Below are 72,089 nucleotides of genomic sequence, written 5' to 3' on the forward strand. Positions count from 1 at the left end.
AGTGTGGTCAAGGTCAAAGGAAAGGTAAAAAAAGTTGATGCAGTTGCACAGCTCTCGTCAGTATTAACATGTGAATTTTGATAACACTATTTTGAATTGTATGTTTAAAACTGAGCTAAACACTAATTTAAGAAAAGTGAGGTCAAGATCTATGTCAAAATATGCTGATGCAATTGCATAGCTCTCGGCAATATCTATCAGCATACGAAGTTTGATGAAAATATCTAGGATAGTTTCTTTGAAACTGAGCTTTGCATTGAGCTAAACGCAAAGTGTGACGGAAGGACAGACGGAAAGACGGAAGAGTGACACGACAAACACTATATGCCCCTGCCATATTCATAGCGGGGCATAAAAACTCTTGTCCTGAACATATATTCTCTCCCCTAAGGCTTAGCCCAATTGGCTCATGCATTATTCACAGGTTGCCTGCGTGGCGCAGTGGTTATAGAGCGCTCTACAGTCGCGAAGTTAGGAGTCAATCCGTATGTCGCGGGTTCGAATCCCATTGCGGGACGTGGAGACCGGTCCTTCGGGTGAGACCGTATAAATCGTATAAACCGAGGTCCCGCGCAGCAGTAGGTTGCTGGCACGAAAAAGATCCCTCACTGCTTAATGGTCATGAGTGACGAGTATAGGACGAAATTTGCAGCTCTCCACCGACAAGTGATGGCGTCTTTACTCATCAATGGATGTGCAGTAACGATTTCGAAATGCAGTAACGAAGTTTTTAGGTCAAGGGTCATGGTATAAATTAACCTCTCTGTTTAAATTCTTGTCCGAAGCATATTTTCTCTCTCCTTGGCCAATCTGGATCATACTTCTACCACAGAAATATTTTGGTAAAGGAAGTGCAGTAACCTTGGATCATGTTTCTTGGTCTAATTAAGGCTAAGGTCATAGCAGAATTATATGAAAAATCTTTGTCCGGGGCATATCTTCTCTCCCCTTGGTCCAATGTGGCTCATACTTTACTCACAGAGTACAACTGGTCAATGAATGTGCACTGATCTTGAACGAAGTTTCTAGGTCAAGGCTCTAGATCAAAAATATCCTCTCTGTTTAACATCTATGTTTTGTGCATAATTTCTATCCCTTAAGTCCAGCCATTCTCAAACTTTTCCAATTGACTTAGAATAGTAAACATCTGATAGAGGATATGTAACATTCATGTTTGATTTTAGTGCTGCTTTTTCAAGAGGTAATTGAGCACTCGTGATTTTCTTGCCAATGTTCGTTGCTGAAAGCAGGGCCTTTTGAGATAGCCACCATATCAACCATATCTATTTTTGTTAGAAATGAGCCTAAAAGCAGTGTTGTTTAGATATTTATTGTCTGAGAACCAGAAAATAGAAAGCACTTTAAAATCTCCAGTCGGACACCCGAATGGTTAGAGAGACTGCTCTCGAGTCGCGGAGCAAGGAGTAGATCCGTGAAATATATGGAGGAAATGAACAGTATTTAAGCTCAAAAATCCATTCAAACAATACAAATCAGGAGGAGAGCAAACACGAACCTCTAAACGTGAATTGAAAAAAGTGAAGTCAAGGTCAAAACATGAAACGTGGGATCAGATACCATGAAGGGTTGGGCATCCCTTGCTGATCGGTCACAACCGCAGTGTGCTACTTGTCATGATCGAGAAATAACCGAGAAATCCGTCGACAATTAAGTTTGAAAATAATGGTCTAAAAAAGTCAGCCTGCATTTGAAGGTTTTTCTACATGTATATACTCGTAATACTTGTAAAACTTTGATCGCCCATTGTGGCCCCACTTCCAGATGTGATCCCCGGGGGCCATGATTTGAAAAAAAATGAATCTACACTACTTGAGAATGCTTCCATATAAATATGACCAATTATGGCTTTACTGTTCTTGAGGAGAAATTTCTTCATATTTTTATCCACTATATATGTTAAACTTGATCGTCCATTGTGACGCCTCTCTTTCCCCGATAGTCATGATTTGAACAAACTTGAATCAATATTACCTGAGGATGTTCCCATATAGACATGAAGTTGAAGAAGATTCTTAAAGATTTTAGCTCAACTACGCCGAAGGCCCAAGTGAGCTTTACTAATCAAAATTTGTCCTTTCTCTGTCGTTGTTTTCGTTGCCTTTATAAACGTTTCACACTTTCACTTCTTCTCAAGAACCACTGAGCCATTTTTATCAAACTTACCTCAAGTATCCTGAGGTAAAAGAGGTTCAATTTTTTTCAAATGAAAAGCCACGCCCTCTTACAAATGGAGATGATAATTCGTGTATAATTAAAGGCATCTTTTAAAAAGCTTCCTCTCAAGAACCATTGGACCAGGAAAGATGAATCTCATGCGATATCATCCTCCGGTGGTGTACATTCTATTTTGTTCAATTCATGACTCATGACTGGTAAGATGGGGCCGCAATACCCAACCCGCATAAACTTTTCAAACAGAAAATCTAGAGAGAACAAGTTTGACGCGGATTCTGACCTCATTAGATTTTCCGTGTAATTCCGGGACTCCTCTACATTTTTCATCGTTAGAAATCGGCACCTCCGTTCCTTTTGATTTTCTGCTTGGTATTGAGGACGTTTTTGGTTTATCGCATGTTTTATACGACAAGTTCAAATTGTCAGACGGTTGAAGGACGTCATTCAATTATTTTGACGCTAGATCTTACCCGGCAATTATATATTGATTAAAATCAAGTCTGAACCGAGACATCCCTGGAAATCCAAGATGGCAAATGTCATACTTTCACTCTTTTCATATACAGTAATATGATATTTTTAAAACGTGCTAATTTCAGCGAATTTTTATTTTAATGAGGGTATTCAGACACACCTAGAAAAACACTTTTTCACAAAATACACCATCCTGAAACCAAGCGCCTATGGTTCGAATTCATCAGTTAAAGGGCCAAGTCAATATTTTGCCTTCATTAATTATCTGCCTAAAGGAAGAATTGACATAAAAATGATTTTGATAAAGGAAGAACTCCAAGGAATTCCTTTGTAGTGAAATGCAGCTTTCGCCAGTAATATTAATTGTCCCGATTGCAATTACCTGGAAGGTAATGATGAATCTAAATCGTCACTACTGTCTGTGCTTGTTGAGTCTGAATGATAATCAGGAGGTGAATCTGGAACCACAGACTCCTCAAAGATTTGGGTTTCTTGAACAACTTCTGCTGATGCTAAAGTTGTACCCTCACAGTCCCCTTCCTCCTTTTCACACTTCTCTGCCTTTGGCATTTCTACAAATATGAGATTTTTTAAACACTTTACGAGATACGTATAAGTATTGATCTTTCCATTATCCATTATAAATATGCTTTAATAACATACTGGTACTGTATCCACTAAATCTGTATTCCTTCACTTGTATTCCATCTTTATTAAGTAACGCCTTTCGCATGAGAGGGATGTGAGTGTGTGTTCGTGTAAAAAAGGATTGTTTAAATGGGCATGTACGTACGTGTCACAAGAAATGAAACATGAAAGCCCTAGAACTAATAAAGGGTAATGACCAAGGTTTAAGTTTTAACAAAAGACCCATTGGCTACAGAGCTTCCCTGATTCACTTTGGCTAAGCTGCCTCAGATTTTTTCCCCAAATATACATGTACAATTATTTTTAATATCGCCTCTTTTGGCCCTATACTCAGGGACCATATGCATGGTTTAAACTAAAAAAAATTGTCTCAAGTAAGTTGGTAAATAAGCACATATATTATACTTTCATGTAAATTAGTTGAATCTGATTGGTCGAGAAACATTTATTAAAATATACTATTACCCGCTGAATAATGAAGCCACGCCCTCCAGCGTAGCAACAGTCAACATTGCTTGACGATGGGTGATATATGCGCGCATGGTTCACTGTTATATGTATTTGTATAAAACATTCAGTATAATATAATATATATTGGCTACACATGAAAATTGAAAATTTTCACCCCAAGAATACCATTGTCAACCTAGGCGCAATCGAGCTTGACAATGGTTTTCTTTGGGTGAAAAATTTTCAAAGTTACACTCAACTACATGCAATATTTATATAATGGCGTTTATACAGTGACGTTACACCGGGAACATACTTAGCTTACTAGTATATTTGATGTTTCGTAATCACTATATACAACAAAGGAATATTTCCTTTCTTGTATATGTAGTAACTAGATGATCAAAATATAGTATGTTAATGGCCCCTGTGAGTGGTGAAGAATTTGGAGGTAATGCACCCGTACCTTGGTACGTAGTAGGAGCTGGTACATCAGGCACAGCGCTGTTTTCCGATGTAACTTGAATTGGTCGGGAGGACTGTGGTAAAATGGCTGGTGCTACAGACTGATTGGGAATCGATGCCTGTGAAGGACCAGAAGAGGAGGCATTGGTCTGGCTTGGTTGCGGAATCCTTTGGTAAAGAAGAGTTGCGGAAGAGTTGACCTCATCGCTGGCCCTGGTTTTCGCATCTCTTAGTGTGTCTAAGAAATTAAAATTGACAAGTGCATTTTCTAAAAATCATATGATAACGGTATGGTTTACTTATTTATTGACCTACTGTCTGACCCTGACCATGTTTACAACAATATAATTTAGAGAATTTGTGTCCCCCGCTTAGGGAAAAAAGAAATCATTTAGTAAATCGAGATCGTGCGGGATTTGAACCCGGATTCTCTCACATGATACGCAAGACTCGTAACCATAGACCAAGTGCCGCTAGAGCGTTCTGCACATTAAATGAAAACAGTAGGTCACATTAGCTGCAGAACTGTAGCTCTCTGAAAAAATGTATTGATAGACCGCAGATTTTTGGGGGGAGAGCTACAGTTCTGCAGCTTCAGGTCACATATACATGTATATAGTAATATGCAGGTATTCACGTTCGATGTTGTCTTTTTTTTTTTTTACAACTCATTGTGTCTAATTTCGACGTTACTTTCTATCTTAAGAAACTTTTGAGGGAGTTTATGCAGGGAGTTGTGGTATAAAATATTATTGCAAAAGCTCAGAGGTTTCTTTTAAAGATATCGCACGGAAACGAAGTTTTTAGACAGATTTTTTTAATGACTTCAAAATCAATAGGGATTAGGCGAAATGGAGTCTTATTTAGGAATAAGCAGTCAAATCTATATAACCGTATTGCATTTTTTAAATTTGCTTCAGTACATACATATAATAATTCTGCAAACTCAAGGGAGAGGGGATGGGGGTCGACCCCATATCTGAATATGCTCTCGTTTTCTCCATAAGCAGGGGACCAAATCTCTTAATTAGCTTGTACATGTAGTTATATTGATTTCGACCAAAAGCAACACAACACTGCATGAATTATGTAATTTAATTTAAACTAAAATTTGAATATACGGTACATCAAAGTGAAGAGATTTGGTTCATATAGATTTAATTACTGAAACTTATAAATATACACATGTGTTAAATAGAAAACATGTCAAAATAATAATTCTGGTAGCATATGATTTGAGAGTAGTAAGTGGAAGATTAAGTTTAAAAATTCAGTCCCGATACTAAGAGGGGAAAATGTTATCAAAGAAATGGATTGCTAGTATATACTTGGTTCTACTTGCCATTATTCGTTCTCTTCATATTTCCATTTCATTCAATACATATCATCATAAAATAACCTTTTAATAAAAAAAAAATTATTTAAGGCATATTTGCTTGTTTTATATATATATATATATATATATATATATATATATATATATATATATATATATATATTGCATTCTTAAATATTTATCATTACACATAAATTATTTTTCTTTATCCAGTTGCCTTTACACTATTCTTCTGTGATATTTCTAAAAATTTATTGTAATCGTGTAATTTTATTTCAGTTTATTAATTTTGTCCTTCATTTTTCCATTTCATCAAAAAAAAAATTATAAACTAACCTGTTTTCTTTTAAATGACGACATATTATAGTCAAGAAGACAATCAATACGAGTTGGTAAACACCCTCATACCGAAGATTAATCGAACAAGACCAGTCACATTTCCTCACTCAAACCCGACCCGCTGCAACAAAGTCAATAAAAACACACAGTGACTATACAAAATATGTACTATGTATTCTAAAATATATTTGAATTAAAAAAAAATCTTTAAATCACATTCAAATGTCTAAGTAAAAAAATTGAAATGGTAAAATGTTAGCTTTAATTCACAAAATTTACAATGTATTTATATTACCTTAAGGACGCTCTTAACATTGCACACTAAAGAGCTCTATTTATTGGGTAGTTTTATGCAGTTAGAGTGATCTGCCCTTTGATGTAAGAATAAAGAAATTATTTTTTACCGTTAATTACATAATTTATAATAGATAAAAATATTTTAGCATTAAATAAGACCAAAATAAGAAATTTAATTGTTTTCATTAATTTTCCCAGTGTAAGTAAACAACAGTGATTTCTGCTCACAAATACTAGTAGTCCATTTTCTATAATTATTTTTCCTGCGAAAATAAGGCACGTACCGTTTGTACTAAATGAAAGGAAAAGTCTCAATATGCATATCTTTTTATAATATATTTTTCTCCAAAAGTGAAAAAAAAGTTTCTGTTAGTGTTTAGAGCTTCCTTAAATTAAAAAAATAATTTCTACAGAAATTAAAAATCAAACCTTACCTGGTTTTATTTTACAATTCCCTAAGCATGCAAAAGGTCGTTTAATTCTCTGGTTTTTCGGAATTTAATAGGCTCACTGGGTGCCGCCAGAGTAACTAAAAATAAATTCAACAATTTATGTCTGAAATATTGCCAACTTGGAGTTAAACACTAATTATAATGAATCCATGCATCCTTACTTTCTACATAAGGGTTTCAACCAAGAACATCTGCGCACTTCATGGCAGCCAACCAAACACGTCTGTCTTATTTAAAATTTTAAAATTTTTAAAATAAGGATTCATTCACACGATTCTTCTTGATTATACACTGAATTGACAATATATATTTGTTATCAAGCTACGCTGACTACTTCAATAGCTTAAACATTTCCAAAAGATTTAGAGTATGGAAGGCCACAGCTGCCTTTTCTGATGAGGTGGTTTTGAATTATAAAGGCAGGTAACAGAATTGTTTTGTTTGTAAAGCTCGTAATTTTTAATTATATTTCAGATGAACTCGAATTTAATTCTGCAATACTTATGTTAACTCAACTGAGTTGTTTTATTACAATTATTTAAACCATTATACTCCTTTTGTTAGATAGCATATAGCAGAGGATACAAGTATTAGTTAATAAAATGTTTGTTGATCCTCCTTGCACTTTCTTGCATTCGTCTCAAAGCAAAGAAGCGAGTGAATGATCAGATGCACTTTAAATAACATATACTAATGTTGTACGTAACGATACACGAAAGACTTATGCATACCATAATTAATGTCTATGTTCATGAACAGAGGATTTTGAACAATTAAAAAAATACAACGCAAGATTCTATGTAGAAAGCAGAAAAAATGATTAAAAATGCATGAAAAATATATGCCAGAAAGTAAAGAAAACGACATTGGTAACTGTTGTCGTGTTTATCTCTAATGAATATATGCCGAATACAGTTTTGTTTGAAAAAATATCAGGCAGTTTGAAGCCAGTTAGTGCAGAAAACTGTCTAATGTCTTTATACCCCTGTAATCAACGAGTCGAGGTTATACATATAATTTTTGCGCTGTTTATCCCTGTTTGTCTGCAAAAACTTAAACTAGCTCGGAAGGTTGTATGTTCGAATCAAGCTGCAAAGTTTAACAATATTATGTGCAGTGGTCTATGAGGAGTTGTGCTGACAATATGTTCATCTCTATATTCAAGATATGTTCATCTCTGTATTCAAGATATGGCCGAAAATCTAAGTGTAAAAGTGCAAAAAATTCCCGGAAAATTTTAGGAATCGGAATTTCCTGGTAATATGCACATCTACACATTGTGTCCTAAATATCTGCACATTTTGACGAAATTCTGTGCAGCGGTTTAAGAGGAGTTGCGCTGACAAACTGTTTATCTCTATATTCAAGGTATGACCAAAAATCTAAGTTGAAAAGTGCAGATGTTCCCAGGAAAATAAAGGAATCGGAATTTCCTGCTAATATACATATCTGCAAAATTTGTCAATATTCTGTGCAGCTGTTTAAGAGTAGTTGCGTTGACAAACTGTTAATCACTATTTTCAAGGTATGGCCAAAATCTAAGTGTAAAACTGCGGAAATTCCCGGAAAAATCCATAGGAATTTCCTGGTAATATGCACATCTACACATTGAGTCCTAAATATCTGCAAAGTTTGACCAAATTCTGTGTACATATAGCGGTTTATAAGGAGTTGCGCTGACAAAAAAAAAGCAGGAATGACGGACTGACTGGCACACCGACCGACTGACTAGATGATACCCTCCGCCTCCCATATGAATATAATGGAAGTGCCCATGTTTTGTTGTGGAAAACCCAAAATATGTGTCAGATCAAAAAGTAATAAAATAGGAGGTGCACAATGGCAATATGTAGTAAAGATTATTTGAAAGTTTTATCAAACTTCACCCAGTGGTATGAGAGGAGTTGTGGAGAAGAGATGGGTACCCCAAAGCATAACAGAGAGACGGACGGACGGACATACCGATTACTATATATACCCTCCCGCTTTTCAAGCAGAGAAAGTTTCATCAATTTGACAAATTTCATTCAGTAATATTAGAGGAGTTGCTGATAAGAGATAGGTACCCCAAAGAGTAACAGACGGACGGACATTCCGATTACTACATACCCTCCCGCTTTTCAAGTGGAGGGGGGTATAATAATATTTACAACATGTTAAAGCACCTCCATATAATGAAATGCTAACAGTATAAAGACCACAGGTAAGTGTGAGTAGTAGCTTAATAAATGATAACCCCGTCTCCCATATCAATATAATGTCGAAGTCTTTGTTTTGCACTGGGGGACCCGAAATAAGTGTCGGGTCGAAAAATAAAATAGGAGGTGCATAATGGCATTATGTAATAAGAATCTATGGAAGTATCATCAAATATTAATTCAATGGTATAAGAGGAGTTTCGGATAAGAGATGGGTATATCCTTCAATTTTATAGAAAAAAATGGCCATGCTCATGTTTTGCTATGGGAAACCCAAAATATGTCAAGGATATAAAAAAAATAATAAAACTAGAGGTAGTGTGAGCAATGAGCTCACTAAATAATACCGCCGGCCTCTCATATGATTATAATGGAAGAAGTCATTGTTTGGCGTGGCCGGAAAACCCAAAATATGTGTCGGGTCAAAAAATAAAATAGGAGTTGCGCAATGGCAATATGTAATAAAGATTCTGTGAAAGTTTCATTAAATTTCACTCAGTGGTTTTAGAGGAGTTGCAGATAAGAGATGAGTACCACAAAGCGTAACAGACGGACGGACGGACATACCGATTACTATATACCCCCCACTTTTCAAGCGGGGGTATAACTAGAGGTACCGTGAGCAATTAGATCACTAAATGATATCCCCACCTCCCATATGAATATAATGGCAGTGTCCATGTTTTGTAATGAGAAACCGAAACTATGTGTCGGATCAAAAAGTAAAATACGAGGTACACAATGGCAATATGTAATAAAGAAGCTGTGAAAGTTTCATCAAATTTCATTCAGTGGTATGAGAGGAGTTGCGGATAAGAGATGGGTACCCCAAAGCGTAATAGACGGACGGACAGAAGGACACATCAATTACTATATACCCTACCGCTTTTCAAGCGGGGGTATATTAACAGGCGCATAATGGCATTAGATATTAACATAGATTCTGTGGAAGTCTTTTTAAATTTTATTCAGTGGTAAAAGAGGAGTTGCGAGTAAGAGATGGGTACCCAAAACAGACGTACACTACATACCCATCGTAATGAAACTCATCACATAGGTCAGTTGTGGCGTGCCATAATCCATGGGATTTTTCTAATCATTCATGTTAAGCAGTTAATTAATTTGCTTCAATATTTAATTATACTTAAAGATAACTACATGTAAGTAGATAACAGATTTGCTGGTAGTTTATAATATATTGTTCATACTGTTTTGAACAAAGAAATGAGATATACATTCATTGTATATGATAAAGAGGATAAAGAGTTACAATGTGAAAGACATGCATGCATTATGCAATGAAAATATAGGCCTATTGGTCCGAAGTTTGAGGCGACAATGTTGTATTTAATGACTCAGATCGAGATGGATTGATAAGAGAATTCGTGTACTTGTGTCATCAATGTTTAACCGCTTCAGAGATATAAAAAAAAATCTAACCATTATACTTTGTCTATAAAACGGGCGATTTATCATTTAATTGATCGTCCAAGTTTCCGTAAGCAATGGTGAGAATGACCCCAAAAGTAATAAAAGACATTTCAGAATAATATTAAATTAAAAGATTCACACGGTTAGGTGACTTATGGCCACACAAAATACACGTACCAGACGTTTTTTTTTTTTTGACATCTTGGGGAATTATCATTTCTCTCCAAAAGTTTAGTACATCTCATGTGTATTTAATTATACCCCCCGCTTGAAAAGAGGGAGGGTATACCGTATAATGGGGATGTCCGTCCGTCTGTTACGCTTTGAGGTACATATCTCTTATCCGAAACTCCTCTTTAACCACTGAATGAATTTAATAAGACTTCCACAGAATCTTTGTTAATATCTAATGCCAGTGTGCACCTCCTATTTTACTTTTTGATCGGACACATATATTGAGTTTTTCTGAGCAAAACATTGACAATTCCATTTTTCCAGTAATATTGAAGGGTACCCATCTCTTATCCGTAACTCCTCCTATACCACTGAATAAAATTTAATAGTTTCACAGATTCTTTATTACAAAATACCATTGTGTCCCTCCCATTTTACTTTTTGACCCGACACTTATTTCGAGTCTCCAAGAGCAAAACAGGGACTTTGTCATTATAATCCTAAGGGTTGCGGAGGGTATCATTTCGTGAGCTCGTTGCTCACAGTACCTCTAGATTGATCTCTAATCAATCTTTCGCTAATGAATCTTATTATTTATTTGCACCGAGTTGTTTAATTACGATTATTATATGTCCACTTGAAAAGCGGGATGTCCATCCGTCCGTCTGTTACGCCTTGGGGCACCCCATCTCTTATCCGCAATTCCTTTAATTTTATACCACTAAATGAAATTTAATGAGACTTTCTCAGAATTTTTGTTACATGGTGCCATTGTGCAATTCCTTTAATTTTATACCACTAAATGAAATTTAATGAGACTTTCTCAGAATTTTTGTTACATGGTGCCATTGTGCACCTTCTTCTTTACATTTTGATCGGAAACATATTTTGAGGAAAACTTGTTTTCAAATTACATTAAGAATCATTTTTAATTAAATATGAAAAAAAAATTAAGATAGTAATTGTTTTTAACCTTTATAAATTATTTTTTTTTAAAGTTGATTTTAATAAATAAAAGTTTCTGTTTTTGGTAGAAAATATTTATATTAACTAAACTCTTGTTTTAGTTGTATTTTGGAATTTCACAATTGTCAAATGGAAATATTTAGCACCTTTTCATCTTCTAACATTGGTTTTCTTTTATGTTCATGTCACCTATTGTTCATTGTAAGTAATTGTATTTACATCAAATCTTTTAGTTAATTGCTCAGGTGAAAAAGTAAGTGTCCATGTTTACATTTTATTGCTCAAAACCAATAGTCTTTTGTTTAGGCCTTGTAGAGGACTTTCTGTTAAGCTGTTAAGTTAATCTTTTACTCAATTATTATGTCAGCATTTACCTTTCATCAAAGGAACATGGCACGGCCACATCTGGACAACGAAATTTAGCACATTAAGATAATAGATCAATTAACAAGACGCAATTTGATTGGTCAATTTAATAAATCGGAACTTTTACGATTAGGGGTACGCGTCCCCGTGTCGGTCACTTTTCTATATGCAATAAAACCACACGGACGTCGTAAACCTTCATTAATCTTTGTTTTCTTCAAATTCAGGTAAAATTCTCAACTGCTACTTAGTAAACATTATTCAGGTTGTCAATTTAAATGTAAATTTATGAGAAATAATGCTGATTTCTGAAAAAAGTTTGTTTGTTTATTTATCCTTAAGCTTTAAGAGAAAAATCTTTTACTCAATTATTATGTCAGCAAGTATTCCTTTCAAATATGGTTTAAGAACACGGCAAACATCTGGAACAACAAAAATTAATAGCACATTAAGATAATAGATCAATGAACAATTAACAAATTGCAATTTGATAAAGGTCAATTTAATAAATGCATCGGAACTTTTACGATTAGGTGTACGCGTCCCCGTGTCGGTCTTGATGAAATTAATTGTTGCTATTTAATGCAATAAAACCACACGGACGTCGTAAACCTTCATTAATCTTTGTTTTCTTCAAATTCAGGTAAATATATTTACTTTTATTATTTTTATCAACTTTAGTATTTAAAAATGTAATTAAGTGTGGTTTAAGAAATTGTCAAAACTAAGATATATGCATTTTAAAGTGATTGTGTGTACATTCTTATTTGATGAAATTAATTATTGCAGTAGTTAAAATACCAAAATGCCACTAAAAAAGAAGTTATCAATAATGTTAAGATAGGCATAAGAGTCAATCATTTTATTTTGTAGGTTTTGTAAAAATGTTGCTTTTTAATCATTTTGTTTATAAAATTTAAGTTTTAGATGTAATGGTCATGCATTAGTAATTTTTGTCTTTTTGAGTGTTAATTACGCTCGGGCTCGGTGTGCTTTAAATTTGTATTAACTTGTTTACTAAGGTTGTTATCGGCAGACTGTAGGCATCGATTGTTAATCATAGCTGATGTTAACTATGTCTGAAGTGCATGTAAGCTCACGATTATATACTTTTGATATTCAAGTTTTGTTTAATTTAACTGTTTCTAGTGCAAAAGAGGACACACCTTCAGTTTCAGTTGCAGAGTCTTTAGCAGCAATGGCCACAGCCCTTCAGGACTTACAAACCAAACAAACAGACTCAGTTGTGAATGCCGTATACAGCTGGAGACCCCAATGGCATCAGCAGCCGAAGAACAATGGAGGAAGACACAACCAATGCTTAAAATGTGGAGGTGAGTCCTGTTTTGATAGGTCTACTTGTCCTGGTATTAATGGTCGTTGTCATTATTGTAAGGAACGTGGTCATACAATTAAAGTTTGTCTCCGGAGATTATTAGCCAATGCAAATAGATTTAACCAGAATAACTCTCGCTAGGGATGCGCGCCTGTCCCAAGACGCAAGTCTCAGGATGGGCATATTGGCAAAGAAATTTGTTTGGCAACTTCTTTGAAAGAAAATAAAGTGCTTTTGTCTGTCGGCGGTGAAAAAGTTAGAGCTTTATTAGATACTGGTGCAAGCATTACAGTGGTTAGTTTTGATTTCTTAAAGAAAACTTCTTATAGCAGTGCTAAATTAAAACAACCAAAACATAAAAACATCAAAGGTGTCACAGGTAACTACCTCAAAGTTTTAGGGATGTTAGATGTTGTTTTAGATATTGATGGTGCTAACTTCAAACAAACAGTGCATGTCATACAAGACCTCCATTACTCGTTCATTTTGGGTCTAGACTTTTTAATGACTAACCATGCTAACATAGATTATGACCAAAACACACTAACCATTAACAATCAACAGGTGTGTCAAATATTAACAAATGCAGGGTTAGCCAGGTCAACCAAAACTGTTGTCATTCCAAAGCGATCAGAAATGACAGTCTCTGTACACATTTCTAGGTGTAAAAATGGTGATCAAGTGCTTCTAGAACCACTATCATCTCTCTCAAGAAAGCATAACATTACAGCTGCTAAGTGCTTAGTGAAGGTCAATAAGAGAAAAGCATATCTGAAAGTTCTTAATCCCACATTCAATGATGTTCGAATAAGATCTAATCAGGTATTAGCTAATGTAGAGGACATAAACAATGAAAGTGCTACAATTATCTCCCTTGACTCAAATAGTTTCTCACCTTCACACAAAACTGTTTCCGCAAACTCAGATAGCTCAAAAGGCAACTCAAAATTGCAGTTTGATCTATTAGAGTCTGATTTAACTCCAGATCAGAGAAAGCAATTAGAAAACTTTTTGCATGCTAGCCGAGATGTATTTTCAACAGATCTGTCTGAACTAGGCAAAACTTCATTGTACAGACACAAAATTGAAACTTTGCCTGGTGCAAAACCAGTTAGGAAACAGTTTTACAGGACATCTCCTCAGATGTCGAAGGAAATCAAGAAACAGGTAGATGAAATGCTACAAAATGACATAATTGAACCTTCGAACTCTGAGTGGCATTCACCTGTAGTCATGGTTAAGAAGAAGAATGGACAATTGAGATTTGCTTGTGATTACAGAGCTTTGAATAAAATCACAGTCCCAATGTCTTTTCCTCTTCCTCACCTTGAATCAGTGTTTGATGCAATTGGGGACACAAAAGCCAAATTCTTTACCAACTTAGATTTTCGGTCTGCCTTCTGGCAAGTCGAAATGAGCCCATGCTCCAAACACAAAGCAGCTTTTATTACACAGGATGGTGTGTATGAATGGAAAAGGATGCCATTCGGTTTGATGAATTCACCTATTTCCTTTCAAACACTCATGTCTGGTGTACTTAGAGAGATGAATTTCAAATCAGTGTTAGTTTATATTGATGATGTTTTGATATTCTCTAAAGATTTTGCTTCACATCTTCGTGACCTTTCTCAAGTTTTTGACAAATTGAGAGAAGCAAACTTGACCCTGCAACCCTCCAAATGTCATTTTGCTGTTAAGCAATTAAAGTTTCTTGGTCATGTAATTTCCCGCCATGGAGTAGAAGTGGATTCTGAGAAAACAAAAGTCGTCAGTCAATTCCCTGTTCCAAAGAAACAAAAACAAGTTAGAAGCTTCTTGGGTATGGCAAATTACTACAGGAAATTTATTCATAATTATGCCAAGATTGCTACTCCCTTAAATGCTCTACTCAAAAAGGACTCTATCTTCAGCTGGACTGAAAATTGTCAACATGCTTTTGACACTCTCAAAAATGCTCTCATCTCTGCTCCAATTCTTTCTTATCCTGACCCTCAAAAATCTTTTGTTCTCACTTGTGATGCCTCTGACACAGCCATTGGGTACTATCTGAGCCAAGTTTCACCAGAAGGCAAAGAACAAGTCATTGCATATGGAGGAAAAGCATTGTCCAGTGAGGAAAAGAAATACAATACCTCAGAGAAAGAGCTGCTAGCCGTTGTCAAACGAGTTCAAGCTTACCGTCCTTATCTAGTTGGTGCAAGGTTTACCATCTACACCGACCATAGAGCTCTTGTTTGGTTAAAATCAGCCAAACACACTGGAAGACTGGAACGATGGGCACTCAAGTTGCAAGAATATGATTTTGAAATTGTACATAGAGCCGGTAAAAGTAACTTTGTTGCAGATGCCCTTAGCAGATTGCCATATCCAGATACAGAAAAATCCCAAGAAATGGAACAACACAGTGAAGTTCACACCGATGCAATCACAAGTGCACAGGTAAGTGCCTTACAGACAGAAAATGACACCAAAGATGTCCAAAGTATCCAAATCAACCTATTCTATGACCCAGATGAAACAGAAGTCATGGTTATTCAACAAGACCAATTACAACCAATAATTGAAGACAACATAAAACTGCTCACTATGCAAAGACAATGTGATGATTTCAAGGACATCATCAATTACCTAGAAAACAACACTCTTCCAGATGATAAAAAGAAACAAGATGTCATTGTAGCTGAGTCAAAACATTACTCTTTGGCAAATGGTATTCTAGTCCATTTATTTCAGAGACGCTGCAAAAGACAAATTGAGGAAGATCGCTACATCACGCAGATTGCTCTACCAAAACTTTTGCGCCTTGATGCACTCAAACAATATCATGACAGTCTAGCAGGTGGAGGTCACCTTGGTATAGAAAAAGTTCGTGCTTCCATCATACAAAAATATTTTTGGCCACGCATGCATCAAGACATTGTTGATTACGTCAAAGACATGTTGTTGATTACGTCAAGTCCCCCTGACATTGCAGCTATTGTGTCCCTCAACCCCCCCCCCCCCCCTTACACACTCTCAGGCAAATGAAAAATATAAAATTGTGGAAAATATATTGGTTCTACGTCCTTATTTCTTTGAAAAGGTACCCCCAGTTTGTATCAAAAAAATTAACACATTTAAAAAACTACTGAAGCCTTAAAATTGAATGGATTTGCAGCATTTCCGAAGAATAGAATGGATTTTCTTAATGAATTTGAAAATCCTTTTTGGGTTGGGTATGAAACAATGAATTAAATTTTAGTTCCTTCATTAGATTTAATTTTAAAAAACGACACCTTCTTGTATATAGCCAACACAGCCAAATTAAGATCGCGGGAACCTAATATCAAATTTAACCTCGCATGTTACATATCATATATAAGATATATAAAAATAAGTAGAATATTTTCTACCCTTCACTCATAAAAAGTAATAGTGAAGGTGAATGGAAAAACTAAATGTGTGAGAATCTCTCTATTCAATACATATTTAAGTTAGACGTACAAATACTTATTCTTGGGAAACGTTTTATCCCCCTTCTTTCTCTCTCTTTCTCCACTTGGCAAAAAATAAAGGGGGGGGTTCCAACCCCCGGAACCCCCCCTCTGGATCCACCAATGTTAAATGTATACATGTATACTGAAGCAAATAAAATACATGTATGTCAATATGCATATAAAGATTTGATTGCTTATTCTTCATTGATTTTATAACCTAATAAATTTTTCATTTCACATGCTGAATACTATCAATAAATTTTTCATTAACCACTAGACCACGAATTCGCTTGAGAATGTGTATATAGAAGATCTGGAATTTTTATCACACTGTAATGATTCGATCCCGGGGCCTCTCACACTTGAAGCAAGAGACATAACCACTAGACCACGAATTCGCTTGAGAATGACGGAAGTATATGTAGAAGTGAAGTCACATACATGTTTATATTCATGTTTTGATATTCGATATTCTCAAAATTTTACACATTTACGACCTTGAACTTTGACCTTTGGACCTCAAAATCAATAGGGGTCTTTATTAGGCCACAGGGAGTTGTTATATAAAATTTCATTGCAATAGCTCAAATGGTTCTAGAGATATCGTGTGGAAACGAAAGTGTTTTAACAGACAGAATTTGCTTATTTATGACCTTGACCTTTGACCTTTTGACCTCAAAATCAAAGACGGACGGACGGACGGACGGACAAACCCAAATTAATATCCCCCACTTTTCAAGCGGGGGACAACAAAACCACCCATGAATCCTATGCCATCCAAAGAGAGATTTGAATGCTGGCAAATTGACATTTTAGGTCCACTCCACAAGAGTCCAGAGGGATATGAGTACATTTTACTTTGTATTGATGCTGGAACTAGATGGCCTGAAGCTTTCCCACTCCGTAGGCAAAATGCAAAGGAAGTAGCTACAGTCCTCTTTGATAACATAATAGCTCGCTATGGTGCCCCCTCTGTTCTTTTCTCTGATCGTGGTAGAAACTTCATGTCTAAAGTCATCAATGCTCTATGTGAAATATTTGACATCTCGCAATACCACACTAGTGCTTATCATCCAAATACAAACGGTTTGGTAGAAAGACAAAACAGTGTCATTGCACAGTCACTGCGAGCATACTGTGACAAAGATCAACAACTATGGCCAACCTTTTTATCAGGAATCATGATGTCATTTAGAAAGTCAGTCTCAGCAAGTTCTACAGAATACTCCCCCTTCTTCATGATGTTTGGTCAGGAAATGAGACTTCCATTTGATGTGGAACTTCAGCCAAAAGATAACATGGGTTTACATGGAAAACAATTCATGCAACAGTTTATGTCCAACCTTAAAATTTACCATAAAATAGCAAAAGAAAATCAACTGTACCATCAACAAAAGAACAAAGAAGGGTATGACAGAACAGCCAAAGTTCCAGATTTCAGACTAGGTGACCGTGTTCTTATGTCAATACATCAAATACCCAAAGGACTTTCAGCCAAACTGTTTGACAAAGCAAGAGGTCCGTACAGAATTACTCGTCTAGGTCCGAACTTTACATATGAGTTGTGTAGGATATCTGACAACAAACCACATCCATCGCTAGTCAATGCCATTCACCTGAAACATTACCATGACCCAGATGAACTTAGAGCACACCTTCTTCCTGAAAACATTCAAGCAGATGACCAGCTACATGACAATACTCAACCCACAGAAGGTAATGAAAATCAAGAAATACCAAACAACCAAAATCAAGCTGAACCTGATGCTACAAACAACATTCAAAATGAACCACAACATCCAACACCATCCCAGGCACCTGAGGACAATGATGTTTCCAGTTCCCAAAATCCTCAAAACAAAACATGGAATATCAAGAGTATGCCTTCAGCAAAATTCAAAAATGGAAAAAGACTTATCCGTGTTGTATGGGAAAATGGAGACAGAACTTGGGAACCAGATGAAAGCTTTGATCCTGAAGTACTAGCAGACATCAATAGAAAATTCACAAAGAATGGGAAAAAGAGAAAAACTTACATGAAAAAACCAGCAGACACCAATGAGTCTACTCAAAATCCTGATTGTATGTAGAAAGTCAATCAATAAATTAGCATATAATGATATTGTATATGCACCCACTTATATCCTTTTTGTGTTTGAAACAAAAACAAAATAAATGCAATGTCAAACTTAACTTTAAAATTAATGGTTAAAGACTTGAAGTCAGTTAACGAGTTTTACATTGTAAAACAAAAGCATGCATGCCACTACCATTTAAGAAATTTGCATTAACTGCATCTTAAAAAAAATGCAAACAAAATTGCACTATCTGTATTTAATTTTAGATTATAGACATCACAGGCAATGCCTATAATCAAATGGTAATTGTCACTGTAGTAGCTAGAGTTTTAGGTTTGTGCCATCTTTGTTGGGATTAAAGTTGACTAATAGGGTTTCCCTATGAGGATCTTAATGAGTTTTGTAGGTTATCAGAAATAAAGTGCACTGCCCATAATTTTAAAAAAAAAATAAAAAAAATTATTTTTGACCCTTTTTTTCCCTAAATTCTATTTTTTTTTTTGGAATTTGATATGGTGTTGTCACCCTTTTTATAGATTAATCTATAGTGAATAGTGCTAGATTGTTTAGTCTGATCAACTTCACAGTCAATGACAGTCATCATATCTACATCTTTTTTTTCTTTCTTGGTTTTTGTAGGGCATTTCTGGTTAATCTCCATGCTCTTGCCTCCACTAGTCATCATTTTATCCCTTGAAGTTGCACCAAAAGCCCTCATGAAACTAAACGCCTCTGAAGACAGTGTTCAATGCCTAATCAGCTATTGTTTTACTGCTTTATTATCATTTGTTCTTGTGATTTGTAAACTTAGAAAATTAGCAGTTGCTTTTTCTTTGTTTCAAAGTATTATTCAGGTTAAATCACAAACACTCCCCTCTTTTATTTATAAAATGCCTTCCACAGCTACTGTTGATGCACCAATATCTATTGAGCAAATTTTCATGTCTGAATTATCTTGGATTCATGCAATTTTGGTTATTTGTTTTATTATTATATGTGTCTTACTTATTGTAATTTACTGCTTGTGGAAATCAAAGCCTTCAAAACAAACAAAAGTACAATTAGAATTAACTTCTGGTGGAAATTGCATAATTATTCCTTTAGTTACTTTGCCACTGTGCCCATCTTATTACAAATTCCAGCCTCCAACAATCAGAAAACTAACTGCTTCAACTTTTCCCTCTCGGCAACTTTTGGCAGATTGGTCCCCATTTGAAATTATTGATAAATCAACAAAACAATCAATTAAAGTTCCCAATGCAATTGATATGAATTATTTCCCTCACAGAAAATTGTCCAAAATTCTAAAACAAACATTTTGTGCATACATTTTGGTTACTCATCAAGGATTTTCTGTTATTAATTCTGATATCTCCGGCGACTTACTTGATGTGCCTTAATCATAACTTTTCTTTCAGGTTTCTTTAGTTACTTCACTTTAAGTTACTGGGACAAATGACTTAAATGATAAGCAGGACTTGTATATAATTTTGTATATATGTTTTAATGTGACCATTTCTTGTTTTTACATATTATAATATTTTTCTTTTCTAATTTGTAGTTTTTTTTGTATGCCTATATACACCAACATGTATAATTTTACAACATTCAATTGTCAATTTCATATCATGCCTAGTTTTTTTTTTGACTCATTTATAATTTATTTATCCCATTTTTAATTTTTGGTTTGGGGACCAAACCTATCGTGGCAAAGGGGGTAATTAGTCATGTACTCATTGGCAATTCAAAATTGTTAATTAGTGAAAGACATTTGTCATGAGGAAAACTTGTTTTCAAATTACATTAAGAATCATTTTTAATTAAATATAAAAAAAATTAAGATAGTAATTTTTTTTAACCTTTATAAATTATTTTTTTTAAAGTTGATTTTAATAAATAAAAGTTTCTGTTTTTGGTAGAAAATATTTACATTAACTAAACTCTTGTTTTAGTTGTATTTTGGAATTTCACAATTGTCAAATGGAAATATTTAGCACCTTTTCATCTTCTAACATTGGTTTTCTTTTATGTTCATGTCACCTATTGTTCATTGTAAGTAATTGTATTTACATCAAATCTTTTAGTTAATTGCTCAGGTGAAAAAGTAAGTGTCCATGTTTACATTTTATTGCTCAAAACCAATAGTCTTTTGTTTAGGCCTTGTAGAGGACTTTCTGTTAAGCTGTTAAGTTAATCTTTTACTCAATTATTATGTCAGCATTTACCTTTCATCAAAGGAACATGGCACGGCCACATCTGGACAACAAAATTTAGCACATTAAGATAATAGATCAATTAACAAGACGCAATTTGATTGGTCAATTTAATAAATCGGAACTTTGGCAATACGATTAGCTTTCATACTTCACAAGGGTACGCGTCCCCGTGTCGGTCACTTTTCTATATGCAAGCCATAACTTATTAACAAATAGTACTGGGCATTTCATATTTCACAGGTGTATTCCTAAAAGACCTTGATACCACTTATACCAGTAAAATTTTTTAACCTTAAATTCAGTTTGACTTGCATTTTAGAAACTTTAACCTTCACCATAAGCTGTCATACAGGGACAGTGTTTCACAAACACACCTTGATTTTACGACTGTGTTACTTACATTAATTTGATTTAACTGGAACTTTAAATATTCATTTTCAAAATTCTAAATGATCAAATCAAAATATTCTTGTTTTAAAATGAATGTTGCACATTATAGCTGTAAACTTCAATCACTGATTGTAAAATTTCTTTTTCATATCTTCTGTTCAATAAAAGTTCAATTTTTGAAGAATATCAATGCTTAGACAATCTGATATAACAACAAATTTCAGAATACCGGTACTCACTAACAACTGACTGCCACAGGTAAATTTTTAAACTGCAAGAACAAAGAAATTACTTCAGAGCAATGTTTTCAGCAAGTAGAACAAGTCAGACAACTGAATATAATTTTAAATGCTGTAATAATTTATTTGTTCAACCTATTTTGACTCTCTTTGATGGATTAAAATCGAATTCAAGGTTCAGATCATCTAAATCCTCAGTATCCTCACTGTCAAGCTTAAAAATTGAGGACTTGAATGAACTCACTTTGGTTAGCCATGATGGACCACTCAACATACTTTTTCCATCACAATTTTGTGATGATTTTGGAATGTCTGTTGAATTCTTTTCATTTGTTACTGTATTCCTTTGTTCTACTTTGAAAATGTTTGATTGTGGTCGTAATTTTTCATCGTAACTTTGAGAAAGTATATTAGAGACGTCGCTTTCCACAACACTTTTACTAAATGGTTGAATACCACTTTCACTAAATGATAAGCTTCTGTCAGAATCTACACATTCTGTGTCCGATTCTTTCTGGAATTTCTTGAGTTTTGTTAATGTTGATGGAGAGATTTTCTTCCTTTGAACTGATTCTGTTGGCGTTTGAGGGGAACATTTATCTGCACTTGATTTAGAAGTTCTAGTCTTTCCATTTTTCTGTTGTGGAATCTGTGTTACATCTTCTATGTTCAAGTCTAAATCTGCATTTATATCCTTACTACTATCAAGTGGAGAATTTTCTTTCTTGCTATCATCATGTGGAGAGTTCTCATTCAAGGCACAGTCTTTCTGTTCATCAACTTTCTGTTTCAGTTTCCTTATCAAATTTTTATTCTTCTGTTTTCTTATCAATAAGTTTTGATCTTTTGCCTTACTATACACAAGTTTACCAGCTTGTTTTTCACTTTTACCACCGTTTCCCTCAAGATCTTTACCAAAATTCTTTTCATCTTTGTCTTCATTTTCTGTTACCTCTGTTGCTTTGGCAGAGACACTCATACTGGATGGGGAAACATTTATTGTTGAAATCATATTTGTCAATGGATGTCCTACCTCTGACACATCAAATGGCTGACATGTGCCACCGCCTGAACCAGCAGATGGTATCTGGGTCGAGGTCATTGGGTGATTCTCTGCTGCTAGAGAAATATCACCGTCTGCTGTGCTGACATTAAACAAGTCCTGTAGTGATCTATCACAGATATTCTCCTCCCCTTTATTGCAGGCTAGATCTTTATCAGCATTTAACACTTGTCCATCATTTTCTTCCTGAGCCGGTTTTGTTGAATGTGTCTCTTCTGGTTCAGAATTTTGTTTGTTTTGCTCTATCCTTGGATTCCTACAAACAGTGGACGTATTTGTATCTTCAGGCACAACTTTATTTTGAATTTCTGTGGTTTTTGCTGCCTCAAGAGCTGCCAATCTCTCACATTCCTGTTGTAAAAGATCTTGTAGTTCTAACCTGTTAAGAACAAGGTCAGCTGAAAGACCAAAAGATATGTTTTATTAGTATTTATATATGCTCAAATAAGTTCAAATGATATGATTTTGTTATAACTTGTAATCAGAATGTAAGTGAAGAAAAAATTTCTATATTTTCCATATGATAGGATTTTATGATGTTCAAAATATTTCCTTTTTTGTATTTTACCTTGAACTTTGTATTCTTCTAGGGCACTCTCGGGAAATGCTGTATGCAGTGCATTGACACCTCCTAGCAGTGCAGCCCCCTGAAAAAGTTAATATCATTCAAAAAAAAACATCTCCATGGATACAAATTCCTCTCATAAACAACTTATACATGGAATAAAAATATAGCATCATGAAATTTAAATGAAAATTGAAGAGTACAAGTTTACATGGATACCTGCATGGTAGATTCCATCAGTGTGACAGCAACAACAGCATCTTCCACTGTAACTTCATCTCTAAACATCAACCTAGCATGAGCTGTTGTAAGTAAAACATTTAGGATCTTTAATGCATATTTAACAATCAAATTTCTTCAGTGAGAGCTTCTGAATTGCCAGGATTTACATTAAGGAGTTGGCATTGAATGTAGTTTATTACAATTACTATTATGGGACACAGGGATACATTTACATCTTCATTCAAGTTACCTTGTGAGAGTCGAATCATGCTTTGTAGTAAACGCATAGTTGTTCTTGCTGCATTACGGTCATCTGCTAATCTTTGTGCTTTGTAATATTGGCCAAGGACTCTGAAAAAGGAATCAAAATCTTAAATTGCTCTGCCTGTCAACTCTGTCTAAATCAATATTTATGATAATGTGTCAGTTTCACCAGATATTATTTATTGAAAGTAACAATCTATACAAACTGATTTACAGCATTTACTTACACAATAAATAGGGTGGGTGTTTATGAATAAATGCAATTTATTTAAAAAATATAAAAATTTCCAGCCCCACAAGTATTAAATTGAAATTTAGAAATAACCTTAGAAAAGCACTTTCAAGGATATTGAAATACTTGAATATTAACTGAAAGTTATGTGAACAATTCATGTATGAAAGTTGACTCTCATTTCATGTAGTTTTTTGATACCTAGTAGCATCTGATGTGAGTTGAGGATCAATTGTTTTTATGAGAGAGAGGTAAGCCTGCACTTTTTCCATGCTCCAAATAGTCTTTGGGTCAATCTCTCCTATAATGAAATAAAAATTAATTCACTGAAATCATATCTACACATTTTAAGAGTATCTTCATGCAATTTTGCTTCAATTTCTTATCAACAATGCGCTTTTCCATTTATTGTTTTCACACTGATATTCATAAACATTCCATATATTTTTTTCACAGTCATCAAAATTCACTAGTAACAAACCTAATGGGTCTTTATTTTCTAGAACAAACCTAATGGGTCTTTATTTTCTAGGATGAAGCTGGACACCACCCTGTCCCAGTCTTCGTTCTGCGAGTCCAGCAGCACCAGGACAAGGTCAAATCTGCTCAGCAGTGGACTGGCCAGGGCAATGTTTACACTCAGGCTCTGTAAGTAGATTCATTTCATTACAACTTAATGACATTTTTATGACAAACTGCAATGTAGAAATGTAGAAAGTAGAAATGACGTAAGAATGAATTAAGTAATAGAAGTTTATTTCTACCTGATCTGGATCATATTGGCCTTTAGGATTGGTGGCTGCTAAAATAGTTGTCCTCGTGTCCAGTTTACAAACCATACCAGCCTATAAATATTATTCATGTTCTTGAGTCATGTGGCATGCATTTTCTACTGAATACATAAATGGACTTTGACATATACTTAAATTACTATTCATACATGTTCATGTTTCTTTTTTCACAAATGAAGAATTTAATAGCAATGACATTCAAAATGCTCATGCTAAATTTTCAATTATTTGTGAAACATTTAAATTTCTGAAGAAAACAAACTTTTATAAGGAAAAGAATTCCATGAGACATTTTTTTACAACTTATATTTGTGCATTCTCCAAGTTTTACCTTGGCTACACTGATGGTCTGCTGTTCCATTGCTTCATGTATGCTAGCCTTGTCATGTTCCCGGATGCTGTTGAATTCATCAATACAACACAGTCCCCCATCTGCCAGCACTAGAGCACCTGCCTCTAACTGCCACTCCCCACTGTCCTGTTGGGTATAATAGATTTCATATTTACAAATTAAAGCTTATAATGAAAATCCTACATGTAAAATATGTAGACTTTCACAGAATACAATTGTCCTATTTCATGTTTTGATTTACGATTTATCAATAAATTGCCTTCTAACCTTGACAGCAGTGACAGTTAACCCTGCACTGGTACTTCCTATTCCAGTTGTCAACACAGATCTTGGGGTTATCTTGGCAGCGTATTTCAAAAATTGAGATTTTCCAGTACCTGAAATTTGTTACTTGTGAAAATTATTTGTATATTAATCAAAGTCCTTCTTTGCTTATGCATAAAATTTCCCCACTTTGTTGGCAGGTATTTTTTGCATTTTAGACTGAACAATTAACTAGAGGAGTCATGATCCCACAAAATTATATCTTTAATACTTTCTTCTTAGTTCTTGATATTTTAAATTCTCACCTGTAATTTTTTGAATGTTAGAAGATGTACAAACTTAATGTATCCCTTTACCTGGATCTCCCACCATCAGCATGTGGATTTCTCCTCGCACCCTTGTTCCAGAATCATCAATACGCTGAACAAATTATTAACCAAATTGATGAATGGGGTCAATTCACAAATTGATGATTGGTGTCAATGAACAAGATAAATTTTGACAATTCTGACTTCATATTGAGAATTCTGCATAAAAAGTCAGTCACTTTATTCATTGTACAACATCTTCATTATTTTATACTATTTCAATTCATATTTGATCACATATAATGACTCACATTATTTTGAATGACCTAGATATCGTACCTGGACCCCTCCTGCTAGGACGAGGGCCACAGCTAGTTTGACCACATACAGTCCGTACACCTGGGGACAGAGACTGGACAGAATCTGGTTCCGGGCGGTCAGGGGGTCAAGTCGGTTGTCCTCCCAAAACTTTATTATCTCAGATTTCTACAACCGAAATTAATAAATCAAAAGCCTGAAAGGCTTCAATGGCGTCACACAAGAAAAACAATTTCAAAAGATCTGCAGATAGGTCAAGTGAGTGACCCCGGTAACATAATAATGAAATTAAAAAATAGTCTTAACACAAACATAGAATAGCGCCTTATGTCCTGGTCCGAATGAGGCAGGGTTCGAATTGACCAAACATCGTCAGAAATGTTCATGCTCAATATCAATCTAATTTCTTTTCAGTCAATCGAAGACCTACGAAGAGTTTCATAATTTAATTATTCTAATTAATTGCCATTGTCAGAACGTTGTTCTGTTGTATAGTGATTGCATCTAAACTACAACCATGACTCTACTGTTACAAGTATGATCGACTTACGATACGGCGCGGTAAACAAATGGAGGAAATGGATAAGTACAGTAATACTGGCATTACTGGTCAATATCATCGGTTGTTTGGATAAAATTGGATTGAAGATAGTAAAAGTAAAGCTAAGATTAAAAAATTCAATCTTTATAGTCTTGTTGTATTCATGTTTATTTTGTAATTATTTCACCGTCTTTAAGATTATTTGTTTACAGTAATCGGTTCCAAAATGTGATTCATGTCATTCAACGCACCTCTCTGTAGAAATTCATCCGCAACAACCATAACGATTTTCTTGCATAAAAATTAAACATAATATCGTTGTTTGTAGTAGAATTAATTGAAGATACAATTGATTTAATTTTATATTCAAGCTATTATTCATTGTTAACGTTTTAAAACAAATTGGTTTAGAGCTGTTGCTATTTTTTATTGCGGATGCAACCACTGGCACATTCGGTCACGTAAACCTGACTGATCGCTAGATGACGATCGAGCAAGCTCGACGCCATAAAAGTAAAATCCTTAGTAAAATCTGATTGCACTCATGAAAATTAAACTGGACATAATCTGTAAAAATTGATTACCTTATTGAATACTACAGTAAAACTTGTTTAGTACGAACACAGATATTGCTAGGTCATCTTGGATTCCCAGCTGTATAAATTTAATGAATGTCTTATACGGTTATAATGAATTAAGGATAAAGCTAAGTAATTTCATAAGTCCCAGCAACTTCGTTATAACCGAGTTTTAATGTATACTGGATATTGTTTTGATACATTGCTTTTTTATGTTTATCAGGTTATGTAGATTGGCATTAAAGGAATCATGGTCAAAAGAGATGACCTTTGACCTACCAATTCCTGGGTGACCAGCACTGTGTTCCTCTGTTCATTAGTAACCAGTATGTGGTTGGCCTCTAGAACCATTTCAATGTCACATCTAGAGTCAACGGATGAAGGTCTCCATCTTCTTCTCACTGTGCCACTAAAATTGAAATAGAGGGATGATTGCTTGAAAGCTTTTGGTGCTGTGTATAAATTTTATAATTACATGTATTTCCAGTAATTATGATTTGAAAGAAACTTTCTCTGGATATTTGATTTTAGTCATCTCTGTGATATGTTGAACTTTTTTTGAACATTTTTTAAATATTTCTGAAAGAACAAATACCTCATCACTCCAATGAAATGTAACAGATTCACCCACCTCACTCAAATGAATTAAAGTCATTTGTTCCATTTCAGTATACCACCAATGTGATTCTACATCCATCTCATTCTCATACTTTTGGTATTAAATCTTTATGACCTGCCACCTACCAGACGATGACATCATCCCCAGCTTTACATGCGTCCACCAGATCGTCCAGCACGATGACCCACATTGACCTCGGGATGGTCCCCACCGCCAAACGCTGGACTTGTTCCTGGATCTTGATCTCCTGATAGTTCCGACATTTTTGTGGCTGACCACCTGTTAGAAATTTTTTTTTAAATTCCAATCTTTCAGTGAGCTCAGGATATGCAAGAGCAATATGCCCTAATTCCATGGAGATCACAATTTATCTTCAAAGCATAATACTTGATATTTAATACCTCCCCTCTTTCCTCAAAGAAACAAACTGCCCTTTCTCTTCCAAAAAATATTCTTTAATTCTCCAGAATTTCATTTTTTACCTGTGTCTGACAATGACGTGAAGTTGAAGGAGTTACATGTCTCATTGGAACATTTGCTGGGTTTGGCAAGATTGAAAAACTGCTCTAAATCTGCCTTTTGTAAGAAAGGGAAAAATTATCTTTACAGACCAAATACAATATAAAACACATATACAAACAAAATATAAAGAAGGGGAGGAGGGTTTTAACTTACTTGCACAGTGCACACATTTCTGCACTTTGTACACAGGAAGTCTCTCTCGTACTCTAACATTTTCATAACCGTTGTTCTTATCACTGTTCCTAATAAATTGAGGAAAAAATTTAAGATCCTAATTAACACAAAAATAGAAAATGTGACCCTTTAATGACTGTATGTTTTAAAAATTCATTTGTAATATTTCATCAAAACCTGTGATAGCGAGAAAGTTCCCAACATCCCCTGCCCTTGGTAGTGTGGTTCTGTGTAGCTCTGGACAAACAGGAAGTGACATCACTCGAGCATGGATATTTTTCTTCACACCCTGTATGTAGCATATTTATCATTTAGATAAATGTATGTTTCATGATATTCATGCAAAAGGATGTAAAGTTACTAGCCCCAAGTGAAAAGTTACTAGCCCAAGTAAAGTGCAAAAATAAAATGAAAAACTAATAAAAAAAATTAATTGTTGAAAAACAATACTGAGGTCATTCTTTTTAAAATTAAAGTTTAATTCTCACTATGAAATTAAATCTTGTATAAATTAAAATGAAAGAAGATTCAAATGAATTTAAATAAATCATCTTCCCTTTTTCTGAACATTTCACTAGCTCATTTAGAATGAAATTTAATTCATTTTGGTTTCATCTTAAATCATTAAATACACTATAAATATATTTTATGTGAGTCATAAAACACTTATCTTTCAGTTGATTGAGTGATCATATATAATTTATTGAGATATCTGCATGTATTTACCATTAACGAAAGAATAGAGGAAATTCGGTCACAAAAATCATGTTGTTCTGAAAACAGTGTTAAAACAGATAAAAAGTTATTGAAGCATTAATTCAGAAAAATTTTCAGGTTTGTTGCCAAAAACAAAAAATTGTGCTTTTCATGTATTGCGTGTGTAGTTAAAATTTTGACTAGCCCAATGGGCTACCTTGGTACTAGCCCATTCCAAAAATGGGTAGAAGAAAAATTGCTATATAGTACATTATCAGTTATAATGTTTTATTCAGTTTAAACAAAAATAAGTAATATTAATTACAAAATTTGGCTATAAATTTATATACCTCTGATACATTTAAAGTTAAAGATGCATGTATTTATTTTTTAAAAATTTAGAAAATCACATAAATAAAATTTTCTATCATTGAATAATATTGTCCTACAGACCGAAGGCTTGTTCCTAGACACAGTTAAATCATTCTAACTATGTTGAACATAGTAGAGAGGACAAACATCATGTTGTTCTCAAACAGTGTCAAAGCACTAAAAAATTACAAGCATTAATTTATACAAAATTTAATTTGGCTAATTTTTTTTTTTACCGTTATAGAAAAATGCTGTCGATTAATTTTTACGTTTAAAATTTCTACCACTGCTTTGTTTACATTTTCATTGGTGATTTATTTTCCAGTGAATATTCGAATGCAATGCACTGCAAATTTAAAAAAATTTATGTACAACAAAAATTTCCAGATTTACGGTAGGTATTGAGGTTAGAATAAATGCAAAATATATTTCATATGTTGACATGATAGAAAATTTCTGTTTGTTCAATTTTGACACTATTTTTCCCAATTGAATACCAGAGCAATTCTCGATGGGTAGAAAAAAATTATTGAACGCTTTAACTGGCAAAAATGCTGCTTCAAAATAAAAATTTGTTGCAAGGTCCACAGAGATTCTGTTCATAAACCTCAGCCCCTAGCCTGTTACAACTGATCTCTCTTTACTTTGATATAAAGGGAAAACATTGTTATTCAGTTTTTACACAGTATCTAATAGTACTAGTTTGGCAATAAATTGTCTGTATACCTCTTCATGAAGTTAAAGATACATAAATCATATTATTACAATACATTGAACAGAGCAAAGAGGGCATGATTTGTCAATGAAAGCATTGAATTATAACTGGCTTTCCCTTTGATTTATACAAAATTTAATTCTGATTACTTACTTTACTGTTACAGAAAAATGGTCGTTCTGGTCTTCATGAAGTAAAATGTCAATTAAATCATTCCGATGATGTTCCAGTGAAAATTCAATAGAAAGTATTCAAAAGCTGCAAAGCTAGTCAAACCATTTTTACACAATTTTAACAGGTCAGTACAATTTCTTGATTTAGCTATATAGCTTTAAATAGCCTTACATTTATGAAGAGTCAAAATAGCTTTATTTAGATATTTATAATACATTTTTTCAGCAAAAATGTTTTTTGTGAAAATAAACACCTTTGTATATAAATAGCTAAATGAAGCTATTTTGAATAGCTTAAAAAAGCTATATAGCTATTTAAAGCTATATAGCTAAATCAAGAGATTGTACTCCTGATCATAGCTCACCATCATATTCACTACACAAGTTATTTATTGATAATAAGAAATAATAAGAGACAATAGATAATACACACACATTTAAACCTTTTATTTCTTTTGAAAATGAATAATGTATTTTATATTAAAATGTTGTTTTTTTTCTCTTTTCATCACTATCAAAACATGCAGAATGTAGATATTACACCTGTACACTGTCGGTTACATCATACTCTGTACTTTCTTTTTTTTGTAAAATCTATAGTATAGGACCTAATACAGATGTCCACTTTACCTTTCAATTCTTTGCATTGATCACCTGATTTATCTTCGTCAATTTCCATGGCAAACAACAATCTAGAATATACTAATATTTACGTATTTTTTTTGTTTTTATCATCGTTTTCCATAACTGTTTACTTCGTTGTTCCCGCTTTCTCGAAGTTACTGACTAGAACCAACTCCGTAGAAAATTCCGGAAAACTAAAAGTAATAAATCAACTTTTCGAAGAATTCTTTTCCTTTTTTCTTTGATTTTTAAAAACTAGATTTTTTTTAAATTAAATATTATATAAATATTTAAGTTTAATAATTGAACATTCCATAACACTTGACTTTATTAACATCGCAAATTCTTCTGAATTATCGTTCTTTTATTTACATTCTAAAAATAAACAGGGGTTTTTACGTTTGTACACGTTGACTTCAAACAGATGATGAAATATTATAGCATGAAACGCAAAAGTATTTATCAAAACCAATCAAATTTCAACACATGAAATAAAAGTAGTATAAATACTCTTAAATCTGGGTTGCCAACATTATATTCAACCCCAACTGCCACAAAGAATAATTAATAAGTTTTTAAAAATCGAAATAGATCCAGATCTACTACAGAAAAGGTAAGATTAAAGGATGCTGATAAATTTTGTAAGAGAGTAAATATTACTTTATCATAGATATAACTCTTTTTTTTTTAATTCGATGTAAATTAATTTTTTCTATTCTTATTGTTAATTCTTTACTTTGTTATCAATTGCATTTTTTTTCTTAAAAAACTGTCTTTAATTTATTTGTTCAACTTTATTAATTAATTTTTAACTCAAATATGTACACTTAAATTTGTTAAAAAATCACCATAAATAATATCAAAATTTTTTGAATATGTCTGATATGTTGCCCTGCCTGTAGGTGTACCCTTTTTGGGCGCTGTAAGAATGTTACATTCTTTTAATTAATTTATGTTCTTTAATTAAGTTAACGTTTCTTCAAACTATATTTTATTATTAATTCAATTTCCTTTATCAGCATTTACCCAAAGAAGAAATAACCAAAAGGAAAGAAAATAAAAATTACATATTGGAGAAAAATCACAATATCAGAATCATCATTCATGAAGAATTACAATCAAGGAAGGAAAATGATGGTGAGCGCAATCTTAACATTGACGCTGCTATCCCTGGTGGCTTCCACGTCAACTACGGCCGACAGGACAGATCCCGTGATAGGAATAGATCTGGGGACCACTTACTCATGGTAAACAAACTTAAAATCTCACAAAATCATAAAATAACCTTCACAAAAATTGTTTTTTGTTGTTAACTATGATATGAAACTATAATTATTATTGTTGGCTATTATTTACTGAAATTGACGTTAACCATGATTATAACCTATTATAATAGTTAATATTTTAAATTGCTTCCACCAATGACGAATCAATGCTTTAATGTAATTATAACAATGTATTTTTCAGTGTTGGAATATTTAAAGATGGACATGTTGAAATCCTTCCAAACGAGCAAGGAAATCGTATCACTCCATCTTACGTTGCCTTCAACGCTGACGGCGAAAGGTTGATAGGTGACGCTGCGAAAAATCAACTGACGTCAAACCCCAAGAATACGATATTTGACGTCAAAAGACTGATTGGGCGAGAATGGGACGACCCCACGGTGCAGAAAGATGTACAGTATTATCCCTTTAGCATCGTAAACAAACACAACAAACCACACATCAAGGTACTTGTCGGCGAGCAGGAGAGAGTGTTTGCTCCAGAGGAAATTTCCGCCATGGTGTTGAGCAAAATGAAGGAAATCGCTGAAGGGTACCTCAAACAAAACGTCACCCGGGCTGTTATTACAGTTCCTGCTTATTTCAACGACGCTCAACGTCAGGCAACAAAGGATGCTGGGACGATTGCAGGTCTAGAGGTGCTCCGAATCATCAATGAACCGTAAGTTCTATTTTTAGTAGACACATGTGTAGAGGTTTTACGAAATTTGCGAACAGCGATCACATCTTCATATTCTTAAAATAGATTTTCTCACATTTCTATTTAGATTTAACTGCATGTGTCTTTCAATTGTACGCTTTGTTTGAAATTGTTTGTTTTTCTTTAATTGGGATCTATAAACAATTGAAACACTCTTTTGTCTCATTAGAACTGCCGCTGCCATTGCCTATGGACTCAATAAAAAGGGAGGAGAAAAGTCTGTCTTGGTTTTTGATTTGGGAGGAGGGACGTTCGATGTGTCGCTCTTGACAATTGACCAGGGAGTGTTCGAAGTCGTTGCCACTAGTGGAGATAACCATCTGGGAGGCGAAGACTTCGACCAACGTGTCATGGAATTCCTGATCAAGAAACACAAGAAAAACACTGGCGTGGATCTAAGGTTTGTACCTAATCACTGTTAGTTATATGTCTTAATTTCTACTTAGTCTTTAATTGAAGATGAGTTTTGGACAACCTAACCATTACACATACATGTATACACAGTAACATGAATAAATATTACGTATAAGCAAAGACGTTATTTTAATTTAGTAGACTTTAATTATAAACCACATCTTTTCAATAACAATATTGGATCTCCATTTGTTCTAACACTATTGGTTCGCTTTACAGAAAAGATAATCGTGCTCTACAGAAACTACGCCGAGAAGTAGAGAAAGCCAAGCGAACACTCTCCTATCGCCACGAAACACGTATAGAAATCGAGGCCCTCTCTAATGGCGAGGACTTCTCCCACACTCTAACAAGGGCTAAATTTGAGGAACTAAATATGGTAAGCTTTGCAAAATAAAAATAAACATACATTCATTTATCCATTTATCATTTCCCTTCATCGTGGTAAATGTGGGGTTTTTTTTTTCAAACATTTGATGTTTAATTTTTCTAATCTTTCCAGGACTTGTTCCGGTCAACATTGAATCCTGTGAAACAAGTACTAAAGGACGGAGACATGAAAAAATCCGACGTTGATGAAATCATTCTAGTGGGAGGTTCTACGCGTATTCCAAAGATACAGCAACTTGTGAAAGATTTCTTTGACGGAAAGGTAAGAATGGTTTACATAACAGTTATTCAAAAGATAACAGATTATTAATTCAGAAGCGTGAAACAAATTTGAGTGGAAAAACACATGTTTATAGATAAGATTAAAAATTTTTTATCTGAAATATTTTAGGAACCTAGTAGAGGCGTTAACCCAGACGAATCGGTGGCTTATGGTGCTGCGGTTCAGGGGGCCGTGCTCAGTGGTGCTGACGAAATAAGTGACGTACTTGTTGTTGACGTCAACCCACTTACTTTGGGTATAGAGACAGTAGGCGGAGTTATGACAAAACTCATCCCACGCAACTCCCCCATCCCCAACAGAAAGTCACAAATATTTTCAACAGCAGCCGACAATCAACCATCTGTGACCATTCAAGTATTTGAAGGTGAACGACCCATGACGAAAAACAACCATCTGTTGGGAACATTTGAATTGACTGGAATACCTCCGGCTCCAAGAGGAGTACCTCAAATTGAGGTCACATTTGAAATCGATGCCAACAGTATTCTGACAGTATCGGCGGAAGACAAAGGAACCGGAAGTAAAAATAAAATTACCATTCAAAATGACAATAACAGAATATCTCCAGAAGAGATAGAAAAAATGGTTAAAGACGCTGAAATGTTTGCGGAAGAAGACAAAAAAGTGAAAGAAACTGTTGATGCCAAAAACGATCTGGAACATTTTGCATATTCAATTAAAAATCAGATAAGTGATAAAGGACAACTTAGTGAAAAACTCAGTGAAGAAGATAAAACAACGATTAAGGAAGCAGTGGAGTCTACCATTAGCTGGGTGGAGTCAAACCCTAACGCTGAACTTGATGACCTCAAAGAAAAGAAAACAGAGTTAGAGAAAATAGTGCAACCAATCACAAGCAAGCTTTATAATGAAGACCAGAGTTCAAAGGCCAAAGATCGAGAGGACCTGTGATAGACATGTGGTCTATGATAAATGGATCTGTGATATTATCATTAATGAAATGTCCCTTCATTATTTATTTCCATATATATTTATGCAAAGTCATCATAATTGTTATTCATACAATATAACCGCAATGCAGTATTGTTATGAACTAAATATATAAATTTAATTGTTGAAATATTTGTATGTTTCAAATATTTTTTGAAATATTTGTATGTTTTAATAAAAAAAAAATGAGAAAAATTTCTTCCTTAAATATTATTTTATCTGGCCTACTCCAGCAAGGCAGAAATATTTTTCTGTTAGATTTGGCTGGATTATTTCGTAGTAAAACTCGTTTGTTTTTCATTTTAATAAGGGTCATTTGCAGACATAATCAATATACGAGTACTACATGTAGTAACTTAGCCACCTCATCCTGGAATCTTAACCTTTAACCGTGGCCAAAAAACCCCAAGAATAACAGTTTTTGGTATAGGACTTAATTTATCACATATTGCAAAATAATATGCAGATAGTTTCCCCTCTCAATGTACATAAGCACAGAGGATTTTCTAAGATGTAATGAATTATCAATACAGAAAAACATTTTTATGAGGAACTCACTTATAAGTCTTGAACATTTTCATTTCAAGGCCTTTTTTTTTTTTTTTTTTTTTTTTTTTACAAATCCCTTGGAGTACTTTTACTTGAAGTTCGCTCTATTAATGATATAAAAAATCGAGGTCCAGCGACGGTCCGATTTCTTCAAATTAATGACCGATTTTTACTATATACAATATTTTTAATTTTATTGTGAGAAAAAATATTGATCTTTCTATTTACCATATCAAATTTTCTTCACATCATGATTAGACAGAATATTCATCTCTGAAAAAAGCAACGCTTCATACTTCAAACTATTTTCCATTTGAATCTAATGATATTTTTGTTGATGAAAATTAAAGTTTGAAATAAAAATAAAATGGTGAAATTTAGAGCAGAGGGATATTTCATCTTCAATATATCTCAACGACTTAGTTATCATCAATTCACAATAGTTACCTCAATTCATAAGTCGTCTCGCTTTATAACAGGGAGCTTGCAAATAAAAGGTATCACAAAATCAGACACACCTGTTTCATATTTGGATATTTAACTTAAGAAAAAAAGACGTAACTGGTAGGTTAACAACAAAGTTTTATGATAAACGATTCATTTGTCAACTTCCCTTGTGTCTATCACCTGCATATACGGTTTATGTTTAAAGGGACAAGGACAATACTGATTTACAAAGAGATACAGAACTTAATTTTTTTTTTATAATGTACTCAAAGCTCGTGCCTTGTTTTTGTTTACATATAGAAAATATCATATTTCTAACAAAACAAGATCCAGCAAATTACTAGAAACTGTCTGATCGTATTTAGAATTAACTGCTTTAGTGAAAAAAAAAATCTGCTTTGAACGAACATAAATTAGTATATTTAAAATATGTAAAAACAAAAACATGTCACAAGCACTGTTTACATAACAAAGATTTGTAGCTCTAAATCTGAATTGTATCTCGACAACTTAAATTGATTTTTTTGTTGAACGTTAGAAATACCTTTAGTCAAATATTAATAAACATAAAGAAATGGAAAAATAAATTACAATTTTTAGCTGAAACTGTGTCCATGTCCACAAGGCAAGATATTGACAAACAAGATGATGAAACAAGGATATCAGCAGTCTTGTTTGAAGTCATCAAATCGCAAGTTAATGGTTGTGACAATGTACAATGACCTTGTCAGATAATATGGCATATTACTAAGTCAAATGTTGACTGGTGTTTTTCATACTAATTGTTGGGCCAATATTTACACACTGAATTGTCCACCGAGTTTTCCATTTTTCCCGATCATGACAAGAAGCACAAGGCGGGTATGATCTGTATGAAGGTTATGCCCACTCCTCTATGGCACCGGATCCCACCTCAAATGTTTTTGGAGGTCTGTGTTTGCTTGCTTTGTTCCCCATTTGCATCGTTTAAAGTTTAAGTGAACTTTGACAGTGAATACTGTTCGTTATCTCCATATTTCGTTATACCCCCCCCCAAGCTTGAAAAGCGGGAGGCTATGTAGTGATCAGGATGTCCGTCCGTCTGTTACGCTTCGGGATACCCTTCTCTTACCCGCGACTCCTCTTCTTCCACCGAATGAAATTTAATGAGACTTTCACAGAATCTTTGTTATATAGTGTCATTGTGCACCTTCTATTTTACTTTTTTATCGGACACATATAAATTTGGTCTCCCAGAACAAAACATTGACACGGCCATTTTTTCTATAATACTGTATTGAAAGGTACCCATCTCTTATCCGCAACTCCTCCTACACCACTGAATAAAATGTAATGATACTTTCACAGATTCTTTATTACATAAGACCATTATGCACCTTTTATTTTACTTTTTTATCCGACACTTATTTCGGGTCTCCCAGGACTTTGGGATATTGCCAATATAACCATTGGGAGGCGGCTGTATTATTTAGTGAGCATATTGCTCACTAGTATTTTTGTTTTGTTGTTGTCTTTTTAATGGAGGGGAATTCATGAAAAACTTGGAATTGGACCTTTCAAATTAAACCCAACTTTGTGGGATCATGTCCGTACTACAAAGACAAGTTGATGATGGAAAAACTTCACTTCTGCACACACCCTGTTGTGTTTTGAACAATTCGGTTAAAAGATCAAGACACAGACGTTTATTTACGGCAAAATATTTTTCCTGGGGCTTCCCCAACATTTTCAAACTTGGTTAGCTATAGGGTTCCTACATTTCAACCACCCCTTGAATTTTAGTCGTAAGCAAAATCACTAAGTTTCAATTGGTACAAAATAGTTTTAAATATAAACACGAGAAGAAATTTTAAACAGTGCATATTGCATAATTCCCAAGGTCCAAAAATGAATTTTTTTTTGGGGGGGGGGGGGGGAGGATAATATCAATTAATAAAATTTAATGAAAAAGAGTATCAAGTAATAAAATTTAATGAAATCAAATAAAAATTTCATTGATTGTTTAAAATATTCGTGATTTCCATTAAACATTCATTAGAATTTGTGCACAACAGGATAGGACCAAAGACTGCTATTCTTTCCATTTTAATAGTTACTATGTTGAGGTATTAATTTATAAAATACATGAAAATGTTGGACATAAGCTCAATGGTTCCTACTGCATTCCATTTTATATGAAAATTTGCTGAGGGATCAACTGATCTGTTTAAAACGTGAGAACATATATCTTAATCATAAAGCAAGAAATTATTTTACATAAACCAATTACTTTCATGTATGTTTTCATTTAAACTTCTGAAAGATTTAGGCATTGATCACAAAAGATTAATTAATTACAATCATGTTTCAGTGCCACATCAATCAATAACATGGTATATATAGGTGCTTGCATATGTCACATTTATAATGCTATAAATAGGTTTGAAGTATATACACTTAGATCTCAATATGTCAAACTTAGATATCTCGTAAGCTTATCCTTTGTACAAACGAATCAACCGAATCATTTTCAGTACAACAAAGTTACCATTCACGTAATGGAAAATTCAGCAATATCTTAATGGATAAAAAGCTTGATATAACAATAATAGTCACCTTGAGAGGAAGAATTAAGGTTTATAATACGAGTTTCACTTAAATGGCTGTTGCCTGTGATACTTCACTCTTAAGATTCCTATCAGAACAAGCCGTTGATGGGAGGGATTGATTAAGTGTAAGGCGAGGAAGTTATAAGGAATTCGGAAGCTTGCTATAGGTTAAAAACCAAGTCTAACGAATTTTTCATGTGTGCCATCTTGTACATATTCTTCATTTTTTGTAAGCTTTTTTTTTTGTTTTCATGCTTTTGTTGCAATAATATGAAGATTGTTTAATCACAAAAGGCTCGACCGTTCTCCGTGTGCATAAATGTATTGTGATTATTTCTTTTCAACTGATGAACATATTACATATAACTGTGGCAGAAAGTCTAGAACTGGGGCTACATGTATGTAACAAATATCATTTTAAAACTAAAACTGAGCATTGGGACTCCTTGTTCTTCACAAAATCCTATTTATTATATCAAGATACATTTTATTTGTTGAAACATAACGTGTTTTCAATAAGAGCACCCTGGGACTATATACCAAACGCCTACCAGATACAAAGTTCATCACAAAGGATTCATAGCTCACATAGCTAACAAACCTAAAGTTTGCATGCTAAAATATTCTGGTTAGAGGATTGTGAAATATACCTTTGACCTAAGTCAAAATCTTCAAAAAGCATTAAAATAGACTATAGAAGTCAAACAGTGCAAAATAAAGTGTATTGCAGGATTCCCTTATCACAATGCTGTAATGACAAATTTTGATTCCCGATTTACATTTTAATGAAGACTTTTTCTTGTGTTTTAATTATTTATGGCATTTCCCTCAATCTCAGGATTTGCAAGGATATCATTATTGGTTGAAAGTTCTTTAACCATTTCAGATACTGTTAGAGACTGAAAATGCTCTAAGATTTTACGAGCGACGCATGGCATCACAACATTAGGTCACCTGGGTGCCTGAAGTAAAGTAAAATATCTGCTGCTAGTAATGTAAGTGCAGCAAATATACTTAAAAGCTGTAAAGGAAGAAATCATAGAATGCTTGTAGGATGCTCACTCCTCCATTGCACCTGACTCCCAACTCTGAAAATTTAGAGGTCCGTGTTTGCTCTGTTCCAAAGATTTGTATTGTTTCATGGGTTTTTGAACTTGATTATAATTCGATATCTTTATATATACATCTGTATTTCATTAGAATTTAAAACAATAGGGTCTTTAAACAATAGAACGTTATTAGATGATCCAATTTCTATGGCTGGTGCAAAATTTCCTTTTCTGATGCCTTTAACCGTTTCACCTTTTAGCTACATAAACTGTTAAGATTAAACATTAAAATTGAAAAACTAGTACTATTTGTAAAGCAAAAGATAATATTCAGTAAATTTTGTATGATTTGCAAATCCCTAACTAACATTACATTCTCCAGAGTACACTGGGAAAAAGTTTTTAGTTGTAGGTGTATTAATTGATTGCTTTTCAGTTATACATAAAGATGTAAAGTGTCCACCCATCGTAGGCTTTGCTTGCATATGTACACCTGAAACAATATTCATTTACACCTACGGACGATTCGAATATGATGAAATCTTTATTGTTTGGGTTTTAAATCCAGACATAAACATTTGAAACTCTGTTATCAGCATATCAAACAGATTATAGTGAATATACCCTGTATACATGTGGCTAGGTTGACATTGAACTCATCTATTTTTAGGTGACCATTACTTAATTGTAAGCAAAGGTTTGCACGTCATACATAAATAATTTTCGAAGGGAATTTTCCAAACATTTAGCTTTTCTTATCAATCTTAATCCTTTATTTCCGAGTAGTTGAAGGTTGATGAGAGTTCCTGTTTGGCTTCTAATATAAATTCTAGATGCAAAGATGTATTCTTTTATTCTTTTATTTTTGGCTGAACAAATCGAAAGCAATCATGTTTTTGTTGACATTGGTGAGTATGTTTGGATATGCTTCGTGTGTAGAATATTCAATAATTTGGAGTTCTACTCACACAAATTATAAGTAAGAATCGTTACAAAAAAGTTGATAAGTAATGATGTAAGGACATCTGCTGATCTGTTATTTATTTTAAAATCAGCTTCAATTGCAATGCCAAAATTTAAATTAAAAAGAAAAGGTTACATTTCTCAGTTTGGCACTCTGTATTTTGTTGCAAAAGGCTTCTATATTTTGTTGCAAAAGGCTTTTATTTTGAAATGTTTTCTGTGCAGTGTTTCGATGAACATCAAGATACTATCAGATACACATAACAGATGAGCATAGGTACACATATTGACTGAAACTTCAGTTTAAAGATATTGAATGATAATTGCATGGAGTGAGCATACTAAGCAGTCTTTCAAATGCTTCAGTTTACCATGTTTAACTTTCGACGTAAAACTTCCACTGAATGAATTTGGAAATGAAAGTTTTAGTCCTTTTTTTAATCCTCATTTTATTTTATTTTTTCAGATGTTTGGATTTCTAATTCAGTGTGTTCAATCCCAGACTCTTCCACGACTGTGTTCAGCACAACAGTTAAACGATTATTTAAATCACATGAACAACGCGACATTCTTATCCACAGGTGGCTATCAACTCTTTGTTCATACCCTGCCTTTGCCAAACCTCCACCCCTCGTTTTTCTGTCATCACCCCCAGGACGAAGACTCCATTCTCCCCCAGGACAGATCCAGCTGTCCGTGGTACTACAATTACTCCTCAGACCCATTAAGGTTCCCTCGGTACATACTGACCGCAAAACCTAAAAATAACTGTTTTACGAGTGACAACAGCTCCCCACGACACTGTCGAAATTTTTTAAATGATGATGGTCCAAATCCGAATGGGGTGTGCGAAAAAGTGGAAATAGAAGTCTTGACTTTCAGAAAACGTCACCAGTCCGACCAATGTTATTCAATAGGACCAAAGAAAGAAAAGATTGCAATTGCGTTTGGCTGTGTGTACCGAAGGACTCAAAATGTGGGATCTCACAGGCTGAACAAATCAAACTTTTGAAGATGTGTATGATTTCAGGTGTAGAACCCGTCCATTAGCAAATAAGTTGATCATCGATGTCCATTAATTTATAGAGAGGATACTTTCATATCATTAGTATATTCGAGTAAGTTTTTGCATCATGAGATTATTTTTTTTTACTTTATTTCTTCAAAAAGGTGCATGTAATGCATATTTTTTGTATTATTTTGACGTTCATCGTGTTCATATACCATAGATAGTATTTCAGAATCATTTTATTTTAATAGATATACTCATTGAACATATTATTCCAAAGGGATGCATGGTCACTATGTTATTGTTTGCATGTTACGAAGTCACTTTAAAATGGCAATAAAGATTATTTGACACAGGTGTTTATCAAATGTTTGACAAAGGAGCGGTGTATCGGTGTCTTCTTTTTTCTTTTCTATTTTTAGCACAACCAAAGTTTTTTAGGATCAACCAAAATGAAATTTTACCACGCTGAAAATGACAGGCGGAGTCTGACATGGTCAAGGTGCACTGGGGCATCCATTTTGATATGACAATCCAATTCATCCATGAAAGAAAAAATATAAAATACAAATATACTTTAATTTAAACATCTTAACAAACAGACATACAAACATTAGACAACCAGCACAGCTGGGTTCCTGAGACAAAACACAAAATGACATAAGGACGATTTATTTATTAATCTGTCATCCAATTCCTCACGTTCCAAAATAAATACTCTGTAACCAGGCACCTCGACCGGGCCGGGGATGAGATCCGTGCATAAAAATCTGAAAAGGGTAAACAAAGCCTTCTGTTAATCCTTAAAGAATTACAAGAGACTCGAGGGCTATTGACTTTGCTCAATATGACTGTTGTAGCGATTGCCAATTTCAGTTGTATTTCCGTATTAGTTCAGCAAGTGGCACAAGGACAATATTTTGTTACTTAAAAGATAAAGTTTACACTGAAAATATTAAATATTGAATCTGACTGGAATTATATACTATACATACTAAAAATCACAACACTTCAATGGCTCGTTTCTTCCTCAGCAAAAGCTCTTCGTTTCGAAAACACTCTATTTAGCTTTTCAACTGCACGTTTTCTTCTGCCACTATTGGAAATAAAGATTTGTATTACTTATAGTGATTTAGTAGCATATCTTTTAAAGGTGAGAGAAACGAAATTGGAGTATTATTTAGCGTCAATAAAATTAAAAAGCAGTTTAAATGTAAAAGACATGAAAAAGCCTTCAAAACTTGATGTAAAACATAAAAAGACAATACACTGTATTATTGAGGAAATTTCAGTGATACACAGTTACACATATACAAGATTTATACACACAGATATTCTAAAAACATTTGGGAAAATGTGAAGGTCAGGAAAAATCCTTCGTTTTTGTGATTCAATTTTTTAAATATAACGATATAAACTGTTTTGCAAAAAAAAAATTTCAATGAAAGAGGGAATTTTAAAAATCTAAATATTGAAATGTAATGTGATATTTTTTGCTAAACCTTTTCTCTCTTTTTTATAAATGATGGTAACAAACAAAGCCACATAAAAATTGCCATCTTGATCACATGAGAATGAAGATGAAATATCCCTATTGATATAAAGTTCATTAATATCTACTGAAAAATACAAGTAGGGTAAAGAACTAAGGGAAAACACAATATACCTCAGAAACCTACTCACTAAACATGACAGAATGACTGAAGCCAGACAGAAACAGACTGTAGGGTTTTCTCTCGAAGACAATTGGACATGGACAATTGTGAAAAAGTCGATTCAAAGACAGAAGCGTGTAGGCAATTAGACATGAAATGCGCATGTCTGTGCACAATATTGCCTTTTCTGATACCTACATGATAGATGGGTCTAACTGTCCGTGTGCAACGTTACCGCGCCCATGAACTAACGCAATAAGCGCTTGAAGTTCTGCAATACGTTGATCAGAAGAAGTGCGTTTCCTGACAAATCTGCATATCATAAGAACGATACCATTAATACAATCTCAAAGATGAAAACATATTTTTTCAAAATATCGCCCTAATTGACTACGAAAGCTCCATATTAAGTAAAAAAAAAATTAAAAACTGAACAAAGAATGGAGGAGAGAGAAGGGGAGTTTCAGATTTTGCAGAAAGAGATAGAGAAAGGGGGAACTGGAAAGAAGAAGAAATACCTTCACCACTAGCCAGATAGAAGCACGAGGAGAATAAGCACACATATGACGTCACAGAGCGTGGAGTTGCCACGTCACTCTAGAAGCAGACGACAACTATTAGACTACTACCTACATCTTGTAAGGATCAAAAAGACCGTGAGCAATATCATTCCCTTGGTTCTTCAAAGCTAGTAGAGCTTTAAGTTCGGCTATTCGCTGATCTGACCACGATCTCTTGTCATATCTGGATAATGTAAAACGATATAGATGTTACATGAGAAAATGAATGCTGGTAACCCATCTTTGGTGGTGTGAATGAGGTGCACATGGGTGTTGGCCTGGATTATAATGCAACCATCATTCGCCCTTTTTGGCATTAGATTTTTTTTTGGGAAATCGGGTTTCCAGCACACATTCTGTGAATAAGCATGCGTGTAGATACCTTCTAAATATATCCACTATTCCGCATGCGTATTGCGAACATCCAGTGGGTAATCTGTTGAGTATTTCTCTGAGGGCATGTAATTCTGATAATCTCATGTCTGCCGTCTGGCGTTTGAAACTGTAAATAACATAGACACTAAACAAAACACCCAAAGCAAAATACAGATATAGAAAGCCTAAAGAGAAAAAGCATATTTATACATTATTTTGTCTATTGCTAAATCTATAAATCTATATAAGCAATGTTCTATAATTTAGAAAGAAAGAATATTTTTTAAAAGTGAAGTGAAATATTGATTAATATTTTAGTTTTTCTTATCACCTTTTTACGAGAAATTATTGCTAAAACAATCTGCAAGGTGACAGGTTTATATCCCCTTTCAAGAGTACGATAACGATGTAAAACGTGCATCAGCTACCCCGAGACATGATGATGTGTAATTAGGAGCCATTTCTTTGATAGATCATCTGCTGGCTCTTAAAATCACGAATTTCTCAAAAGTCATAATAATTACAGGCTAAAATTCTTTATCCTTATCGATTTATTCTTTCATTCGATTAATTCAAATCGTAAGTTCTTTCTGAATTGTTCTTTTTTAACTTTTTACAGATTTGCACATAAAAAGGTTAAAGATAGTATACAATATTTTTACGTGAAAACTCTAGACCTACTGCCTGGAAATTTTTTTTAGACTGTTAAAATGAACTTTTAAATAGTTGACGTAATGGAAAAGCTAGAAAGCACAATGCAAGTTCTAAAACACAAAAATGTGGAATATTATTTTATAACTAAATATCTTATTTGTTAGGACGTTTATTTTTTCAAAATATAGTTGACGAAATGGAAAAGCTAGAAAGCACAATGAAAGTTTTAAAACACAAACATGTGGAATATTATTTTATAACTAAATATCTTATTTGTTAGAACGTTTATTTTTTCAAAATATAGTTGAAGAAATGGAAAAGCTAGAAAGCACAATGAAAGTTTTAAAACACAAACATGTGGAATATGCGCCAGCGCACGCACGGCATTTACAGAGTACAATCAATATAATAATACATGTAGTAGAGTTAAACATAAATTCATGAAAAGAAACCCTACAAACATCTCATAATATCAATTCATAAGTTCTCATTATTTTCAATTTTCTAAAAACTCTAATAATCAATCTCAAAAGAGAGTAATCAATAATTTTTAAATTCAAATGTTTATTTATCCTTCAAAATTAGTGAATTACATTAAAATATTAATTAATTACAGCTGTTAATTAATTATTGTGGGTAAATCTTACCGTGGTGTGTCGTCTTGATCTAGATACCGACATTCTATTAAACTGGCAACAGTGACGAGCAGACAGCAAATTCCCGCCAAAATCTGCGTTCGAAGCATCTGTAATGATATGGTCTACTGTAGCATACACTTTTTTGAATTAAAAAAAAAAATCTAAATCAGTTGAAAAGATAATTTGGCGATTTCACAGACGGTTTCCGCACTAAGACATATTTTAAAAAGTTTTGAAAATGTCACAAACGTTTTCATAAGACTCTATTTAATATAAAAATTATTTATCCCTGCACTTTTCAAATTTTTTCAAATTTAAATATGCTGAAGCTTTGTTCTTCGATAAACCATGTAGATGCAGGCAATAGAAATAGTATATCAGCATACTGGTATAAAAACCGTGTCCTTCATCAGCAATGGTAAATAATATAATGTTCATTCATATTAAGATGTCAATGAGTGTTTGCTTCAGTTGGAAGATTTCTTAAATTACATTGTACGTGTACTGTACTAGTATATACTATTCATTAATAAAACATTCCATAAAAATCAATTTTTATTATATGTTTTTGGTGATAACAATATCCGCTTAAAGAATTATCATTATTGGTTTTCATGTGTATTTTTGATCTACCGTAAAGTAAAACAATGCCAAGATTTATTACTTGAAATGAAGTCATTGGTAGTAGCTATCTTTCGTAAGGTAATGGTCGATTGCAATTTTCAATATAGTTAACACCCAATCTGTCAACTTCTTTTAGAAGCCATTCAAAAAACAACAAAACATTTTTACAGTTAGTAATTTTTTAACCCTGAAAAATGCAGATTATCAAATGATAGGATTGCTCGATAGTTGGAAAGTAACTCAAAATAACAGTGTCTTTTGGTGCTGAGTTTGTACATTAGATGGCAAACAAGAAAAAAAGCAATCTGTATTTCTTTAAAGATATTTTGAGAATTGAAAAAAAATAATATAATAAAAAAAAAATAAAAAATGTCAGTCAATCATTCAATCGATCAATTTATTCTCTCAAGACCATGTAAAATGTTTGTGAGGAACGTGAACATATAAAACGTATAAATGTTGCAATATACAATGTATATTACAGTGTGCCAAACAAAAAGTGAGATTATTTTATAATTAGCTTAGCAGAACAACCTTGCTATTAATTATACTAATTAATGTCAGAACATAAATTTTTCCAAAGAAATCTACATTTTTTGGCAGATGACTTCACAAAACTCCATAGGATTTTGGTTAGAACAAAGGTTTGGTTAAAAAACTCTTTCCTTGATTGTTTGATATAAACCACAACATTTCAAAATATCGTGATATCCATCTACTAACTAATTACAATCGCATAAACTACAAGTTTCAATACTTGCAATGAAGTAGTGTATAGTAACTATCTTTATTTAGGTAATAATATAATTATTAAAGCAACTTACATTATTGGTTACACCCTATCTGTCAACCTTTCATAAAATTCATTTTAAGACTTAATTAGTTAATTTTGTTTAACCCTAAAAATGCAAACTAACAAATGAAAGGATTGGTCGAAAGTCGGAACGTAATTCAAAATGACGATTTTTTTGGTTGTTCTAAGTCTATACTAGTTTCAAAGGAAAGCAAGAAAAGAGAAAAAAATATTGATACCTTATTTTCACCCCTTCCTATTTTGCCATGTTAGAAGTATATTCATCATACTGTTTAAAAAGTAATTTTCAACAAAGTCTGCATCAGAAGATGAATGAACAAATTTTGAGACTATAAGTTTACATGTTTACCAGTAAATTATTTTTGCAATAATAATTTGTGTAATGATTAGCAACTCGTGGTTGTCCCGAGAAATATGAATTCTTGGACACATATTCTTAATTTGGAAAACTGTTTTTTTTTTTTTATTTCACTATAAGACTATTTTTTGTGTGCGTGTGATTTTATGTCAAATGCGCAAATTACTGAGATTCTATACTCATTAGAAAGGGTCTTTTTAATAAGATATAGTTTTGTCCATTTACTTAGATTTAAATATATTCTGCTTTACTAGTGAAACTACTAACCTTTGCTGTAAGTATTCCTTTTTCTGATTCCTTAGCACCTTTGAATTAATGGAAGAGGATTTTTTACCTTTCAAATTTATAGCGGCGAAATCGTTAATAAAATCACGTAGGCAGACTAGAGACCAATCCGTTTTCAAGTATCTCAAGTTGACCCCGCCAATTTGCATTAGAAGTTCACGTCAACAATCGCAGATTCCATGATATCTTGAAATTCTTGAACGATTTTTTTCTCATCAAACACTGGGAATCATATTGACATCATGCAACATATAATATCATATTAGATGAAGACAAGTTAAGCTATGGTAAGACCAATTCACGTATAGAAGAAACACAAAATAACCCATAGTCAAATTGTAAATTTACTAATTTACATTTATGCAAAAGTTTGGAAATTGTTCTCTTCTTTTTGATTGTTTTTCTGTCTTTTGCAGACTTGTTGAAATAGAATCTTTGTGAATCTTCAATGTCGCTTGTCTACGTGTCATGAATGAATGGGAGGAAATAGACTGGGTGTTAAAAGGTTACAAATAGGTTAACAACCCAAACTTACATCTGAAATAACTGGCTTGTGCCCTAACCACTTCACTTGCGTATTACTCGCAATGTCAAAAAGAACAAACTGTATAAATAGCATAAGTAGATACATGTACATATATTTTAGAAAGGGTAATGGGGGTAAAAAAAAAATTTCTTTCTGTTTTCCCCCTAGTTATTAATTAACCTACAGGCACAGTTTTCATATACATGTAGTATATTTGAAATGCAAAATAAAATTTTGTCTAGATGAATTTTGAATTCCTTTCGTTTACGATTTACATTGCACATGTACATGCACTTTTAATTGGAATATCTAGTTTATATCTTTAAAACATGAAAAGTACTGTAGCATTTACGATATTTTCCAGTTTTCTTGATATAAATCTTTAAAATTATTCATATATATTATACAGATACCTTGCAATCTCTACGATTCATTCATAGCGAAGATTCCACACTCAGTGGCCTTGAATTTCAATAATTTGACACGACAGAGGTGAAGTTTGTATTACAGTATACACCCCTTATGGGAAAGGATTGATATGAAAGACCTAACTGACCTTAATGTATCTACACTGAAATCATTTTGGAATTTATGAAGATTCAGAGATTAGATCACTGTATGATTTATAAACAATGCAAACAGTCTCATGAAGTTAAATAAAGTGCACATGAATGTCAAAATCATATCTTATCTACAAAGAAAAAAGATACGAAAATTTTTAATGAAAATCAGATTTCTTTGCCATTTTTTCGTGGTTGACTTTGGACATTTGTAAATAAACAATAAAAGTTTAATTAAATTGAAAGAAACTACTATGCACTTTGCAACCTTTTAGTTCAATGATTAGGTAAGACAGCATCACGGCTTCTGTTTTGAAAGTAGTTCATTATGTTGTTCATTTTTTTGTGTATCAATGCCCTCGTTAAACCATGAGATATTGTAATAAATCTTTAAAGTTCGTCATCCCTTCACTAACAGATAATGTAATGTCTAAAAAATATCAACATTTCTTGTAAATATTTCAATGAGATAAAGTTTTATTTTTATATATTGTATCCTTTCTAGATGTACAATGCTTGACGTTATACAAACAATAAATGCATGGAACAATATCAAATAGCAGATATTTATGAAAAAACAAAAGGGTGGGTTTTATTGTACTTCACGGCAATGCCAATATCATTTACGATGCTGCATTCATGGGAAAAACAATATTTGGGTGTGAATGACAAAACCAAAATGTCAATACGGGATAGACATAACACGTGACAAAGTATGGGTCATTGGGTGTAACCTCGTTCATGCTGCGGCCATTCACAATATTGACATCATGAAATGTACAAATGTAGTAACAAAGTTTATTTGCAAATGAATTTTTACAGGAATTTTACGTATTCAAGGCGTGATGATAATTTTCGAGACATAATCAGTTACTTGACTCTCGGCTATTGTTATCTTGGTTTGGGTAGGGGGAACCTTATCTTCGTTTGCAAAAAAGATTAGGCATGACGGTGAAAGCGCAGAAATGACGACCGGAAGGTCTCTACCAGATGGTCGGCTGATGGAACCGGAAAAGGGTGCTTCAGAAAATCTTGACGTCCTTTGATAAATGACCAATAATGAACACGATTTGATGACATCTTAAAAGTTAATCCTATGTCTCCACAACTTGTACAAAGATTTTACTCCTTTTCCAACTCGTATATAAGGAGTTAAATTGTTTTATATGAGTCTTTGAGTATTGGTATAATGATGAATGTTTGCATTGTCTCGTGCGTTGCATAAAATAATATCTAGGACCAGGTCGAGACGGATGCAAAAAGCAAAAAAAAGTCCTGTTTCCACTGGCATACGTTACAAAATTAATTTTATACGTGCCATATATATCCTCATTTTGCGTGAAAATTAAATTTATATCCATGCATATATTTGTTTGTTTGTTTTACGCCCTTTTCGAGAATTTTTAACTAATATTCAGACGCCACCACTTACATATGTACCATTGGAGAACTGCAAGTTTACATTTGCATCGAAAAATAAAGGTCTTTGAGCAGCAAGGAATCTTTTTTTCTTTCAAGCAGCAAGTGCGAACCTTGGTTTACAATCATTCGATGGGCCGCGGTCTCCACGTTCCGCTGAGGAATTCAAACCTAGTACCTATGGATCAACTGCTCATACCGCGAACCCAGAGCCAATGCCCGATTTTGGATTCTTCTCTTAATTGACTTAAACCTTTTTAAAGAAGTATTTTTCTTGTAATGAGATTTTAAATTTACTTTCTAAATCTAAAATAATGTATATATTTTCAAATAATTTGGCAAAATTGCAGAAGGCAGAGATCTTCGCAATCAGAGCGTTGTCTTTTGAAATAAAGGTGAACCTGTAATTTGAGGTCTTATTTTATGATTATAAATGATTATTGAAATGCGACTTTTATGTTTTCCTCATTTTAAGAAGAATACAGGTATTTGCATACATATTATTATTATTTATTAATTCATTTTAAATGAATGATTTTTTTTGTTTTGCTTTAGACAGTTTAACAAAGGAAAAAATCTTTACTGTTGTAGAAAAATTCTACCTTAATGGGTAACCACAAAATGCTTATTCTATCATTCCTTGCACAGCACGGGTCTATTCTGGTGATAAATACTGTGTGGTCACTAAGGCGTTGAATAGGCCTTTCAACTAAATTTTCAAGTTGCACATATGATAAAAAACATTGCATATATAGGTTTATAGGTACATGAAAATATCAAAATAGATAATAACTTGTATATATTTTTAATTAAATCATTAAAAAATTTAATATTTCATAATTGACTTTTACGATGTTGTGTTTTAAGGACAGGTAACTCAGGTGTGAAAAATGACCAACTAAGTGGCGATTTATGGGTTATCGTTTATAGGAATTACATATAGGCTGCTTCAGCATTGGTATTGTTATGTACACAAAAGGGTTCCTTACATTGTTTTGTACACAAAAGTGTTGACCAAAAGAAGTAGAATGCCTTCACTCTACCTGAAATAACAGGGTCGAATGAATGGAGAACAGACTATATTCAATATTTTTAACTCTCTTTGACGACTGCTATGAAGTAGAAAATATAATGTTATGTTTTTTGTGTTCGCGCTTTTTCGCTTCCTATATATAAAAAAAACATATTTTTACAAGTAAATGCAACAATTGATTAGAGCAAATCGCAAAACCCCTAAAGGATTACATTGTTTGTGACGAGCTGACGCTTTGCTTGTCGAGAACTTTAAATACTACGTCACATTTCGCCACATCAAAGGACGTAACCGAGATCGCGTCTCTCCCACACTAAAGTCGGTCAGCTGCAATACACATCGCCGACGTTTAACGGGTTTACAAAAGGGGACAGAAACACAAATCTTATTAAAGAGTTTGAAAAGAGCATTATTTATATTATATGCATTTTTTAGAGTCCATAATAAATTAAAGCCGTGAAAATTTAATTTTATAGCATTTACCATTTGTGTATATTGCACGGTATACATGCGATATAAAATGATGCACATGATCAATTTAATTTAATTGTTTCAAATCACTAGTACTGTTGATGTGAAATGATTTTTCTGTGGAAAAGAGAAATATTCCGTTTATGTATCAAACCATGAACTTGAGACTTGAGAACTTAGTATACCCCAAACAGCCGTATAAAAGAACATTTCTGTCAAGAAGAGAAGTATGCCTATTCACAATTGTCAATAATTATGTCAAAATACTAAATTAGAACGGGTGCATAGTTTTGCTTTAAAAAATACACACATGTATAATAGCTCTCTCTCTCTCTCTCTCTCTCTCTCCAGGAAACGTTTCAGTGGCTGAATATATGTATTTCAATCTATTGCTTCAGTGATGTTTAAAATATGATCAGGTATTTTCGTTTATTTATCACTCAGTCTCTGATTTTTTAATTATCAGTAAGTACACATTAAATCCATTCTGATTGCTCATATACGACATACATGCACTGCTGCCAGAATTTTTAAATACTGTGCATTATGTAGAAAAGTACTCAAAAGCACATTTTCGCAATCCTTTATAAAACTGAGATTTCTGTAAGAACATGTGAATACCCATAACAGGGAACCCATACTGAGCAGTACGTACGCAAAGTTTTTTCAAACAGCAACACATCCTCCATATGGGGGGGGGGGTTAGAATGAAAAAAAAAAACAGGTGCGATTTCAGCAACTGTGGGACAACTTTATCGAATGCTAAGATAACTTTTAATAATTATGCGATTCAATAAATATATATTTATATTGTACTAACGCAGTGGAACTACAAGAGGCCCATGGGCTACATCGCTTACCTGAGCACCGTGGCTAAGAAAATAGCAGAAATCAGCTCAATATTGAAAGTTTAAATCCATTAAATCCATAAGTGGTCCCAATCTACCTTTAAAGGGGATGGGAGTATATGTGAACAAACTTGAATCTACACTTCTTGAAATTTTCTCCCATAAGTTTCAACATTCTTGGCACTGTGTTTCTTGAGATGATTTTTAAAACATGTCATCAATTGCAAATTTTCATATTTTCTGAATTACCTCCTCTAAGACGTCGCCCTTCATTTGAATAGACTTGAATAGCGTTTACCAAAAAATGCCTTGTGGCAAGTTTGGTTAACATTGGTCCAGTGGTTCTAGAGAAGAACTCGAAAATGTGAAAAGTTTAAAGACTGATAAACAGACGTCGGGCAAAATGTGATCAGAAAAGGTCACTTGAGCTTTCAGTACAGGTGAAATAATAAAGACCAATTGACATTATTTTTGTTGTGTTACATACAGCACAGACAAGTAATTGGCGACAAAAGTGTAAGGGGGAGGGGGTATGCTCTCGTTTAAATCCGATTCGTTTTTCCCTTCAAATACGTTAGATCTGACGGGCACATAACATAAGGGCCAGCCCTCGATCCACCCTACCATTTTTTCGTTTCAAACATATTGTTCGAAAGGTTCATTGAAAGGCTTTACGTTTTAATTAAGATACTTTACAACCGCTTAAGTAAACAGTTTCATGTTATTTTAGTACATGTATATACTAAAAATATCAATTCGTGAAAATTATTGTGCATTTATTTTTAATTTTTTTCGAGAACAGTCTATTTATTTTTCAAAATCTGCCAGGTCCATCTCTAGGAATTAGATTTAGGCTTTTGACATAGGCGTCGAAACCGGGCGAGCGGTGCTTCTCAGGTTTTTTTGGGAGGTCTAAAAAAAAATTTCTTAACCTTAGCCCCCACTTTAATTTGCTTCCGACGCCCATGATAATTAAATATTTTCCGTCGTTTGGTATTAATTACCTTGTACATACAACATTCGTTAAAAATTAAAAATAAATTGAACTTCAATCGTTAAAATTTGAAGGTAAATGGACATGTCTTCCCAGGCCTTCCCTCTTTATCTTTTCTCTCGAATATACGCATAAAGAGGGAATCCATTTTTCACCTGTATATTTTGTACCAAATTGCAACAATCTCAGCATGCATGACTTGGGTTGATACGCGTAACTAATAAATCTAATGATCAATGAATCATGCACTACTCGACTTTTATACTTGTTCGCAAATATGAAAAAAAAGTAAATTTTGCGATAATAGAATAAAATATTCGTAATGGACTGAAAATTTTTTTTACATTTTTAAATTCAAGATTAAAAAAAACTTTAAACTTTGCAGGTAACATTCAAGAAAACGACATCGGGACTGTCTACTCCATTTTTTTGAACCCCGAAAACAAGCTGTATGTTGCAGCTGACCGACTTTAGCGTGGGAGAGACGCGATCTCGGTTACGTCCTTTGATGTGGCGAGAATGTGACGTAGTATTTAAAGTTCTCGACAAGCAAAGCGTCAGCTCGTCACAAACAATGTAATCCTTTAGGGGTTTTGCGATTTGCTATATCTTATTAGTGTTACTAAGCACGAAGGGGAACGACCGAGTATTAAAATTTAATCAGGTTAGAACTAAGAAGGAGCTAGGATAGACTTCACTTTTTATTTTAATTAAAAATTTTAAATATATGTTGTTAAACGGTGTCCGCAAATACACAGTAAACAAGTTTAGCATTTGAGCTAAATTTTATAACCACTGGATTCTACTGACAGCAAAGAAACACTTAGGAAATGCTAAAAATCTGACTTGCATGTAAACAGTTAGATACCTCGGGCCTGCTTTAAACAAGTTTTAGCAGTGAGTTGTCGTTCATAAAAGCAAACCCTAGCGGCAATTGAAAGGCCTACGTTGAAGATTAAAAAAAAGCACATTTTCCTTGTTTAAAGAATTCATCAATATTTAATAACATTATTTCTTTTTCTAAAACTGCATTCAAAACAAAACAAAAAGAAGAATTATCAAGTGTGAGAATTTATAAAAAAAATCATTTTTTACTATTACAGTTACTTATTCGTTTATAACTATCAAAGTCATGGTCTTTGTTAAAGATAGTTTGAAAGGTGTGTAAAATTTCTCGCTCTTGATGCATGCTGGTTATAAATGTTGCTCTCTTGAGTGTCTTCCTATGTTGGTAATGCTTATAATAATATCGCCTGACCATCTTCTCTCTGCAAAATTTGACCGATTACATACATGTCATAGTATTGTCCACAAGTAAAACATCATTGTGTTGTTCCGTAGAGAAAAACTGTATTGAACGATTGCAACAAAAGAGGATTTTTAAAAGACAATCTATCATGTAGCGAAATTAATGTAGCTATTTCCGAAATGTCTGCAAGAGACAGCACATTAAATGACTTCAACAACTGTTGCTTTTTCCATCATTTATCTCCAACATTACATAATAATTTGACGAGGAATACCAAAGATCTGTTTTTACCTCAGATAGTTCTGAGTAACATAATATGAAGTTTTGGGCAAATATTTCTTAAACTTACATCGTAGTCATGGTTAACGTCGATTTAATTATGACCAGGAAGCTTTGGTGGGGGGACTTCATTATATTTTCTTAAGCAAGATATTAATCGATAAAATCGGCATACTTGGCTAGATCGTAAAGATAAAATCATCGGTAACCACAGAACTACTAAGTGCAAACTTGTACTTAGTTGTACTAATGATCGACTTCTATGACTTTGAATGCACTTTTGCGAAGAATAATACTCCATTGATTCGATAACATGGTAAATTACATGAATATGCAATAAAACAAATATTGATATACAATAATAACACTGAGACTGAAGATTTCATTCATTTGTTTATTTATTAATTATACATTTCGAATAAATATAGCAAAGATGTAAAAAGTGATTGAAATTGGAAAAAAAGAAATAAATACAAATATGTATTAACACGTAAAGTATTGTTGGCATATGATGTAAAGTTTTCTATAGTGGAGAGGGAGAGATATGCACGTGCATACCCTTAAACTCACTTGCGTGCATGATAGGAATGTGTTCGGCTGATGTTAGTTTCTTCAAGTCAACAATATGTAGGATTTCTATGGGTGCAAATTGCGCTTCATGATACGCAAACCCTTATTTGTATTCATTTGAAGCAGCATAATTTATTTTTTTAAACTTCTACATAAAAAGAAACCCCTTGCTCTGATCTTTAATTGAATGTTTATATACATCTATGAAGTTTTATCGAATATTAACAATATTCATTTTCATTCTTACGTTCATTTGAAACATGTATATCATTAAATATATGTGGATAACAAACACTTTTCAAGCTCAATAGTCCATAAAATAATACAAAATAGAAGCGGAGCAAACACGGACCTCCAAAACATCAGAGGTGGGATCAGGTGCCATGGAAGAGTGAGCACCACCTGTCGACCGGTCACATCCGCCGTGTGCTCCTTGTTGTCATAATCGGGAAATACCGGAAAAATCCGTCGTCAATGCATAGTGTAAATAATGGCCTAACAATTGGTATGAAAAACGTCAGTCAGCATTTTGACTCAATGATAAATTGTATTTGCTGACGAGGTCATTGTATCGACCAAAGAACTTACGAAAGGATGACTCCAAACGAGACGGCTGATATTCTTGTTTCAGCAACTTGTGAGTCAATAACTTAACCCGTTTTGAAAACTTTAAAATTTAACATACATAGAGCATGCTCTTGCGTATCGAATCAACTGAGAGATATAAACCCGGTATGCAGGTGATGAAGGTATATTGCTGCCTAATTAGAGAAGTTGAGTTTGAAAAGTTAGTCATCACGTTTATCATTTAGAGGGCTTTTAGATTACGATCAAAGTCTTTATCATTTTAAATATCCAAAAATGAAAATAAGATGTGTCAGAGTCTGTGGTATCTTTTATCTCAAGCTCATCGGGCTATATCGTATCGACATAAGAATGGAAATAACCACTGTTAATTGATTATAAGTCGTCGATATATCTAAATGTCAAGTTGAAGGCCACAGCATGTGAAATCAAATTATAAGACACCACAGAATCTATATAATATATTTGTTTCATATTTAGCTATAATACTAGAAATCAACTTAAATCGGAGCAAAACTTTATGATTAACGTGATGACTTCAAATGTTCCATTGTGGACTTCCCTAATCTATGTATCAATATTTACATTTCCAATGTCTTTGTCCGAGATAAAATTACAAATTGTAAATGTACTTTATTTCCCCATCAATGTATTGGCGCGGTTCCAAGAAAACCACGTGCAGGGCGGAACAAACAGCTCGACAGACGCAGGGCTTGGAGCAAGTGGATTGGCGGAATCAAAGCATGTAAATATAAGGAATAACTGTCAGATTTTTCAATTTCATGACGATGATCAATCGATTGGCTTGCGTGATAATTTTATGAAAACGTTCGGCGTTTATGCAAATTAAACATACAATTGATTCATGAAAAAAAAAGGATATCAATTCAACGACAGGCGCGGTTAAGAAAAATCATTTAAGATGCTGGGCTTAAAATTTGGCAGAATCAAGAGCATGTAAATATTATGAATAACTGTCAGATTTTTCAATTTTATGACGATGATCAATCGATTGATCACAACATGAAATCGAAAAATAAGACAGTTATTCCTTAAATAAACCATTGTCACCTGCATATCATGGAGTTTTTGTCTAACAGTTTATTCGTTACGATACGCAAAAGCATGTTCTATGTACGAACAATTTCTCAACGAAGAAAACTATTCCCTAAACATACAAGTTCATGGAAAAAAAGGATATCAACAGTCTTATTAAAAGTCAATATTTCCAAAATTCGATAATCGATACTATGGCTTTGTCAGCAATTCGGCTTGTTATTAAGTTGCCTGGATTTTTAAAAAAATAAATTTTGTTAGCCCACACTGAAATAATTGTCTACGAATTTTTCCTGTTTGCCTGATTATAATGTCAAGGAGCACAGGCTGCTCCTTCATTTCAAGTTCCACCTCTGGTGTTTTAGACGCGTCCGTGTTTGCCCTGCTCCCAATTTGTACTGTTTGACTGGACTGTTGAGCATGATGGATGCTCGCAGTCTTCATATATTATTTATTGTTGACAAATAAAATACTAAACATATCATTTGATTATGAGATTTATAGAGTTTAAGTTGTTTTTCACTATTTTTTCTTCCAATGTACAAGCTTCCTTGGAAAAACGTGATTATCAATCATTCTTCTCCGATTCTTGTACGCAAATTGAATTTGATTGAAATAAAGTAGCTCAACAATACATCATTTCAACGTTTTGTTTTGTTTTTTTAGTTTTTCTTTAAGTCAAAGACTACAAGTTTTGTCAAAGGCAACGACGAATGAATTTCAGAAGCATTCAGTATAGTTGATTCAATAAAATTTAACATTTATTCATCGCAGAAATGCTTAATTTTTAAAATTAAGATTTCAAATAACTTGTAAATTCAAAATTCGACGTAAGAAGAGTGAGCTGAAATTACTGGTATACGTAGCCTACAAAGTGATTTCTTTATCATTATGATGGTTCCTTTCTAGGAATAAGTATATAGGGTAATTGAACACATCTGGAATACCACACACTCAAAAAACCGTTACCTTCAGCAACCCTTGATTTCAAATTGATTTGATCAGTGAGGGATCTTTTTCGTGCCAGCGCCTACTGCGACACGGGACCTCGTTTTAAACGGTCTCATACGAAGGACCGGTCTCCACGTCCTATCGTGGGATAAGTAACTACGACGTAAAAGTCAACTCCTTACTCTATTTAGCAAATGTTTTATCCACTTTTCCACGATGGCGACTCCTAGGATTTCTGAAAATCATGCGGAAGACAAGTTGAAAGGTGAGAAAGATGTTCTTCGTGGATTCCAGCATCAATTAACCACATTATACTTTTTTTGTTTAAAAGGAATAAATTTTAATATACTCTGCCTTCTTTACCTAATCTGAAACTAATGCATGATAATGTACTCGTTTTCAATCCCACGAAAACAAAGAAACACAGATTCTCCTATAGGCAACTGTCACTCAGGAGGTCAATTACATACATGTCGTCTTCCTAGCCTGTGTTTTGTCGTCCTTTGAAATTTTGAAACTTTAACCGGGAAAATTTCTCTCCCAAGTGAAGAATAAAATAATAATGATCTCGAATAGAAATGGAAGAAAATATGAAGACGAAGAAACTCATCAAAATTTTTCATAACCGTATTATGACACAACAGAAGTCTTGTCTCATGATCCCTTGCACTGGGATCGGAGGACGTACAAGACTAGATCAAACAAATGTTAGAATTTAGAATATGTAGGTAGACAATGTAATCTTCATTTACAAAGTACTTACAATATGGCGTTTCTAGCTTGCTGAACAAGTTGAGATGAATGTTTACAAGAGGAGCTAATGAACAGATACTGGAATTGGTCTCTCTACAATATCTCATCGTGAGAATAAAGTTGTCTCTCTTTTTATGGAGGATGTAAAAACATCTCAATGTTTTATACGACTAAATGTTTGAGCACAGAATTTATTTTGTTAAATATTTAATTTTTTCTTAAATCTGAGTAAGGACAACCCACAGGAAGCACATATTTCAACTGCTATTTTAAAGAGAGATGAAAATGTTTTTTCCGACGACCAAAATTGTTCTACATACACATAGAAACAAACTTATGAATCTAACTAAATAACATCATCCAGGGCTGCCTGTCACTCAATTTTCCTGTGTTTTCCTTGAAAACTTTAAAACTTTTTCTCCATGCACTATACCGGTATGAGGCACAGGTGTAAAAAAAAAGTTTTGAAAATGAATTTACGAACAAACATAATTCATGTAATTATGTATTCAAGAGTTTACAGATAGTTGACGATGATTGTTGCATTTCAGTGTTTGAAATTTGACAAAGCAATATTTACAGATAATAAAAGTTTTGTGTTTCACTTATCTCCCAAATAAGGAAACATGTAATTTTGGCCGTGGTGTAGGTACATTGTTTTTTTAAATGTATTTCAACTGAAAAGTCAAGCAATATTCAACTTAAAGTCGAATGTACTAGTATTTACAGATAATAAAAGTTTTTTGTATCGACTTCGGAATGATGAACATGTAAATTAGGTATTTTTTTTTTACCTTCTAGAATAAATATTTCAACTTAAATTTCAAGGTATTTGTGATCAAAATGAATGCATGAAAATGCTGTTTTTCAATAATTTGTTTCGATGGAAAAATACGTTAAACATGTAATTGTTTTCCCAAATATTATCAAACAATTTCAACACCTTTTCTCACTTTTTGACATGGTCAGTAACAATTTTGTACATTCTTGTATTTGTAAGTTTTCTAATGCAGAACATGTTAATAAATATTTTTTAATCTTATGTAATATCATAGTAACCTCGACACATATAGCAAAATGTTTACAAGATAAAATTGTTGACGAGAGATGAATTTAAATGTTGTTTTATAAAATTCTCCCTCCTCCGCCCTGACAGCTGATTTCTTTTCATGATACACCATCAGATCAAACAAAACAGTATATTGAACAAAATGGTGGTTTCAGCATACTCATTACCATCGGTAGTTATCAGATAGCTGTAATAATGTAGCCCTCTCCGATTTTTTTAAAACCTGAAATTTTATAGAGAAAAAAAAGGGGAAAAAAAGGGAGAGGGCTACATTATTGCAGCTAGTTTAAATATCAGAATGACCGGAAGTTAAAGAAAAACGGTACAATTGATTTTTAAATAATTAATCAATTCACACTTCATTCAAAAGACCTGTACAGACACTGGTTGTATGGCACGGGCAATTGAGTAGAAATCGGTATAGAATACAAACATGCTATTGGCCTGTTAATACTAAAACACCGAATTTGTGTGAAACGGGGATATAGTCACAATAAAAGGTTTTAAACAAAACTAGAATCATATACCGGTATAAATAATGATTGTCTTTCGAGATTTTTTCCCTCTACATTTATAAATTTGCAATAAGAGTTAATCTAGTTATATATGTACTGACTGCTTACGTGTATAGAACATTTCCCAATTCATCATTCTTATTTTTGAATATCTTTAATATGTTTAATATTAAAGATACCAAGAAACAATTTTATTTACAGTATTTTACAGTTTTATTTACAAGTCTAAATGGAATAGGTTAAGTAAATTCCCATCGGTGCGTTTCGGCTAAAACGTTGTACATAGGTAGGCACATTTCTTTAGTTTATTTTGTTGATATAAAAAAATCATAATTTTATTTGGCAAATTGATCAAACAAGAATGTTCAGTATGATCAGTTAGAATAAATACTTGCAGTTTGATTTATATCTATTCATTTATTGTTTGGCGATAATTAACATTCACATATCAAAAACACTATAACTTTAGAATTTTATTTTCGTATATAAAGTCTCAAAAGCAAATTTTAATATTCGATCCTAAAAATTAACATAACCTAGCACATCCCTGCCCCTGAACTGTATGTGCGTGTTTGTGTGTATGTCAGTGAGAGTGTGTGCGAGAAAAAGAAAGATTGCCAAACGTTTGAGAGAGAGGGAGTGGGTGGAGAGAGAGATTTTTTTAAAGAGTGGGAGAGAGAGTGGGTATTAATGTGGGAGAGAGAGATGGGAAGAGAGAGAGAGAGTGGATAGTGAGAGAAGATAGGGGAGAGAGAGTGTGGGGAGAGAGTGTTGGGAGAGAGAGTGTGTGAGTGGGGAGAGAGAGTGTGAGGTTAGGAGAGAGTGTGAGTGGGGAGAGTGTATGTGTGAGTGGAGAGTGAGTATGAGGTAGGGAGAGAGAGAAAGTGAGGAAAGAGTGGGGAGAGAGAGAGTGTGAGTGGGTAGAGACAAGTGTGAGGGGAGAGAGTGTGAGTGGAAAGTGAGTGGGTAGAGACAAGTGTGAGTGGAGAGAGAGAGAGTAGGGAGAGAGAGTGGGGAGAGACAAGTGTGAGTGGGGAGAGAGAGTGTGAGTGGGGAGAGTGTGAGTGGGGAAAGAGTTTAAAGAGAGTGAGTGGGTGAGAGAGTGAGTGACTGAGGGAAAGAGAGTTTGGTGGATAGAGAGAGTTGAGAGAGAGAAAGCGAGATTTTTTGCATTTTTTAACGATAAGAATTATTAATTTAATTTATAATTTATAAATCAAACTCTCTGTCCATTTTCTCATCTCTCTCCCTTACTGTCTCTATCCCTCCCTCCTCTTCCCCTAATCTTTTACTCCCTCTTTCCTTTCTCCCCTACTCTCTTTCCAAATCTCTCTTTTTTATCCCCTAACGTAAGTATTTGCTATTATATGTAGTTCTATAACTTTCTGTAGAATTACTGAACTGAATAAATTATACAAACAGTTGTAGCTTAAAGAAAATATCAATGTGTTAACCTGATTCACAGTGAATAAAAATGTTTTTTAGGTAGACAAAATAGCTAAAAGAAAAGTTGGGATTTTCAGGCTTTAAATGAAGTCAAGAAAATTAGACTTCTGCACTAGTACACTGGGAGGTTCGTTTCGTAGATCGTTGTATTTGGGTTATCTCTCTTGTTCCGGAGGATGAAAATATCACCTTTTTTCCTTCACATCTGTTGCATTTTTTTCTATTCATGAAATGTCAAGTTTTTTTTTTTTAAATTAAAAAAAAAATCTTCTTAATGTTTGAATGTAGCGTTTCGTTGTGATTAAAATACAAACCTGATAAAGGACTATACCAATCTACATAAAGGATTATAAACTCTCCTCTTCATTCCTTTGGCTGTTCTTTCTGCGTTCGGCCAATACATACTTGAAACGCATTGGTTAAGCCGAAGTAACCATAAAAATACGACACAACGTTTTATTTTTCTGTTCGTTGCTTTTTAATGCTCGATCCAAAGTGAAACAATTTTTTTTTTTGGACAAAAACATTCATGAATTCACGTAGAAGCAAGGAATAACATACCGGTACGCCATTTCATTCAAAAGTTACGCAGAAAATTATGTAAGGACCTGTCAGATGTCTATAATTTAACTTGTGTACTGTGTAATAGCTATTCATTTATTAATGATATTCCACGTGTGTCAAAATTTTTTAACAATAGATTTTGTATTTATTTTTACATGTCATGAATTAATTACCTTTCATCTTAAATCTGCATGTATTTCTTGAGTTAACTGTCATTATCTTAGCAGTTCTACATGTGTGGATAAGCTGTAATACTTTGAATTATCCGCTGCCATGCCACTTGTTTACATTCTGTCTGCCATCTTTATATCGGCGCATGCTATGCACATAGTTTCGTATTTTACCAAACTTGTTATTTATGCTATGTCACAGGCATAATTACTTGCTATTTATTATGTTAATTAATATTGTGGGTTAAAGACTATTCATGTGTTATTATTCCTGATTACATGTGACATCTTAACTATATTTTTATCCAATATAGTCTGCAACTCAGCAAGATTTTCATGTGAAATTTACTAGTTTCAGAGATAAATTGTTTACTTACTTATTATAGACACATCTCTTGTTATCCATATTTATTGATCATTTTGTCTTTTCACATTTTAATTCCGTTTTGTAGTTATTATATTCATTGTACGGCAGCCTTGTTTGGCACTGAAAATATCTCTTTTTTTCCTTCACCGTTACATTTTTGCCGTGATTGGTGGAACGTCGCCGTACAGCATTTTTATTGGTTGAATCTAAAAAAAACCCTTTTCCGAAGGTTATATATATGGGCCGATTTCATTTTGTAAAAGATATTTGCAAAGTTGTCAGGCGCGTACATTTCAAAGAGATAAATAAACTCTCCATATTTTCACCATAGCCTTATATAGCATTACCATTCTGATTTCAGGTGGGAAAAATACATTATCTCCCAACACACTGGACACCTATTTAATTGAAATTAACTGTGGGGATCATCCATAAAAATTGTACACCCCACAACTTTTTTATAATTTTCGGTTCGCCACTAAGATTTATTATTGTACCTTTTTGAAATGAAACTGATTTATTTTTATTGTTGAGACAAAGAACTTATGTTTTCCTATAACCAAGGAACAAGAACATACCGGTACACCATTTTATTCAAAAGTTACGCAGAAAATTATAATTGACCACTTGAATGTTTTGAGAAATGCAACACCCCCCCCCCCCCAAATAAAAATAGGTCATATAATTTTTTTTAATTGATTTATTTTGTTTGTTTTCTTTTTTCCTTGTAGATATAAAGAAATATAATATTTATATATATAGGATAGGATCGTACATTTAAGTAACTGTGGTTTGCGACGAGGGATTAAAATTAGCTGAATACTCATATGTAAAATATTCATTATATAGTCATTGGCACAAATGGTACTTAGCATCCTAAGTAAAATAAAATCTGTATTCAAACAGCATGGCTTAAACTTATGCGCTATCTAAATGATATTAAGTTTTATAAAATTGTGAGGATTTAAAATAGATACAAAGGACTCCCACTATTCCGCGAGGTAGATATATCAGACGAATTGCTTTTAACCCATAAGCATTTTATTAATGTTAAACCCCTTGAGTGACGAGAGGTGGCTTTTTATGATATTTTCCCAGGTCACTGTGTGCATCAATTAACAATTGAAAAAAGTCTAATAGGCATGTTTAAGGACATCGATCTGCTTTTTGATAACGACACACTCTAAAGTGCTAGTTCTTCCCTTAAAATGATATATCTGAAAGTTGAAAAGAGGGTTTAAATCACATGGTTTGAAACGCGCATGTTTCACCGCGGAGGTAACACTCAGCGAGGCTATTTCCTGCATGGTAGCTGAAGACAGGGACAGTGCATTTTATTTGTGGGACTGAAAATACATCACAAAACAATAGACTGGTCTAAGTTTAGACCACTTGAAACAGATAGGAATTTTCCCCCTTGTGAACTTAAAGAATCTTGAGACAACTCGCGGATTAGAGTTAGTATATCATTAAAAGGGACGATCCAAAAATCGGATTAGATTGTTTTTCCGGCGATTCTTTGAACAATGCTAAATTTCTTGTCTCTGTTTTGTGTCCAAAAACGATTTTTGTCGAAGCTTGATCCAAGAGGATGGTTATGAAAGGTTTTAAGAATTAACCGTGTGGCATCTAAAGGTTTATATTTGGGACAGTAACTCGGATCAACAAAAATGCAGCACGCAGGGCCCAGCTGACGATCTGTCAACAACTGAACGACGTGATTTAATCAAAACATTTTGCACTCTTATCAGGACCAAACTTGGACAAACTCTTTGTAATTTGGTTTCAATAAGTGACCATTTTCCATGCCGATGTCTGCTATGACGTCAAACGGAAAGTCGAAGCCGACACCAGAAATCAAACTCGCCGTCCTTGGACGAGCCGGTGTCGGCAAATCGGGTAAGTATGTTCTATTCATTGATTGATTTACAAACATTGATAATAATATTTACTTGTAAGAAACAACTGGTTAAGAGAACAGAAGTAAAAGTACACTTGAACCAATTAAAAGTGAACAGGTGACGTCATAGACACTTGATGGCATGTTTGGAACTTCTTGTCTTCAATTGATATAATTTCACAAGTATACAGGTGCTTTTTCCAAACGATGAAATATTGCTACCTGTACATATTATGTATGATGTGGTAATGTGCATACTTAGATATAAGATACCGTTATAACTTAGAACTTGCAATGAAGTAAATACCTCTAACAAAAGAGCGCTTAAAATTCATGTATTAAAAATCTTTTGACTGACTTTCAAAAATCCGAATGATTTTCTAAAAAGAAAACCAAATTCCTCTTCCATTGGCTTTATTCTTAAGATCAAGTTTAGATTAATAAAAACGGTAGACTCTTCACGCTATTAACTGCTCAAGAGGTTTAAAAGGTTTTTTATTATGAAAAGAAATCATTTTTCAATATTTTATGCAAATATGGTTATAAGACACATACGTCAACATTTTGAATACACCTGAAATGTTTATAGTATGGAGTTTGGTTCGATGATTAAATATTATTAAATTTCCACTTACCCTTTCATATTATATATGTGAAGTTTCTTTGAACTTTGAAAATTTTATATGTTGAGATACAAAGGGCATTAAAAAGCACATTCAAGATTTGCAGAAAATAAACAGGCTCTTCTGATCCAAAAGTGTTAGAGAAATAATACTACATTTGAAACTAAACCTTGCATCATGACGAAAGTGTTATTACGTTAATTAAAAAAAAAAGCTAGGTGATTTCACAGAAAGAAAAATATATCTACATTGAATTCGAATTTTTTTCTTTAATAATGAAAACAAAGAATTCGATGCAATTGAACGAACCTTTAAGTATTTAAAATATCCTTTCTTGCGATTTCCTATGAAATTTTTGCGAAAAAAACAACGTGATATCCACAAAAAAAAAAATAATGTGGAGTTCAGAAGAAAGCATTTACTTGAAATTCACTTCAAGTTTTAAGCCTAAAATTCACATTTATTTCACGTGAAACTCTCTCCGTGTGAACCGAATGCAGTAATTTTTCAAGCATCTGAGCAAAAGTCTTAGTACTCTTGCAACCTTGTCACGGAGAGTTGCAATCTTGGCACACATGCAAAAGATGCCATGTGGCTGTACCAGGATTAATGGATCAATGTTTATAATGTAATAAAAAAAAAAAACGAAAGGCGTAACGATTTTCACCGCAAACCGAATAATCAGTTTCAATTAATGATATATCTACTTATCTTCTGCTACACGCCCTTTGGTGCGTACAATATGTGAGTACGTGCAATCAAGTACAGGCTGGGTGCAAGATTTAAGGGTCAAAGGTCAAGCCGCCAGAAAAACCGAACGCTCGGAGATTTCCTGGCCACTTCAGAATATCTGAAGCGAATTCACTCATATGTTCAAATTGATACAATGAACTTCTCAATCGGAACAATCTGGTTAATTTTACTCAATGAACGATCTCAGATATGTCTTAAGTTTTTCTTTGAAATAAGATTGGGAAAATAAGCTTAATCGTGTATAGGACATACGCTAGCCTTTGAAAATATCTTCAGCTAGAAATATCACTGAACATTCAATTAAATGAGATAAATAACCCAAGAGTGGTTAATTTTATCACTTAGAATTCTTGTAAACCAATTTTCTCTATTTTGCATCGCTTTGAAAAAGTTCAGAATCAGCCATATATTTGCATTTTATAAAAACGAGCATTTCTTATTTTTTCTCCGTTTGTCGATACTTCATCAACACAAAAATGAAGAGTTAAAAATACATTTTTGAACTAGTTCAAACCGTCAAAATAATATCGTCAGTGAACTCTCTGATAGGAAACATGCTCTCGTTATGATTAGGACGAGAAATGCCTTGTAGCTTTCTGGGAGGTTTTTTACGAGGGAAAGTTATTAGATGGACACATGGCGGGAAAATGATGGTTGTTACATAGAATAGACATGACTTAAATGCTTATCCAGAAATAATTTACACTGCGTCAGTTTCCGTAATGAGGATCTATACCTGTCACATGATGCTTTTTTAGAGGAAGAACTCTAAACACGTGTACGTTTATAAATTCAGAGTATTAAGAAAATGGTAGTTAACCAATTCGTCATTTTTCTCAAAACGTTTTTATGAATCAGAATTTTGACCGACTCAAAGTACGACGTAAAATGCATTCCTCAAAAGTTTTTCAATAGAAACCACTTAACTGAAAATCAGCAAACTAAAGGAAAAGGATTCTTACAAAGCAATTAAAAATGACCGATTTCTTGAATCAACTAGAAAACTTCTTAAAAATCGGTCGACAAGAATTTGCTATGGAATAATAAATGATGATATTACACGGCAATTGTTCGCAAAAAAGAAAATTTGCTTCAAAACAATTCCGTAATTCACGCAGATGAATCTGTGATTTGATTGCTATTTTATCCTTAGTTTCATTATGTCTAGTGAGCTATTTTTTGTAATCTGAGTTGAAATCAAACGGGCTGTGTGCCATATATGCATGTGCACACTATGCATCACCACAAGGTGCGCTGGGTGTCAAGAGGTACGCGATTCTAAATTGGCGATATAATTTTCTTTATGTGGCAGTCGTGATATCAATAAATGCGACATTAAAATTATAAGGACTGTAAAACATTGGGGAATTATTTTACGGAGGGGGGGGGGGGGGGGGCAAGCGATGCATAATTGGTTATAAAATTTTATTGCCTTTGAAAAAAAAACTCTAATAAGTATTCTTAAAATAGAGGTCTGTAAAAATGATAGTTTGATAGTTTTCGACGCCGTAAATGATAAATGGCACTGTCTATGTTATGGTCTATATTTAATTTAGAAGATGTTAATGATGTCTGGTGTTGATATATAGAGAAATATAAACAAAGATACATAGATCGTACCACATTAATAAGTGCTAATAGGTCATAAAACAGGAAAGGCCCATTAAATAAATGATACAGAAACAAGAAATGATCGAACATAAATGTTTGATTCTGTACAACATCAGCATCCCTTGATCATTATCTGTCTCATTAGCCCCCCCCCCCTTCCCCAATTCCTTCTTCAGTACATGTAAATAGCTTTAGTTATTATAAACCGTACATACACCGTACTCGTATATATTGCAGGATTAAGTCCTCTGACATTTCACAACAGGCCAATTTTCAATGCAAGTTTTGTGTAAATATAGATGTCTTGACCATTTGCTCCTATAGAAATTAAAGAAAAGATGCATTTTCTCACTATTTTGCTTATATCTAGAAAACCAAAGTTCACATGTATCAGTTGAGAAAATCTTGACCCTTTACCCACAAAAGATTATGCGTTTTATGTGTCTTCGCCAGCATCCGAGACGTCCATCTCTTTGGGCGGCTATTAATTATTGTTTTTTATTACGTAGATTCATGTGAAATTGTTTTATTTTGTAATTAATCACTTGTAATTTATATGTATTATTTATTTTAGCCTTGGTAGTAAGGTTTTTAACCCGGAGGTTCATATGGGAGTACGACCCCACGTTAGGTGAGTGTGTCGCTTCATCGCTGTCCAGGGGGTTCTTGACCCCCCCTCATGTATCTATTTAAAAAAATTATAAATGCAATGTATTGAAAAATGGACTAATAAAAATAATGAAAATTGGAATTTTTTTAAGGGAAAACAAGACATATATTGAGATAAAATTTGAAACTTTTTTGTGTATCTGCATCATTCAGGAAACCAGGATGTATTTTTATTTACCTCGAAGAAATATGTTTAAGCCATAAAATCTGAAAATGTCTTGAAGATGTCAGGTGTGAGAGATGTTAAAATAGTCTATGATTAATGAGAAATTAGCCTGCGCTAGATACATATTACAACATAATCGGAAGCGGAAATGCAGTAAGGCGAGGCACATCCACGCGGAAGATCACTATTAATTTAATATAATTTATAATGAAGTATTTAGAGGCAAAGAGATCCAATTTTAATTCAAATGATTTCAATATACCAGTTAGACTAGACCTAGACACAAATTTTATCTTGACATCTCCAAAAATATCATTTAATGTATTATACAAGCCATTCGAGCTCAGTTTTGAATTTATCTTTTATTCAATTTTATAGAATGCACCTACAAGCATGTCGCCACGGTAGACGACGAACTCGTTAATATGGAGATTCTGGATACAGCAGGACAGGTAAGGGTAAACGTAGTAACCACCGAGCATGTTGTGTAATGACTTGTAAATCTATTTAAAACGCCCCACGGCCCAGCGTGAGAAAGTCGACTGAAGGCCATTGTATAGAAACTTGTTTTAGGTGCGTCTCTTTTGATATTTTTGTATATTTATATGTTAATGCAATAAGATGTAAAAAGAAATCAAAATTGAAGGAAAAATTAAAAAGGAGTCAAATTGCTTAACAGAGCTTATCATCCAGTAAGACTGCCTTGTGATAAAGGATGTAAGAGCCAAGGTTAATGTTGTTTTAAGAAGTTATTGGGTGATAAATTTTACTTGTTTTTACATATTTTAATTTCCCATAAAATATCATCCGGGCGTAAAGATTTTATTTTGCGGACCCCTTGACATTTAAACATACCCATAAAAGGGTCTTTTTTCCCTTCTTTTAACGAAGAAGTATATATTTATATGTTCCGTATCTCCGAAGCTTAGCACATGTCTAGGGGGATAGAAAATGCATAATAAGTTGAATAAATGTCATAATATTCAATTGCCAATAGAAAAACATGATGTGTTTGTGAAACACTGATGCCCCCGGCCCGTATGTCTGCTTATGGCGAGGGTTGAATTCTCTCAAATGCATGTCAAACTCTAAAGGTCAAGGTCAAAAGTGTTGGTACCAAAAGGAAGGTCTTGTTACAAGGAATACACGTTTGAAATATGAAAGCCTAAGTTCTAACTGTTCGAAAGTTATGACCAAGGTTAACGTTTGTTCAAAAAATGGGGCAAATTCTTAGGCCAAGGTAAAAAATATTAAAGCTGAAAGGCATCATAATGAATACACATGTGAAGTATGGGAAAACCTAGCTCAAACTGTTTAAAAGTTATGGCCAAGGTTAAACTGTGGTATTTTTTTTTGTAGTAGGTTAAACTCCAAGGTCAAGAGTTCAAATTTGGTGGTACCCAAAGAAAAGTCTTGTCACAAGGAATACACCTGTAAAATATGAAAACCATAGCCCCACCCACTCAATAGTCATGGGCTAGCTTAAAGTTGACAACAGACAGAAAAACAGACAGACAGGACAAAGACAATTTACCCCCGGGATCTTTCGATCCAGGGACATAACAACGATAAGCTGCGGTTACAAAAATGCGACTAGAAATTTTTGCCCCCGGATCCAAAGATCCCGGGGGATATATTGTTTTTTTCATGTCTGTCTGTTGTCAACTTTAACCTGGCCCATAACTATTGCGCTGTAAAGGGTAATTGTCCCCCGCTTTCGCGAAAGCAAGGGGACATTTAATCTCATTCGTCTGTCTGTCAGTCTGTCCGTCTGTCAGTCCATCACAAAAACTTTAATCTTGCCCATAACTTTTGATTCAGTTGGGCTATGGCTTTCATATTTTACATGTTTATTTCTTTTGATAAGATCTTTTTTGGGTACCACCGAATTTGACCGTTTGACCTTGACCTTGGAGATTGACCCAACCCACTTTTACACAAAAATTCCAAACTTTTACTTTGGCCATATCTTCTCAATGGTAGATAATAGGACTTTCATATTTCACGTATATATTCTTTGTGACAAGAACTTTTATTGGATACCAACAACCTTGACCTTTTGACCGTGACCTTGGAGATTTCCGTACTTATGAAAAACTTTAACCTTGACCATAACTTTTGAACGGTAACGGCTAGGGCTTTCATTCTTCATATATGTAATTCTTGTGAGAAGACCTTTCATTGAATACCAAGAACTTTGATCCTTTGATTTTGACCTTGGAATTTGACCAACATTTCAAAAACTTTGACCTTGGCCACAATTTTTGAACAGTAGATACTAGGACTTTCATATTTCACATATGTATTCCTTGTGGCAAGACCTTTAATTTGATATCAACAACCTTGACCTTTTGACCTTGGAGATTTTTTGTACTTATGAGAAAATTTTAACCTTGACCATAACCTTTGAATGGTAAGGGCTAAGGCTTTCATACTTCACATATGTAATCCTTGTGAGAAGACTTCTCATTGGATACCAAGAACTTTAACCCATTGACCTTGACCTTGGAGTTTAGTGATGATTTCTAAGTAAATGACATGATAGGGTGTTCATATTACACACAATATGTCATATAAAAATGACATCTCACCCACAAAGACACCGAAAGCGGGGGACCACAATTCCTTGAATTTGCTTGTTGTATACAACTTGAGTCTACGTCTCACTCCAGAATTGTGTTACCATTGGGGGCATAGAGTTTCACAAACACATCTTGTTTTCTTGACAGGCATATGTATCGATATGCTTTAGATGTTAACTGGTTTTACAAAGTTGTTAGGCATTGAAACAAACTGAGATCAAATGAATCCATACAGGAAATAGGTAGAAAAACTGTAAACTCACTGGTAATATGACAATGTAAGCTCGATTATCATCTCAGAACAAGCTTATGGTTAGCTGCAGAACTGTAGCTCTGTGCTTGAGAAAGTAAAAAGCTTCAGTTCTGCAGCTAGCTTATGGAAGATGCTGTTTTCTTCAAGTTTTATAACTTATGTCACATGATTCTTATAAAATTTTTGTTTCTGATTTTCAAAATCGACAGAATACTTAAAGGCATTTTACTTGACAATTTTCTAAAGAAATGATATTGGTTTCAATGCATGAGAGTTATCTCTCTTCACTGAGGGTCGATGATCTTTAAGTTCTACAATGTACGAGAACGCAAATTGTATACAGAAAGTAAATTTCCCTATCTATCAATTAATCAAAGGGACGAATCGCTAAGTAGAAATAATATTATCTATTTATGCTTTCATTATGAAAACAATTTATTTGGGGGGGGGGGGGGGGGGGGGGGGGGGGGGGGGGGGGGCAACAGTGATAAGACCTTGAAGTCTAATTATTAGGGCCCAAGCAAGAAAATGTTGGAGTTCCATAGGAACAAATTTTGCATCTTTCTCTTCATCCGTCTTTGTCCTTGAATTCCTC

The 72,089-nt window shown here is 33.7% G+C and overlaps 4 protein-coding genes across 4 annotated transcripts in view; 2 read left to right on the plus strand and 2 right to left on the minus strand.

The window, feature by feature from the left end:
• Positions 1-21,643: 21,643 nt before the first annotated feature.
• LOC134256725 (DNA helicase MCM9-like) lies at positions 21,644-28,624 on the minus strand. Its single transcript, XM_062739403.1, has 16 exons — positions 28,518-28,624; positions 28,320-28,408; positions 28,127-28,220; positions 27,770-27,923; positions 27,305-27,434; positions 25,928-26,074; positions 25,637-25,700; positions 25,284-25,393; positions 24,996-25,142; positions 24,638-24,718; positions 24,384-24,519; positions 24,075-24,174; positions 23,628-23,728; positions 23,375-23,457; positions 23,159-23,237; positions 21,644-22,988 (listed from the first exon to the last, which is right to left on the minus strand). The coding sequence occupies exons 1-16, from the start codon at positions 28,597-28,599 to the stop codon at positions 21,658-21,660; spliced, it is 2,928 nt and encodes a 975-aa protein (XP_062595387.1). The 5' UTR covers positions 28,600-28,624; the 3' UTR covers positions 21,644-21,657.
• Positions 28,625-31,444: 2,820 nt separating this feature from the next.
• LOC134256732 (endoplasmic reticulum chaperone BiP-like) lies at positions 31,445-35,029 on the plus strand. Its single transcript, XM_062739408.1, has 7 exons — positions 31,445-31,533; positions 31,940-32,167; positions 32,388-32,867; positions 33,076-33,306; positions 33,540-33,699; positions 33,823-33,972; positions 34,102-35,029. The coding sequence occupies exons 2-7, from the start codon at positions 32,025-32,027 to the stop codon at positions 34,903-34,905; spliced, it is 1,968 nt and encodes a 655-aa protein (XP_062595392.1). The 5' UTR covers positions 31,445-31,533; positions 31,940-32,024; the 3' UTR covers positions 34,906-35,029.
• Positions 35,030-42,109: 7,080 nt separating this feature from the next.
• Positions 42,110-47,580, minus strand: LOC134256726 (uncharacterized). The gene is made up of 7 exons (XM_062739404.1): positions 47,495-47,580; positions 45,441-45,538; positions 44,147-44,266; positions 43,838-43,948; positions 43,403-43,516; positions 42,545-42,645; positions 42,110-42,319 (listed from the first exon to the last, which is right to left on the minus strand). The coding sequence occupies exons 2-6, from the start codon at positions 45,536-45,538 to the stop codon at positions 42,561-42,563; spliced, it is 528 nt and encodes a 175-aa protein (XP_062595388.1). The 5' UTR covers positions 47,495-47,580; the 3' UTR covers positions 42,110-42,319; positions 42,545-42,560.
• A 16,616-nt stretch (positions 47,581-64,196) lies between these two features.
• The window catches only part of LOC134256734 (ras-related and estrogen-regulated growth inhibitor-like), a 13,879-nt gene continuing 5,986 nt past the window's right edge, over positions 64,197-72,089 (plus strand). The window contains exons 1-3 of the mRNA XM_062739412.1: positions 64,197-64,836; positions 68,399-68,455; positions 69,038-69,111. Coding sequence (XP_062595396.1) covers positions 64,743-64,836; positions 68,399-68,455; positions 69,038-69,111 — 225 coding nt within the window. The 5' untranslated portion in view covers positions 64,197-64,742. The remainder of the gene's footprint in view (positions 64,837-68,398; positions 68,456-69,037; positions 69,112-72,089) is intronic.

The sequence above is a fragment of the Saccostrea cucullata genome, unplaced genomic scaffold, assembly GCF_032062105.1.
Source record: "Saccostrea cucullata isolate Sc308-1 unplaced genomic scaffold, CSIRO_AGI_Scuc_v1 ctg2097, whole genome shotgun sequence".
Lineage (NCBI taxonomy): Eukaryota > Metazoa > Mollusca > Bivalvia > Ostreida > Ostreidae > Saccostrea > Saccostrea cuccullata.

Bases quoted from the DNA above. Each gene is read 5' to 3' on its own strand.
- LOC134256732 (XM_062739408.1), top strand. From the start codon at position 32,025: ATGAAGAATTACAATCAAGGAAGGAAAATGATGGTGAGCGCAATCTTA. The intron at 32,168-32,387 runs GTAAACAAACTT...TGTATTTTTCAG, and splicing joins CTGGGGACCACTTACTCATG to TGTTGGAATATTTAAAGATG. The intron at 33,700-33,822 runs GTAAGCTTTGCA...TAATCTTTCCAG, and splicing joins AATTTGAGGAACTAAATATG to GACTTGTTCCGGTCAACATT.
- LOC134256726 (XM_062739404.1), bottom strand. From the start codon at position 45,538: ATGCTTCGAACGCAGATTTTGGCGGGAATTTGCTGTCTGCTCGTCACT. The intron at 43,949-44,146 runs GTATCTACACGC...TACATTATCCAG, and splicing joins ATAGTGGATATATTTAGAAG to ATATGACAAGAGATCGTGGT. The intron at 43,517-43,837 runs GTAGGTAGTAGT...TATGATATGCAG, and splicing joins CTTTTTGATCCTTACAAGAT to ATTTGTCAGGAAACGCACTT.
- LOC134256725 (XM_062739403.1), bottom strand. From the start codon at position 28,599: ATGTCACTTCCTGTTTGTCCAGAGCTACACAGAACCACACTACCAAGG. The intron at 28,221-28,319 runs GTAAGTTAAAAC...TTCTTACAAAAG, and splicing joins GAAATGTGTGCACTGTGCAA to GCAGATTTAGAGCAGTTTTT. The intron at 23,729-24,074 runs GTATCAAAAAAC...TTCCTTTTTCAG, and splicing joins CTCACATCAGATGCTACTAG to AGTCCTTGGCCAATATTACA.